Raw genomic sequence first — 72089 nt, forward strand, 5'->3', positions numbered from 1 at the left:
GTACATTTCCCATTACTGTCTTCAGAAACCACCTTAAATTAAATAAGCCATAGAAATGAATGGGCCATAGACTTGAGAAAAGCTGTAAATCACTGGTACAGTAGCTGCATTTTTCCCACACAACTATTCAGTGAGGGGCAGCTAGTCTTTGATAGGAGCACACTTTTTCAAGCTGTACCCCATAGAAGCTTCAGCCACTGAAAAATGCCTGGCTGGTTTGTCTATAGCAGAACTTCACACTTTCCCTGTTAATAATAAATTCAGTCCGGGATGTCTAGCCTTGGACCAGTTTCCAGACTAGCATTGTCCGTTGTTTTGATGGGGCAGAACAGCGCTGGAGATGGTTGAAGATTTTGGTAAGGAAGGGATTCAGTATGCCCCATTTTTTAAATGATTTATTAACTACAGGGCTTTATCCCATTCTGTGAATGGGCAATTTAAATAAATGGAAAAGTCCATGTCACTTTTGTTCAGGACACATACGCAAATGCATTCAAACTGTTACAGCACATATTTAATCACTTAATTACTTCATTTTTTAATGCCAGTATGTAGGGAGCTTTAGGTTTTACTCTTAATGTCAGTAAGAAAGGATGTGGTAGCCTAAAGGTGCGTACACACTAAGCAACATAATGGATGATATATTGTTCCGATGCGCATAAGAAAGATATATACACTCAGGGCCTGATTCAGAGCCGGACGCTCTGACAAGATCGCTCGCTCTGAATCAGGGTCCTCCTACCTAATATTGGAGTGGCTTCCTGGCCACTCGCATAGCTGTGGGTGACCACCCACAGCTTATGCGAGTGGCCAAAAAGATGGTCAAGACTATCGCGACCATCGGGCTTGCGACGAGACCCTTGCGGTACGGTCTCGCTGCCGCAAGCCCTGGAGTGCTTTTGGCTCTATCAGAGCCAAAAGCACTCCCACTGACATCACTAGTGATGTCATTGGGGCCGGACCCAGACGGTAGCCACGCCCCCGGCACGCCCACCAAAGGGGGCGTGCTGTCAATCACCATCAACAGCACGCCCCCTTTGGTGCGAGACCCTTAACGACGGCTTGGCCGTTGTTATTCGGGTCTCGCGCATGCGCACGACGGAGCCCCCTCCGTCGTGCGCATGTGCACTTGGGCACCATCGACCCGCTTGCCAGCGCTCGCTCGCAAGTCAGAATCAGGCCCTCAGTGTGTATGGGTGATTGCGCACTCCATGCGTCATTCATGACATCTTCTGATCAGAACAGAAGATTCGGTAGCTGACAGCATACTGTACCTATGGATGCGGTGGTGGAACGATATATCAGATGGTGATACACCAAATCGTGCAGTGTGTACGGACCTCCCAATATATCGTGCCGTCACATCCGCCATCGCTGGGTACACAATCCATATAAAGCAACTTTCCCTTACTATTGCCAATCATAGGCAAGCTTCTCTGATTGGCTAGTGACAGACAAGCCCCCTTTCAATCATTCTGTTGCAGTTTTGCCAGGTGCATGTCATCTCATGTAATCTTCTTTATACCACTTGAATTAATTTGGTCTACTACAGGACATAAATAAGAAAATCCTTATAGCTGTATGAGTAGAATAAAGCGTAAGCATGCTCTGACAATCGTGGTCATGCAAGCATTTGTCATTTTACAAGCTCCAGCATGCCCATGCAGTTAAGGATTGCTGCTTCTTAGTGGAACTTAAGTAATGTTTTACTAACTTTAACACAGACTCCAAACCTTTGGGAGGAGACCCAGGGCCTCATTCAGAGAAGTATGCTAACCTGATAATTAGCGCACATCTCCGACGGTAAGCGGTTTGCGTTTGAACAGGACCCATTCTGCGCATGTGCCAAACGAGTCCCGTGATCCAACACAGAGATCCGCCAAGCCTCTGCCTAATTGCTAAACAGAATCGTTTGCAGGGGCGGATCTAGACTCCTGCTTTGGGGGGGCCGGTGTGTATATATATATATATATATATATTATCCATGAAGACAGTATGCTCCCGTACTCCATCAGTCATCTATCTCAGCCCTCCTCCCCCAGCAGCCTACTTGTCCCTGTAATCAGGTCCTTGGAGAGCCGCACGGGCCGATGGGAAGGGGGCATGGCCTAATCATGGGAGGCATGACCACGCCCTCTTAGGCGGGAAAAAAACACACTTTTTTGCAGCATGGTGCGCGCGGCATGTCCTCGGTTTCCCGGGCTCCAAGCAGTGTGCATGGAGGTAACCTGAGCAGATCATTCAGGCTGCTAGTACTGTGTACAGTGGCTGTGTGTTACGGGGAGGCCCTGATCGCCCCCTCCTGGATCCGTCACTTAGCGTTTGGGGGCGGTGCGGGGGTGGTCTGCGGTCCCTGAAACGGTAGCGTGTCACCCTGTGTTCTGGGAGTGCTGAGGCCAGGGTCCGTGGACGCAGACCTCTTGGCCTCGCAAGCTTCAGCTACCCAAGCTTGTCTAAAGAGACAACCATCACGACCGATGGTGATCCCTGGCAGCAACCGCAGATGCAGCAAGGAGGTGTCTGTTTCCTAAAGACACCTCCTGCTGCATTTACATTTGAGATGGACAGAATTGCACAGCTGCTTCTGTGCTGCTCTGCAATCCCATCCATCTCTGAATCATGCCCCCAGTTCTATTCAGCACAGGGCTGGATTTTGTGGGCACTATTCCCCAAGAGAATTCAGAGTAGTGCTAACCAAGCCGGAACTAGCTTCTTATTATAACACTGGCCCTGCATTGTAGGCCATCCTGATATGGTGTGGACCGTTGTCCCCTCACAATTGTAGATTGCAGCCCAGGCAATAAGTACCGGTGCTAGTTGTGATGTATTATAGAAGAGGGGTACATTTATTGAATTATTATTTTTCTGGTTGATGATTATTGCTGTATCTTCAATACTGTCACATGAAGATTTGCATAAAGCACATTTTGATACAGCTACATGTGTACATATTATTTTCAGTTGATTGGACTGTAGATACATGCAACTCCAAATACACACATTAGGATACAATGATCGTGAGCATAATTTACGTTTATCAGAAACATCTATCAGTTTTACTTTATCTCATTTAATATTGTGTTAATTTGTTTAATTAGTCTTACATATACACAGTATTACGCCTGCCATTTTTCCCCCAGAAACAGCTCTCTTTCCGTTAATTGTCGTTTGTATATGTGCGGTCAGACAACCTCCAGATCCCTCTGTCAAGATAAATTCTAAGATGGTGATAGGCAGCTGTCAGCACCAAGCTACCGAAAGCTACTTTGTCTGGAGATTGTTTTTATATAATTAAATTAATTTGTTTAGTTATTTGACAAAAAAAACTATGGGCCTGATTCAGACCCGGTCACAAGCGCTGAGCACTCTCAACCGGGTCGATGGTGGCCCACAGCGCATGCGCACAACGGAGCTGGCTCCGCTGCGTGCATGTGCGAGACAAGGCTAGCGACGGGCACTCCGTCGCTCCGGGTCTCGCACCAAAGGGGCGAGCTGTCGATGTTGAGTGACAGCTCGCTCCGTTTGGTGGGCGGGCCGGGGCGGTGGCTGCCAAAACGGAGGCGTTCCCATGAGAATGCCTGCCGTTTGGGGGCGGCCAAGTGATGTCAGTGGAGAGCTTACGGCTCTCTAGGGCTTGCGATGAATGAGACCCTACCACAAGGGTCTCATTGCAAGCCAAATGGCCGCGATGGTCTTGACCATCGCGACCATCATCATGGCCGCTCGCTATAGCTGTGGGTGGTCACCCACAGCTATGCGAGCGGCCAAGAGGCCGCTCCAAAAATAAAAAAGCCCGGCCCTGATTCAGAGCGAGCGGCTCTGAATCAGGCCCTATGTTCGCAGACTAACAAGGAGAGTGGTCGCAGACTGACAAATGAAAATCCATTTCAAATGTATATTGAAACAGCATTTTAACCAGCTTTTCTTTTTTAATTCAACGCAAAGTGACTTAATAATCAATATATATTCCTTAGAACAGTGTTTTCTTAAGTAATCCCTATAGTGCCTGATGGGCCCATTTCCAGACCACAGAAACATTTTGATGGATCATGTAACAAAAGTTTAAAAAAGTAAAGCAAATGGAGGTGCATTACAATCAAAATGATCATTAGGCCCTATTCTATGGTACCCTAAACATTTTATAGATAGTAACATGTAGCTTTTGCATGTAAGTTAAATATATATTTTTACAAAATGTATGATCAGGACTAACAATGAAAGTGCTTACTGACTAATACCGGGCATACACTATACAATAATCTGAGCGATCCGCCCGATATCAGCAGATCCCTCCGATAGTTGCACCGTGTAAGCGGGCGACCGAGGGTAAAATATTGATCGGTCAGGAATTCCGGATTGTCCAGCATGCCTGTCCGATGCAATAATTTGTATGTTAAATGTCTGCTGCATCGGGCAGTGCATGCCCAACCGCACCCAACTGACAGACATTTCCCCTGTTACTTACCATGGAAGGAACGGGGAAATGTCTCCTCCCTGGGGGGTAGAGCGCACATATCGGGGGCCAATACACTGTGAGATATCTCACAGCGTATGCCTGTGATATCTGCAGGGTGACAGCCTGCCAGATAAAATGTCTGTCGGTCTGGCAAGCATTTTATCTGGCACTGTATGCCCAGCATAACAAATTAAATCAATTTCATCACCTTCCTGGTATATGAAGTAATCGTTTATCTTTTGTGGGAAGTTCAGAAAAAATTACAACAAAGCTTTTTGCGGGAGTTTCTTGTTTGCATGGTACTGTAGCTGCAAACATAAGGTAGCTGGAGTCTGAGATACTGGAAGGCAAAACTTTGGATGTTCCTTCTTACAAAGTTCATAACACTCCATGACAGTTATCTCAAGATATCCACCCTGTATTTTCTCCTTTCCATTTGTTGTTTCCATAATATTGTATTTTTTTTAGGGGTGTGCACCGGCCACTTTTCGTGTTTTGGATCTGGATCTTTCTTCGTGTTTTGGATCTGGATTGGTTTTGCCAAAACCACCCTTCCGTGTTTTGGGTTCTGGGTTTTGTGTTTTGGATCTGTAATTTTTTTTAAAAAAGCATAAAAACTGCTAAAATCACAGAATTTGTAGGTTTTTCTGCTCCTATGCTATTATTAACCTCAATAACCTTAATTTCCACTCATTTCCAGTCTATTCTGAACACCTCACACCTCACAATAGTGTTTTTATGTCCAAAAGGTTGCACCGAGGTAGCTGGATGACTATGCTAAGCGACACGAGTGGACGGCACAAACACGTGACCCATCTAGGCGTGATACTGCAGTGGCAGACAGGATGGCAGTTTGAAAAACTAGGCCCCAAACTGTACATAATGCAAAGAAAAAAAAAGAGGTGCAAGATGGAATTGTCCTTTGGCCCTCCCACCCACCCTTATGTTGTATAAACAGGACATGCACACTTTAACAAACCAATCATTTCAGCGCCAGGGTCTGCCACACGACTGTGGCTGAAATGATTGGTTCGTTTGGGCCCCCACAAAACAAGCTGGCAATTAATGTGTCCCTGCACAAACTGGCTCTACGGAGGCAAGATGTCGTCCTCATCCACCGATTCCTCACCCTCTTCAGTGTGTACATCCTCATCCTCACAAAGTATTAACTCGTCCCCACTTGAATCCACCACCACAGGTCCCTCTGTACGTTCTGGAGGCTGGTCTCCCTGGAAGAGCTGATAATTCATTTTGATGAACATCATCTTCTCCACATTCTGTGGAAGCAACCTCCTACGCCTTTTGCTGACAAGGTTCCCGGCTGCACTAAACAGTCTTTCGGAGTACACACTGGAGGGGGGGCAACTCAGGTAAAATAGAGCCAGTTTGTACAGGGGCCTCAAAATTGCCTCTTTTTCCTGCCAGTACAGGTATGGACTGTCTGATATGCCTACTTGGATGCTGTCACCGATGTAATCCTCCACCATTCTGTCAATGGTGACAGTATCATATGCAGTGACAGTAGACATGTCAGAAATTGTTGCCAGGTCCTTCAGTCCGGACCAGATGTCCAAACTTGGTCCTGCCTGCCCTGCATCACCGCCAGCGGGTTGCTTAGGATACCTAAGTTTTTTCCTGGCAGCCCCAGTTGCGGGAGAAAATGAAGAAGGAGCTGTTGACGTGTCACGTTCCGCTTCAGCTGACAGTGTGTTCACCAGCAGGTCTTTGCACCTCTGCAGGCTTGTGTCGGCCGGAAAGAGAGACACCACATAGGCTTTAAACCTAGGATCGAGCACGGTGGCCAAAATGTAGTGGTCTGATTTCAACAGATTGACCACCCTGGAATCCTGGCAAAGCGAATGAAGGGCTTCATCCACAAGTCCCACATGCCGAGCGGAATCGCTCCGTCTTAGCTCCTCCTTCACTTTCTCCAGCTGCTTCTGCAAAAGCCTGATGAGGGGAATGACCTGACTCAAGCTGGCAGTGTCTGAACTGACTTCACGTGTGGCAAGTTCGAAGGGCTGGAGAACCTTGCACAACACGGAAATCATTCTCCACTGCGCTTGAGTCAGGTGCATACCCCCTCCTTTGCTTATGTCATAGGTGGATGTATAGGCTTGAATGGCCTTTTGCTGCTCCTCCATCCTCTGAAGCATATAGAGGGTTGAGTTCCACCGCGTCACAACCTCTTGCTTCAGGTGATGGCGGGGCAGGTTCAAGAGTGTTTGCTGGCGCTCCAGTCTTCGGCACGCAGTCGCTGAATGGCGAAAGTGGCCAGAAATTTTTCGGGCCACCCAAAGCGTCTCCTGCACGCCCCTGTCGCTTTTCAGAAAATTCTGCATCACCAAGTTTATTGTGTGAGCAAAACATGGGACGTGCTGGAATTTGCCCAGATGTAATGCCCGCACAATATTGGTGGCGTTGTCAGATATCACAAATCCCCAGGAGAGTCTAAGTGGGGTAAGCCACTGGGCGATGATTTCCCTCAGTTTCTCTAAGAGGTTGTCGGCGGTGTGCCTCTTACTGAAACCGGTGATACACAGCGTAGCCTGCCTTGGAACGAGCTGGTGTTTCTGAGATGCTGCGACTGGTGACGCTGCTGCTGTTGCTGCGTAAGGTGATACATCTACCCAGTGGGCTGTCACAGTCATATAGTCCTTAGTCTGCCCTGTTCCACTTGTCCACATGTCCGTGGTTAAGTGGACATTGTGTACAACGGCATTTTTCAGGACACTGAGGACACTTTTTCTGACGTTTCTGTACAGTCTCGGTATCGCCTGCCTAGTGAAGTGGAATCTAGACGGGATTTGGAACCGGGGACACACTACCTCCATCAATTGTCTAAATCCCACTGCACTATTGGCGGATACCGGACGCACGTCTAACACCAACATAGCAGTCAAGGCCTCAGTTATACGTTTTGCTTCAGGATGACTGCTGTCGTACTTCATCCTCCTCGCTAAGGACTGTTGGAGGGTCAATTGTTTAGTAAAAGTAGTGGTGTTCCTACTTCCTCTCTGGGATGATGAACGACTCCCAGCAGCAGCAACAGCAGCAGCGGCAGCAGTAGGCGTAGCAATGCAGGATCCTCCAGAGGAATCCCGGATAGGAGAGTCAGTCATGCCAGTGACATGGCCTGCAGGACTACTTCCGATCCTGACTAAGGAGGAAATTGACGAGGAGGGAGTTGACGGTGTGGTTTGCAGGCGCTTGGATACAACAGGACAACGGGATTTAGGTGTCCCTGGACTGCTTACGGTCTTAGCCAAAGTTTCTGAACTTGACAGTAACTTTTTATGAACGCGCTGCAGGTGCCGTATAAGGGAGGATGTTCCTAGGTGGTTGACGTCCCTACCCCTACTTATTTCACCTTTACATATGGTACATATGGCAAGACAGTTGTTGTCCGGATTTGGATAGAAATATTGCCAGACCAAAGAGGTGGAATGTTTGGTCTTCTGCCCAGGCATGACCGTGATGGGCTTTTTCATCCCACGGACAACAACTGTCTCCCCCGGAGCCTGATTTAAACAAACCACATCACCATCAGAATCCTCCTCGCCAACTTCCTCCTCAGCGCCAGCTACACCAGTATCCTCATCCTGTTGTACTTCAACAGTGACATCTTCAATTTGCATATCAGCAAGTGGACTGTGGGTGCTCCTTTCAGCACTTGCAGGGGGCGTGCAAATGGTGGAAAGAGCCACCTCTTCCGGTCCAGTGCTGGGAAGGTCAGGCATCGCAACCACCACCACACTTGGACTCTCCTTGGGGATTTGTGATATCTTCTTAGAAAGCACAGTTCTTCGCTGTGCTTTTGCCAGCTTAACTCTTTTGATTTTTTTAGTGGGAGGAGGGCTTCCATCGTCATGTGAAGCTGAACCACTAGTCATGAACATACTAGGGATCGACCTTAGCCGTTCCTTGCCACTCCGTGTCGTAAATGGCATATTGGCAAGTTTACGTTTCTCTTCAGCTGATTTAAATGTCTTTTTCAAGGTCATTTTCCTGAACTTTGCCATTTGGGATTGTATGTGCCCTCTACTATGACATTGGGCATCGGCCTTGGCAGACGACGTTGATGGCATGTTATCGTCTATGTCATGACTAGTGGCAGCAGCTTCAGCACTAGGAGGAAGTGGTTCTTGATCTTTCTCTATTTTATTTTTATCGGAGAAAGTTTGGTCCTCCATTTATGTTATATCGATTTGATATATACGTGCGGCTAAACACAGAAAATAATTTTTTTTTTGGTTTGGACTGGAGTGTACTTTGTGGGTTACAGCACCCTTTAACGGTCAAGCCTGCCGGCCCTTTACTTATGACACAGGCGCACTCTTGGCACTACTTTGTTGATGCACGTGCGGCTACTGCGCACACAATTCACAAACACAGAAAATAATTTTTTTTTGGTTTGGACTGGAGTGTACTTTCGGGGGTTACAGCACCCTTTAACGGTCAAGCCAGCTGGCCCTTTACTTATGACACAGGCGCACTCTTGGCACTACTTTGTTGATGCACGTGCGGCTACTGCGCACACAATTCACAAACACAGAAAATAATTTTTTTTTGGTTTGGACTGGAGTGTACTTTCGGGGGTTACAGCACCCTTAACGGTCAAGCCAGCCGGCCCTTTACTTATGACACAGGCGCACGCTTGGCACTACTTTGTTGATGCACGTGCGGCTACTGCGCACACAATTCACAAACACAGAAAATAATTTTTTTTTGGTTTGGACTGGAGTGTACTTTCGGGGGTTACAGCACCCTTTAACGGTCAAGCCAGCCGGCCCTTTACTTATGACACAGGCGCACGCTTGGCACTACTTTGTTGATGCACGTGCGGCTACTGCGCACACAATTCACAAACACAGAAAATAATTTTTTTTTGGTTTGGACTGGAGTGTACTTTCGGGGGTTACAGCACCCTTTAACGGTCAAGCCAGCCGGCCCTTTACTTATGACACAGGCGCACGCTTGGCACTACTTTGTTGATGCACGTGCGGCTACTGCGCACACAATTCACAAACACAGAAAATATTTTTTTTTTGGTTTGGACTGGAGTGTACTTTCGGGGGTTACAGCACCCTTTAACGGTCAAGCCAGCCGGCCCTTTACTTATGACACAGGCGCACGCTTGGCACTACTTTGTTGATGCACGTGCGGCTACTGCGCACACAATTCACAAACACAGAAAATAATTTTTTTTTGGTTTGGACTGGAGTGTACTTTCGGGGGTTACAGCACCCTTTAACGGTCAAGCCAGCCGGCCCTTTACTTATGACACAGGCGCACTCTTGGCACTACTTTGTTGATGCACGTGCGGCTACTGCGCACACAATTCACAAACACAGAAAATAATTTTTTTTTGGTTTGGACTGGAGTGTACTTTCGGGGGTTACAGCACCCTTAACGGTCAAGCCAGCCGGCCCTTTACTTATGACACAGGCGCACGCTTGGCACTACTTTGTTGATGCACGTGCGGCTACTGCGCACACAATTCACAAACACAGAAAATAATTTTTTTTTGGTTTGGACTGGAGTGTACTTTCGGGGGTTACAGCACCCTTTAACGGTCAAGCCAGCCGGCCCTTTACTTATGACACAGGCGCACGCTTGGCACTACTTTGTTGATGCACGTGCGGCTACTGCGCACACAATTCACAAACACAGAAAATATTTTTTTTTGGGTTTGGACTGGAGTGTACTTTCGGGGGTTACAGCACCCTTTAACGGTCAAGCCAGCCGGCCCTTTACTTATGACACAGGCGCACGCTTGGCACTACTTTGTTGATGCACGTGCGGCTACTGCGCACACAATTCACAAACACAGAAAATAATTTTTTTTGGGTTTGGACTGGAGTGTACTTTCGGGGGTTACAGCACCCTTTAACGGTCAAGCCAGCCAGCCCTTTACTTATGACACAGGCGCACGCTTGGCACTACTTTGTTGATGCACGTGCGGCTACTGCGCACACAATTCACAAACACAGAAAATAATTTTTTTTGGGTTTGGACTGGAGTGTACTTTCGGGGGTTACAGCACCCTTTAACGGTCAAGCCAGCCGGCCCTTTACTTATGACACAGGCGCACGCTTGGCACTACTTTGTTGATGCACGTGCGGCTACTGCGCACACAATTCACAAACACAGAAAATATATTATTTTTTTAGCACTTGGGGGGAGCACCCCTGATGGACAGAGCACCCCCTGGACAACACTACAGCACTCCTTTAGGACTGGGACACTGCACAGGACTTTGGAGTGGACACAGCCCCTATGGAGAACTGACTGCACAACACAGTCCAGCCAGCCCCTATGGACTTTGAAGTAGTGGACACAGCCCCTATTAACAACAGCAGCACAGCACAACACAGCCAGCCCCTATGGACTTTGAAGTAGTGGACAACAGCAGCACTACACTACACTACACAGCCCTAACTCCCACCCTCCCTCTTCACTGTCCACAGCCGAGTGAGAAAATGGCGCCGACGCGGGTACCTTATATAGGATCCAAAACCCGCGAGACTCGGAAGGCGGGATGATGACGTTTTGCCTCGATTTCAGATCCGAGTCAGGCGGGAAAAGTCGAGCCTGACTCGGATCGGACTCGGATCGGGGGGGCTCGGGGGGGTTCGGATTTCAGAAATCCGAACCCGCTCACCCCTAATATATATATATATATATATATATATCTCTCTATCTCATCACAATAGATTATTAAATGTGTTACTATAGGGTCATCATCACTTAATTTCTACAAAAGCAGGTGATAATGACATTTTCACCTACTTTGGCCCCAAAATTTAATTTCTACAAATCATCATAAAGGTAACGCAGGAGATATCACAGACATCTTTTTATTCCGATGTGGCTTGCTCTCACCATACACTAGAATGGGGACCTAAATTCATCAAGCTCCAAAAATACAATATTTTCAGAGCTTGACTGCGGGAGCATTGACCATCTTCAGCTTCAATTTTCCTTTTCAGTCCTCCTGAGCCCCTGCCCGGCTACTTCCGCTCAGACCCAGAAAATGAACATTATGAATATGGCCATATGTATCAATCCGGTCACCTTTGTGTGATAGTTGAAAGTTCTTATATTACCAGCTTAGGTATGGATAGTTCCAAAAAGAATCCTGCCTTCTCCAGAAGCTAGCTTGATTTTAGTCCTGTCCAGGAAGCTGTCTACCAGTATTCAGTTGAAATCCCTTTGCCACTGTGAGGGTAGATAAAAATAAAGGATGGATGGAATCAACGTAGTATATTTTAAAGAATCGCAAGTATCACCATTGACTTCAATGGTAGGAATGCACTTTGGTAACCTCGCAGTCAATGGGGGAACCGCTCATTGGCTGAGAGGCGGAGGCTTGCCACTGCCAATGCATTTCTATGAAAAATGCAGCGACTGGAGCGTCATTCACGGAGTACTAATGTATGTCCAGTGGGTCCGTGCTTCTAGTTTTTTATTTTAAGAAGACTGTGGATGCCTACAGGGAACGAAGAAGACCAGAGCTAAAGGGTAGGCGAGTATGTTTTTTTTACAGGTACCGATGAATGTTATGGCCGGGGCGGGGGTACCCCATCAAATGTGTCCCCTGGCTGTAGCATTACCTCCCTGCTAGGGAAGCCTGGTGCTGGTTCTAAAAATATGGGGAACCCCTACTCGTTTTGTTCCCCGTATTTTAGAACCAGGACCGGTCCAAGAGTCTAATGCTGGTTTATTAAATACAGTGGAACCCTACACATTTTATTTGCACCATATTACATTCTGTCCAAAGTTTTTTGTGCCCACGCCATTGAGGTCTATATTTTGTCTATCCTCTGAAAATGGCTGTTTCAAGGGACTTCCTGCGAGATTGTGTTACTAAATATGCCCCGTAGTAATATATTTGTATACAATGGAAGCTAGTTATAAAGAAGGAATTCTATGATCTCATTAGGCTGAGAAAAGTGCTCCATAGTGAAACAATGAGCTGTCTGCAGCAAATTACGGACAGGCACATAAGTAGTTGCATGACATTACAATAGGAAAAAACTTATTTATATATTTAAATGGACACCACTGTGCACATCTGTATACAAAGATTTGTAGAAAGAAAATATAATCCTCTTGCTGTGTTGGAGATTACTGCATTGCAATGTAAGAAGTTCCATGGTCAGATGCAGAGAAGCAATGCATCATGTCTGTTATTCTCTGTCCTCTGCTACTTTCTACACTATTTTGTTAACGCACACAAAGTCTTCAGATAAAGCCATTTCTGCTAAATGAACCAATTCGGTCAGAGCTGTTGCATAAATTATGTATGGCTTGTAAACCTGTCCCAAAACAATGGGTGCTGACTGAGCTGTGTTGGTTTCTACTAGTGTCTAAACCACAAACCATCAGTTAATTTAATGTTTTTCTAGCCTTAGAAATCAAGCTTGGGTTAGACCTGTTATTACCATAGTGAGGCGACCCATACTTGGTTTCTGGGGCTGAAAGAACCTAGCTGCAGAAAAACATATTGTTTCATGTCTACAATAGAAGAATGTAAATGGACCAGTTTCAAATGTGAGCAACATGAATTTTATGTCATATCATGAAGTATAACCACCAATTAATAAAGAAGCAGCCCAACACCATAGACGATGTTCTCACCTTCAGTATACAGAATAGAATCACAGACTCTGTTCACTGTATAATGTATCTTCCCGTCATTATCACAGCAGTAATGATATGAGAGGGCAATATACAATTATTAAAGTTCATTAGCACCCTCCTGTGTCATTGAGAGATATTAATAAAGAACAATTACCATATAATTTTTGCATTTATGTTTAAATCTCCTGTCTATCTAAACCTATACTTATAATAAAGTTGTAATGGTTGTGTCTGTACATACAATTTTTTTTTGAGAAATGCAGTGGTGTCCCTCCCCGCGGTGTCACCCGGTGCGGGGAGGGACGATATGAGTGCTGTGTAGTCGTAGAGCACCGGAAAGGGGGCGTGGCCTAATGAGAAGAGGGGCGTGACCTCATGGCTGAACCCCCGTGGTCCACTCCCGTTGTTACTGAGGGGCAGGGGGTTGGTGCCGTAGATGCCGACTGCCCTGTGTGCAGTGTCGGCCGCTCTCTCACAGTTGTCAAGAGCCGAGTGCTGCACTTAATTATACAGTCTGCATCTTGGTGTCACCCCTCGGCGGGTGAAACCCGGGTGCGGCCCGCACCCCCCTTGTGATGCCACTGGAGAACTGTACTCTTTGGGACTGTATGAACTATGGAGACAAAAAAAAAAATCTGAATTTTTGTCTGTTCATTCTGACATTACGCAAAAACTACGGGATGAATTGGGATTGTGTTTTAATATTGTATCGCTTACATAACTAAATTTCTTTTTAGGTGACTATTATCTCAATGTGACATCAGGGAGAGGAGCAATAAAGGAAAACCAGATGCTTGACACTTTGTGCATGCAGCGTGCAGGCTCCTCAAGCTAAAAATGACTAGATGTATATAAATATTACTTTTTTGGAACAAATATACTTTTAGGGACTGTTTACAACTATGGAGACAAAAACAATTTTATTGGAATTTGCACAGCATCCTCAATTCCAAAAAGACTATATGTATATATATATATAAAAAAAAAAAAATATATATATATATATATATACACAATATATACATATATTGATAATGCACACCCCAAATGCAAACAGTTATATATCTATACATATATAAATACATAGATATATGTAGCTCAAGCATTTCGCAGTAAAATCCAACTATATATTAAGCACTAATCACGCAGCTTATCTTGACTCATGAAGCTGCAGTATACATGTCAATCCAGCAGATGGCGCACCAAGACAAATACATACACAGTTGCTGCTCATGTTACTTGCAACCTTTCAGTGTTACTGTAGGTAAAGTAGCAATGGATTTGGAATCTACAAGATAGTGCTGCTGAACTTCCAACGCACAGCATTGCACTGAAAGTTGGTTTTCCAATCATGCTTCTTTGGAACTTGACTCTGCCCAACTGAATCCGACTTAAAGTCACTGCTCTATAGAGGAACCTAAATGAGGCACAGATTCTAACACAGGTGAGACTGTGTTTATAACACGTATATCCCTTTTCCCCAACAATTTTCCTTTTCAATTTAAGCGCCTGTAGTTTCCTGAAAGCATCTGCTTAGGAATAACTATTCAACAAGTCGCAGGGACAAACGATCAGGGCTGCAGGCTTAGATCCCAGGACTAGCTGCTTCTCCCATGAGCAGCTTTATGTGGCTTGCTCCAGAGTTAGTAGCCTCAAGCATCTTTTTGTGTTAGTCCCTGAAGGCAGTGGCGTATCTATAATTGGTGCAGGGTCCAGGGGGTGCTGCGGGCAAATGCCATTTTAAACAAACAAAAATAGGGTAGCACTATCACATACTTCATCAGCCCATAAAAGCAAATGGTTGTTTCCATTTGCATGCCAAATTCATAAAACGGTGAAAGATATCTAGTGTTAAACTTCAGAAATCTCCCAGAGAAGAGAAAAATTTAAGCCTTGCAGTACTATTCTTTAACCGGACATTAGACTATTTTACCAGATCTCAGATTTCAACTATTACAACCAATATCTTCTTATATCATTATTATCTTTATTATATGGCACTACCAAGGGGGGAATTCAATTAGCCCCAAAGCACGGCCGCATCGGGGTTTTTTTTTTCGGGACCTCAGCAGGCTCTACAAAAAATCCCAGATAATTAGCATGTTTTCTGGATGCCACCTGCGACCTTACCACGGATTCTATGTGTTTTCACCCGAAAACAGATAATTCTTTTAGTAGAAAAAGGTCTCTAATTAAATTGTCTGGAGCTTAAAAATGGGGGAAAATCCATTTTTTTACCCCTGAAAAATTATCGGGTCAAAATTGAATACCCCCCTTAGTGTGCTTAGTGCAGTACAGGAAGTATTAAAATAGTATAAACAAACAATACAAAGTAAAAAGTACCAAACATCCAGTACGGGGCCAAATATCAAACAGTCATATAATGGTACAACAAAATGAGAGACAGTTTATTTTATATTTAATTTTTTTATCATAGCACTAAATGAGATCCACTGACTGAATGGAAGCACACTGGAGACAAGAATAGTGCAGGGTGAGGACAAAGAAGGCTGAGGGCCGAGCTTGTGAGAGTTTACAGTCTTTTAACCTCTTACCGTTTTCGGGGGCATATTTATTACTTATCGGGTTTTAAACCTGATAATTATAGTTTCTTATCACCACTTATCGTGGCAATGAGAAATTAAGGATCCCCAAATGTATTAAAAAACACATGCAGGGACAGGGGATCCAATGTGTAAGAAGTGAAGTCATAGCTAATACATGTCCGAGCAGCCATTGCCAGGGTTGGATCCTACCGATCCCTCTTCTGGTGACTACTACAGAGGTCAACCTATTGGCTACAATAGCTTTACAATTCCGGAGCTTGTCAATTAAGCAGCCCCTATATCTCTGATCTCTGCTGATATCATACATCAATGGATAGTAGAGCATTGGCATAAAACAAAAAGTGAGAAAATAAGAACAATGGCAACAGTACAACAAAAAAGGTTATAACAAATGGTGCTTCAAGTAACATTTTTCTAAATTTTCAGTACTAATAGAACATGTAGGCTGGTAACGCCCAGAAAGGGCATAATATGCTATGAATAACATGCAAACATTATAATGCACAAGAGCTAACTGGGAAACCAATAAGGTACAATGGTGCTTAATGATATTTGCAAAAACCATAACCAGAAAGTACATTAGAATAGTAGGGAACCTCTCCGCGAACACTGAGAAATACTCCAACAATAATACGATATGATAACCCCATAAACATTGTATAAAAGTAGAATTAATAGGTAAAAAAAAGTTAAGGGGATTAATTGAACTAGATAGTGACCTACGGGCTTAAAACCGGTGTTAAGTCTCTTCATAAGTTTCATAAAAGACAGGTCAGCCCTGTTCCATTACTAACAGAAGAGGAGGGTGAAACGGGTGTTAGTCCTGTGGAGGAATTGGCACACTTCAAAGAATTACCTCCTCTTTTGCGAGAACTCTATGGCCATCATCAACTAAGTAGGGAGTCCTACGGTAAAAGAAAAAAATTGATTTCTTAGCCATAAAACCTAACATGTAAGGTATGGAGCTGGTCCTTCGAATCACTAGTACACTACTCCAGAGCACAGATTTGGGTGGTATTAGACTTGGTCTTGGCAAATGCCTTGCCTAAGCAGGCATTTAGATCTTCAAACTGACTCTTAATTTTGGGGCAGCAGGTATTAGAAATCTCCTTAGTTGTCTTAGCCATATATGCTTGGTATAGAACCTTACCAAGAGAGGCAGGAGGGCCCTGCAACTCAATGGAGTCACTACTGTCTTGTGGAGTGAAGGAGGAGCAGGTTTATTAGCATTCAACTTGGTCCTGCACATTTTGGAAGGTGTGGGAGAATGTGAGGACTAAGCTGGCCCAGACGTATCCAAAACCTGTCCATACCCCAGATACCAGGAGACAGGAAAGCCCAATGTGAGGGGGAAAGTCTTCATCAAGAAGTGATGACTACTCTCAAAATATAAAATTGAAATTACATATAACGTTGCAAGGAGTCTAATTTTACAAAGAGTCACATAGTCAGGGATGAAGTATAATAAAAGTGGCATACAATTCTAGAATCCACACAAGTGATATTAATGAATAAAGTACAATATCAATACAATAAATCCTGAAGCAGGGCAATATAAAAAAAGACTAACGAAAAGATGTGACTAAATTGTGAAAAATAATAAACAAAACTATTAGGTGACAGCAGTGATGTAGTTATAAACGAAACCCCAAGCAGCAATATCAGTTGAGGGTACAGTGACATATAATTGGTTGGTTATCAGAGATCTTGACAATAAAATGTCTATACTCTGAATAAATATAAATGCTACAGGTCAGTCTGTGTACAATGAACAAAACCTGTGGGTGTGAGGCATACTTGCCTGCACTCCTGGAAAGGCCAGGAGGCTCCCGATAGTTGGGTGGCCCTCTCGACCTCCCAGAAGAGTGGGCAAATCTCCCGGTGCTGGCCGCTAACAGGAACACTTGAGGTTGCAATGCGATAGAGGAAGGATGCAAGGAGTAGTCACTAAAGGCAGCTTCAAAAAGTCTAGGGGCAGAGGTAAGTCTCAGAAGACGTTTCCGAGGCGCTACGGTCACTGTAAGCAAGGGAGAGTAAGTCCACAACATGAAGCTCCAAGGACCATGGTGGCACGTCCAATTCCCACCAACAGCCACAGAGGAGCGTGAGCAGGGGTGTTTCAGCATGAGGGCGGTAAGTGGACTTCTTTCAAACGTCAAAAGATACCTTGTCTGTCCCAGAGTCACTAGACAGTTGCCGATAAGTTTCACAATCTGTAGCCATCTGCACACACTACAGTAGAAGAGACAACTAGCACACAGCATCTTTACCACATGTGGAGACACTCCACCGTTATCAAACACCCCAGTAGCAGGTGAATTGCTGATGGAAAACCAGCTGCACGTGGACAGCCAAGATGTGCAATGGACCCCAATCCAAGCAGATTTGCACCAAAGGACAAGGGCGGTCACAAACGTCCTCAAGGTGAGATGTACTAAAAGCAAAATGCAGGCAAATCTCCAAAAACTCCTGTTTTCAGAGTTTTGTCCACATTCCCCATATGTATCCAGCACCAGAATGCGATACTCTCCGAGATCCATTCGAATTCCTCCCAGTGTTTGCCGCAGGGAATACGTCAGTTGGTGCATGCGCAGAAAGACTCCCAGGTTAATAACCCAGATGTCTTATCATCTCAAGGACAGCTTTTTCAGAAGAGCTGTCCTTTGAGATTTTAATTGCAAGTCTAAGTGCATACCGGTGTTATTAACGCTCCTATACACCCGATAAGTGGCAGGATGTATTGTATCCAAAATGCGATGCGTAGTACATCCCGTCCTCACAGCGAGAGCTGGCTTCTTCTGGGAAAAAAGTGTACTTCAATGGCCTAAAGCTGAGTCTCCATGTGGATCCAGGCTGGATGGGGTAAGTCAGTGAGGGGAAAACAAGGGCAGATTACAGACTCAGAAGATAAAAAAAGCAGAGGTCATACGCAGCTGGTTAAAATGCAGCCATTACAGATGCACCGCCTACCGTAAGTGTCTCGTAAATATGTTTTGAAAGATACACAGTATCCCAGGTTGGTACTTTTTCTGAAACAATTTGGCTTTGCTAATAAGTTTATTTTGCGAGCCAACATTTTTTTTTAAATCTACAATGTAATACATTTACAAGCAATGAACAGAGGTGCCGAATAAGGGGGGGGATACGTACTCATTACCTGGGCCTATGTTTGCTGGAGAGGCCCGGCAAAGAGCCCGGGTCTGCCAATGCCCTCCCCTCCCGTCTAAGACCCGTGACGAGCTGTGAGCTGGGGTGCAGTGAGTACAGGCAGACTGCTGCTGCCAGTGAGTGCAGCTGCAGTCTCCTCTGCCTGCATCAGATAGGATGGGGGGAGAGCAATCACACTGATCATGCCCCTCCCCCCCATCGATCTGCACTTGGCTGATGGGCACAATGGCACCTGACAGATACTAAGTTTTTTAAATGAGGCATGGTCATGCCTCCTTACATTAGGTCCCGCCCCCTTGATATTACCTGGGCCCGGCCGGGTTCTCTACAGCCCTGGCAATGATCATATTCATTACAGATAAGAACTTACTAATTGTCACTAGTGATTTGTTTATGGAGAGTCTCCTCCGTGCAACCAGGTAATTGAGCCGGAAGTCTCTATTACCTGCTGGATGTGAGCAGTAAGCTTGACCTCCAACATGCACTACTGCACATATGTGGCTTGATCATGCGTCTTACCTCCCTGGTGTTCCTAGTAAATTGATGCAGTTTTGAGACTCCTGCAGATATACCAGCCCTGCAGAGGCCACAGAGTACCGCAAGTACACTATATCACAACCACTACTTTAGAGGGGCATAGTGCTACTGTTCACTGGTCTGTTTACCACTCTAAACCCAGGTGCACAACAACTCCCAGCGATACGCTAATGCTCAGGGCCGGAATAAGGGCCACATAGGCCTGTGGCTGAAAATGTTCAATGGCCTATACTAAGAAAGGGAGGAGCTGTTACCAGTTATAGTATAGGTTGTGATCTCCATACACTGACACTGCCAACACTATTTACACTAGGGGATGGCAATAAGCGGCCCTACAGATGTTGTAAAACTACACATCCCAGCATGCCCTGCCACAGTTTTGCTATTTGACCATGCTAAAAATGTTGCAATGCAAGCTGGGATTTATAGTTCAACAACAGCTGAAGAGATGCTTATTGCCCACCTCTGAATTACACCATTACTCCAAAAATTGGGTGGGGCTCTGGCCACCCGGGAAGGTGGGCAAGTCTCCCGAATTTGAGGTAAGCTGGCCACGGCTGCCCACTTCCCCAGTGAAGTGGGCGGTACAGGTGGCCAATGTTGTAGTTCGCATTGAATTGTGGTTTGCATTGAATCCCATCATCTTGTCCGCCCCCCTCTCCACAGTGATGGTAATCTCGGCATTGCATAGCGGGGGGGATGGGCTATGATGACACATTCACATCATCACGCCTCCAGACTCGCCTACCTCCACACCCCACTGCCCCAGATTCTCCCACCATCATTGAGCCTCGCCCCCCTCAGTGCCAACCTAGCTGTTTCCTTCCGGAGGAGGCAACCAGTAGGTCGGAAAGCCTTATCTACACATTTTAATGAAGAAAATGTTTTGGGAGATATATTAAACTTAGGGGTAAATTTACTAAGAATCGAGTCTGATCAAGTTTTTTTTTTTAAACTCGATTAGCATCGCCAAAACTCGGGTGATTTGAGGCTCCTGAAACTCCCAACCACAGTCCTCAAGGCACACTAACAGTCCAGGTTTTGAGGATGGCCATACTGGAGCACAGGTGACTTAATTAGTACCTCAGTTATTTTGATTTAACCATCTGTGCTCAAGCCTGGATATCACTAAAACCAGGACTGTTGGTGTGCCTTGAGGACAGAGGTTGGGAATCACTGCCTTAGAGTAAGAACTAAATAGAAGCAGGGGCGTATCTATAATGGGTGCACGGTGTGCCGGGAACACGGGCCCCTGGGTCCAGGGGAGCCCTGCTCCGCACACCCTGCACCCATAATAATACTTACGTCTCCGCGGCGGCCATTTTCCCATCGTTTGCGCATGCACAGTACAGGGAAAATGGCCGCCGCGGCCATTTTCCCGGTTACCTGTGCATACACTATAGACTCTGGGCACACTCTAGTGTCCAGAGTCTATAACTCCGGCGCTGGTCGCACACAGCTCAGTGCGCTGCCAGCCACCGGGCGGAGAGGAGGGGGCCCGTGTCGGAGACTGCACACGGGCCCCCTCCTCTCTAGAAACGACCCTGAATAGAAGGGATGAACATTTTCACTTTTGGCGATTTCATTGTACATGGTTCAGTGATAATGGCCAGAGTCAGCATTTTGTCATATAAGACAAGGCAGTGTATGGACATAGGGCCTGATTCAGACCCACACCCACATGCGTCGCGTGCGCATGCGCCAGACGCGACGAGCAAAGGAAAGTCCTTCGCTCGTTGTGTCTGATCAAAGGGGGCGTGCTGTCAGTGTTGATTGACAGCACGCCCCCTTTGTTAGGCGTGCCGGGGGCGTGCCTCCCTGCCGGGGGCGTTCCCATGGGAACGCCTCCCGTCAGAAGCCGGCCCACTGACATCACTAGTGATGTCAGTGGGAGTGATTTTGGCTCTGATAGAGCCAAAATCACTCCGGAGCTTGCGGTTGAAAACCTCAACCGCAGGCTCCGGCTCGCAGTTTCGATGGGCGCGATGGTCACGACCATCGCGGCCATCAAAATGCACGCTCGTATAGCCTGTGGGTGGTGACCCACAGCTATACGAGCGTCCAGGAGGACGCTCCATAGTTATGGAGGACAGCCCTCATTCAGAGCGTGCGCTCTGCTCAGAGCGTACGGCTCTGAATGAGGGCCTAGGTTTTTTAATATGTGCTTGAGTAGACATAAAATATGGCAGTAAATAAAAGTCCAGGTATATATAAATGTGCACAAGAGTTCTGTGGTGGGAGTAATGGGTTAATGTCCAAGTAGAAACATTTTCATGGAGGCCGGCCCTCATTCAGAGCGTGCGCTCTGCTCAGAGCGTACGGCTCTGAATGAGGGCCATAATTCGCAATTTTATCAGGTTCTTTCATTCATGTCTTTTCCACCCACTGACTTTCTCACTAATCTTATATATAAACTATAACTACCACTGCACTGGAAAATATTAAGCTGATATATAATCACAACCAAGTGTAGCACTTCAAAGGAGAACAAAAGAACAAAGTGAGTTTTTAATTTGTTATAAAATAAAAAATAATAAATCAGCAGGGGAATTATGTGCTAGTATAATAGTTTAACATAGTAAGTATTCAGCAATTACATTTTACCAATTTATTAAATAAGCACGTCATTTAGGGAAACAAGGGCATTGAAAATAAAAAGTTCTCTACATTCTTTTTGCTTGTCATGATTTTTTTTATTTAGATAAACTAATATTTCTCGCATAGAGGGAACAACAGCGCTCCTTGCACCTCTGCTAGTTAAGCCAATGAACAAGATGCTAAAATCAAATTTAGCCAAAAAAAGAGAAAGAAAAAACCAGGGAAATTATTCCTTCATTCAAGTTATATAATATACAGATGTATCCTCATACACCTAGAGTCTCTATACACCATGCGGCGCAAGACGCTCGGGACAATCGAGCCGCTCGTGTAGTGTACCATCATCTCTTTAAGCTTTGCATCTTATTCACATTACAGAAGCAGGAAAACACCCAAAGTGTACTAGAGACTCATATGGTTCAGATTTGAACACATACAAAGTGGCAGATGAAGCACAATGGGACTTGGCATGAGAAAAAGCTGCGGCCTCTGCATCGCAGGATCTCTTATACAGATTCACACTCATTCACACACAGATGTATAAATGTCGCACATATAATTAATCTAGCAAAGTAGTTTTGTCGCTTCCATCTGTTTTATTTATGCAAATAAGATGCACATTTTACACGAGAAAGACGCTCTGCGCGGCCAAGTCGCCCGGGACCTGGCACGTTGAGAGGGGCTGCTTGATGCAACTGGAGCCACACTGTATTAGGAGACATCTGTATATACATTTTAATGACTGATTGTTAATAATGTATTTCTCGGGTGACCCAACAATTATACAGTAACATAAATATATAATATACACAACAATGAAAATTTGATTAGTACAAATGTATAATTAATACTATGACATCAATGAAGACTATCTCATTAGAAAACACATGCTGAGTTCCAATTCACATTCTTACCTTTACATTGCAACATTCTACCATGTTGTAGAATTGGTATACGGTAAGAAGATCGAGAGTAACTATGTTAACATTCATAATGTCGACACCACAATGACAACATTAAAATGTCAACATGTTTCAAACTGTTGACAGGCACAATGTTGACCTCCTCAGAATGTTGACATGTTCACAATGTGAAATAGCGACAGTCTTAGGATGCAGATGGTTAGGGTTAGGCTCTGCTGGAAGGGTTAGGGTTAAGCTGCTGGGGGGTGGTGCTTAGGGTTGGGCTGCGGGGAGGGAGGGGGGTTGGAGTTAGGCACTAGGAGGAGAGTTAGTGATTAGGATTATGGATAGTAGGAAAAATAGTCACTGGAACGCTGCTGCTGAAAAATTTGCTACCAGAATTGATCCTCATGTGATCACTTGGCCCCGGAAGAAGACGCTGGAGACGCTGCAGTCGTCGGAACAAGGTAAGTCATTGCTAGACCACCAGTCAACGTTTGTCGACAGTTCATGATGAATGTCAACATGGTCACTGACGACATGCTGAGCATGTTGATATACTGCAAGTCGACAGTTCGACCATGGCGAAATGATAACAGTCGACCAATGCGGCAAATGGAACCCAACCAGTTGAATTTGTGGTGTTTTGATATTTGGATTATTTTTACTTTAAGAACTTCCATCTGTAAATAAATAAATAATCTAGCAATAACCACTGGCAGACCTTTACATACCATCTATCATCAAGCAATGCCTAACACACAGAATTCTGCAATATCATGTTTTTCATTCATAATATATAGGTAAATAAATTATTTCAGTGATCCCCAGACTATTTTGCAGCCAAGAAAGATTTAAAAATTCTTTGTAATCTAGAGCCAATAGCAACCCTTCTGTATCCAATGGCTCGGAGCCCACGATTGCTTCGCTCCTTTACAAGAAGCTCGATAATCTGTAATGTGGACATCATGCATCAGTGTACAGAGTATATCTTGTAATTTCATACACACATATGTTTAAGTAATTAATATAAATATATTAAAAAAACAAGTCCCCAAACAATCAAAGAAGACCAGAAGCAGACAGAAATAGCTGTATAAAACTCTTAATTGACACAGAGGTAATATAGCAGTTATATAAATTTATAATAAGATACATATCATATATACTTATCTAAGTGACTAACTTCATAATTTTTCAACTTTTTCTATTTAACATTTAAAAAAAATGTTTACATCAATTTAAAATTGTTGATTTTCCAAGCTCTTGTGACCTTGGAGATCTTGAGGTATTTTATTAGTAATAAACAAAAGATATATACAGTAATATAAATATATAGATAGATAGGTAGGGCCGGATTCAATTAGACGTGCTAATTATCACAGGCTTGTAGCAGTGCTTGGGGCTATTCAATTGCAGGCCGCGTTAAGCCCACAGGCTACACTTAATGCAGATTTCTGTCCACCTCCTCCTGAAGCTCTAACAGAAATCCACAGGTAGTAGGGCTTCCTGCCCTCATCGCAGCTGCCGTGAACACGTTAGCTCATAGCTCCCGGTCCTTATCTCAGGATCATTGGGTTAATCTGGGTTAGCCACAGATTTAAAGGGCGAGGAAAAGGAATTGTATTTGAATGATGGTCCAGGTGTAAGAGTCCGAGGCTACAACTCTTTTCCTCGCACAGTGAGGTATCGAGTCTAATTGAAGCCGGCCCACAGTAGCCATTAAATATTCACCCCCTTTAGATTTGTTTCATCCTTACATTTTTTAAATTATTGAAACAAGTCTCATTTGTTTGAGAATTATTACCACTGATTAAAAGAAAATGACACATAATGTAATAAAGCCCAACAACTCTCTATACTGCAATATACATAGATATTACATGAATTACATATGAAAACAGGGGATGCAGTCAGGAAGCCCTTCACGACTGTCAAATCCTGGCAGGGGTCTCTAATGATAGACGTCGAAATCCCGACGCCTATCATTATCCCTACGCCGGCCCGGGAGCCCGACGCCCATCATACTGAACTAAGGTAAGCCGAGTGGCAAGCACGGACAGCCGCTTGGGGGGGGGGGTTAGCTTATGGGCTTCCGGGGGGGACTTAGGGTTAGGCACCCCCCCGAGAGGGTTTGGGTTAGGCTAGGGGAAGGGGAGGTTAGGGTTAGGCACCCCCGGGTGGAGGTTAGGGATAGACACCCCCCTGGGAGACTTAGGTTTAGGCTGCGGGGACTGGGGGTTAGGTTTAGGCACTTAGGAGGGGTTGGCGTTAGGCACCCCTAAGGGAGGGTTAGGGGGGAGTAGAGTTAGTTTTACTTACCTTGATCCCCTGTCGGGATCTTCACTCCTGCCGGCGGTCATTCATCCTGATTCCGAAAACAGACAATAATTAATTTCACATCACTATTCACCCATTACGTTAAGGAACATCTAATAAACCCAGGTACAATTAGCTGCAATCATTATCTGATTGAAGTCCATGGGGTAGATTTATTAAAATTTCTACCCCGTGAGGGACTGATGGTGTGCCTTAGCAATTTTAAAATCTTGTTTTGTGTGCCGTGAGTTGAACAAGGTTGGAAATCACTGCAGTAAATACAAGGGGAATCAGGCATACTGAACACTATTTACATTTTTCTTTCTCTGTGACATATAATCACATTTACCAAGATATACAAGAAGTGCACATACAGTATGTATATTGTTGGAAATAGCATATATCTTAGTGCTGTTTATATAACTATATACCAGTCTATGAGGGGTATTCAATATGAAACGTTAACTTCACTGTCGAAGTTAACGTTTCATATCAGAGTTTTTTCCTGCGTTAAAGTCTGGTGTGCGCTTCCGCTTATCCCCGTATTCAATATAAAATTAACAAACGGGAAACTCCGAAGTTGGATTTGCGTAAAGTTACGAATTTTTCCTTAAAATAATTGTAAGACCCCCCTAAAGTTGTAAAAACATGGGGGAACACTATGGGTACCCCCGTTTTAGCCTTTAATTGAAAGTCGGGGATTTAAATAGCCGCAGCAGGTGTTTTTTTCCCGACATTGAAGAAGTGATGCAGAAGAGCACTTAGGTTATTTTTTTCATTTTTTTTAAGTGGTCAAATTTGGGGTACATGAAAATGGGTACTAGCATATTTTGATGTCCCTAAAGTCAGTTTTTAAAAATTCTGCATTTGTGCACCTGCCACTATAATTCTATTCTAGAAAACATCTGCTGCATACATGCAGAATAGCCCTGAACCTATTTCCCTATTGTTTAACAATTTTTTCCCATTTTTTTTTTTGCACCCCAATTTTTAAATAAATTTTTTGGGGTGTCCCTATTTTTTTGTAAACTTTTCTTGACACAGTTCTTTTTTAAATGTCAATCTCAGGGGTGCAGGCTATTTTTTTTTAAGCCTGCACCCCTAAACCCCAATTCTGCACTTTTTTTCGACACCTATTCAATGGTGAAAAGTTATCACCGTTTTTTATCAAAGACTTTTCAAAACTGCGATAAGTCTTTGAAAGTGAATACAGTGTAAAACTAAAACCAGTGATATTAACGCAAAAAAGTTAAAAAGTGCGATATTAACGCAAAAAACGATGTTATCGCACCCATATTGAATAACCCTATATATCTCAATGACACTGATATGTTGGTTGGCTTTCTACCTCTGGATGGAGCAGGAGGGCACTGTAGCATGGGATGTGGCCCTGTCAGTAAAAGCCTATTTCATTTGAAGTTGGTATTAAATTAATATTAATTTATCAAAACTGGGTACAACAAATACACTGATCAGCCATAACATTAAAACCACTGACAGGTGAAGTGAATTACATTGATTACTGTATCTCTTTACAATGTCACCTGTCAAGGGGTGTCATATATTAGGCAGCAAGTGAACAGTCAGTCCTTGAAGTTGATGTGTTGGAAGCTGAAAAATGGGCAAGCGTAAGGATCTGAGTGACTTTGACATGGTCCAAATTGTGATGGCTAGACGACTGGGTCAGAGCATCTCAAAAACTGCAGGTCTTGTGGGGTGTTCCCGGTATGCAGTGGTTAGTGAAGGCTAGCCTGTCTGATCCAATCCCACAGAAGGGCTATTGTAGCACAAATTACTGAGAAACTTGATGCTGGCAATGATAGAAAGGAGTCAGACACATGGGGCTGCGGAGCTGCAGACCGTTTACAGTGCCCGTGCTGACCCTTGTCCACTGTTGTAAGCACCTACAATGGGCACATGAGTTTCAGACCTGGACCATGGAGCAAAGGCAGAAGGTGGTCTGGTCTGATAAATCACATTCCTTTTACATCATGTGGATGGCTGGGTGCACGTATGTCATTTACCTGGGAACAGAGGGCACCAGGATGCACTATGGGAAGAAGGAAAGCCAGCGGAGGTAGTGTGATGCTCTTGGTAATGTTCTGCTGGGAAATCATAGCTCTTGGCATTCATGTGTATATTACTATTACACGTACCACCTACCTAAGCAATGGTGCAGACCAAGTACACCCCTCCAAGTACACCCCTCCATGGCAATGGTATTCCCTGATGGCAGAGGCCTCTTTCATGCATGTAATCCATCTCTAAGCATTTTATATAATGAAGAGGAAAACGTTTCCTGTACTAAAGAGCCCAAATAAGGAGAAATAGGTTTTGATGATACCGCAGTGATCTGTGTTATACTCTATATAAGTGTGAAAAACAATAAACCCAAAGTCTGCCATGTTAATGGTGTTTCCAAGAAGTCACCTCTTTCTAAGTAACACATTTGTATATTGTCACTTTGGAGTCAGTTTCATCTCTCATTAACCCTTTACATTAATTAATGGGTATTTATTGGGAACTGACAGAGAAACCGAATGATTAGGAATGATTAGCATAAGAAAAGAGGTGTTTTAAGATTCTAGGATGGGGGCTGGAATGTACGCAGAACACTTGATTAGGTAGCCTATAGCAGTGGGGGGGGCGTGTTTTAAAGGGAAGTTTATATAAGGGGTTAGAAGTGTAGGCCAAAGCCTCTTTGTTTCCAGGTTTCCCCCACCCTCTCCCCTTTTTTTGGTTGTTTCTGTTTTGGATTTGGCTTTAGCGTGGTGGGAAAGAACTGCAGGTCACCAGTCCGGGTGCAATTATTTAGTTGAGGTCCGCTCCCTTCGTTGACTTGTAGTTGGCTGTACTAATCTAACGAGGGGCAGTATCATCAACCAAACGGGTGGGTAGTCAAGGTAGGGGGTGAGTGATACCTTTTTGTTGCTTATAGGGGTTCTATAGTTATGTTTGTGCACTCTGGGCGATATACGCCTGCTATGCCTGTTGTTCTTTGTGTGTGGGTATTCAGGGCTGGCCCTAGCCCAAATTTTTTGGTAAGCAAGTATATTTTTTGGCGCCCCCTATGCAGTGCCCCTTTTACAGTGCCACCGGTAGTGGTCCCCCCTGTGCAGTGCCGCTTGTGCCCCAGTAGTATTCCCCTTATATAGTGCCCCCAGTAGTAGTCCCCCTATGCAGTGCCCCCAGTAGTGGTCCCCCCTGTGCAGTGCCCCTTGTGCCCCCAGTAGTATTCCCCTTATATAGTGCCCCAGTAGTACTCCCCCCTATGTAGTGCCCCCGATAGTGGTACCCACTATGCAGTGCCCTTCATATAGTGCCCCCATTAGTGGTCCCCCCCTTGTAGTGCCCCTAGTAGTAATCCCCCCCTTGTAGTGCCCCCAGTAGTATTCCCCCTGTAGTGCCCCCAGTAGTATTCCCCCCTGTAGTGCCCCCAGTAGTAATCTCCCATTGTAGTGCTCCCAGTAGTAGCCCCCCCTTGTAGTGCCCCCATTAGTAGTCCCCCCTTGTAGTGTCCCCAGTAGTAATCCCCCCCTTGTAGTGCCCCCAGTAGTAATCCCCCCCTTGTAGTGCCCCCAGTAGTATTCCCCCCCTGTAGTGCCCCCAGTAGTATTACCCCCTGTAGTGCCGCCAGTAGTATTACCCCCTTGTAGTATCCCCAGTAGTATTACCCCCTGTAGTGCCCCCAGTAGTATTACCCCTGTAGTGTCCCCAGTAGTATTACCCCCTGTAGTGCCCCCAGTAGTATTACCCCTGTAGTGCCCCCAGTAGTATTACCCCCTTGTAGTATCCCCAGTAGTATTACCCCCTGTAGTGCCCCCAGTAGTATTACCCCCTGTAGTGTCCCCAGTAGTATTACCCACTGTAGTGCCCCCAGTAGTATTAGCCCCTTGTAGTATCCCCAGTGGTATTACCCCCTGTAGTGTCCCCAGTAGTAATCCCCCCCTAGTAATCACCCCCTTGTAGTGCCCCCAGTAGTATTACCCCCTGTAGTGTCCCCAGTAGTATTCCCCCCCTAGTAATCCCCCATTGTAGTGCCCCCCAGTAGTATTACCCCCTGTAGTGTCCCCAGTAGTATTCCCCCCTAGTAATCCCCCATTGTAGTGCCCCCAGTAGTAATCCACCTTCCCCCGCCCGCCGCAGTAGAGACCTGCTCCTGATCCCGCCGCCGATACCAGCTCCTCCGTCCGCCGCTTTGCATTATGGGAGTGACGTCACGTCATGACGTCACTCCCATTACCCACTGCGGGAGCCGGGAATATGTCCGGCTCTGGCAGTGGGAGCAGCAGCCGATGAGAGTCTGTCTGACTCTCATCAGCTGCTAAAGCAAACACACAGCTGACGGAGCCGGCAGCTGTGTGTTTGTGCTGTGTAGCGCTGACCAAACTCCATCCGGTCAGCACTACACACGCGGTGCAGCTGTGTCACAGAAACACAGTCTGCACCGCGGCCCGCATGGTACGCAGCTGAGGCACCCTTCACTATGTGGCGCCTTACGCAGCTGCGTACCATGCGTAACGGGAGAACCAGCCCTGTGGGTATTGCAGAATTGGCTGATTTCTGGCCGCCCTTTCTTTGCCACCATACATCCTTAAATTAAATAAATAATAAATAAATAATTATTGCTCCAATAAATAGCCATCAATTTATCTGCCAAATCTACGTCTCAGTGTCTTTATTTACTTTAGTTTAAGGGTAAGTGGTTTGCACACATGACACACCTCATCAGATAGAAGGTTTATAGCCTTTTGTATGTATACAGTAGAAATACAATCCTGAAATTAAATGGTAAAAAATTATGCAGCCATTATAGAATACACATTTTCATTCATGTCTGAACACTAATAATATAATATAACTAATCTAAATTTATGCCAAAATCCTTATCCTTCTGGCAGAATTAGTGAAATGTATGACATGATTTTACAGACCATTGAAGACAGGATTTTTCCATAAAGTAGAATTAGGAAGATTGAGTGATGCTTCTCAGTATTCCATTCCATTGTACGCCACGTATATCAATATATTGGGAGAATAATCTCAATCAAACCATCAAGATTCAGAAGCTGCAAGTCACATTTGTGTGAATCACTTTACAGAAAAGCTTAGAATTTTGTTGCTTGTAAACATAAATAATTAAAGCAAATCCTGAAACTTATGCTTGATTGTTATTTATTGATAGAGATATTTTGTACACAAGGTCCTGCAATCCTGTGGTACTGTAGGAAAAATGAAAATAAGACAGGTCTATATCTTCATTCTACCCATACACAAAAATACGAGAGAGGCATTTCTTGTCGGCGATCATTTTCCAAAACCCACAGGTCCATCAAAAATCATGCTACAGTACATTAATGACAATATGGTAAATATACAAAAGACAATTTAATTTAAAAAATGATGAAGGCTCTCAGATGTCCAGGAGTGAAGTTGTCAGGGTGCTTCCTCAAGGCCATATGTAATAGCAAAATAATGAAAAAAATATAGGACCTTATAAAAAGAACATTTCGTATAGAATATTTTGTCACAGAAACTAAGCAAAAAGTTGTATCTTTTGTTGGAGACATTACACAACTTAATGGGACCACAAGTGAAAAAATACAGTCTTCCAGTTGCTACTCACATACTGATGGAGGCAAAATTGGATGAGATCTGGCCATTCGGATCTCAGGCTAAGTGGGCAGATCGCTTCCAGCGTTGCTGGGGACTGTTAGTGCAGTTAGGAGGTGACCAGACCACTCATACAGGACCTGATTCAGTGATGGACACAAATCCCGTCACAACTGCTTCTTTGTACTTAGCGACTGTGCGAAAATATGTAAATGACGCAGCCGCTGGGATTTGTATTAAGATGCCAACCGGCGACATTGCAGATCTGCTGCTTTCATACAAAGGGCCTGATTCACTACGGATCGCTATTCTGCTTATACGCACGCAACTGCGTTGCTAATATCAGCGGTGATATTTAAATGTTTGCATTCGCATTGCGATCTCAGCCTGACATAAGGACGTACACTTCCCCTTACTCACATCCTTATGTGAGTAAGGGGAAGTGGAGTAACATCGGACCAATACTCAGAAATTTCTTACCTCTGTGCACGCTATGAGACATCAGGCGGCGGCTGGTATCGCAGTGGCTAATTTATGCACGCCCAAGCAATGGTGTTAAAAAGCACTGGCACACCTGCGTTCAACCCCCCCCCCCTCATCAACACCCACAAACGGCACTTTCTGTAAATCACTCTGTCCTGGGCTGCGTATCCTCTGTGCAGTCCCGAATGCAGCATCTAGCTCGCGCACGTGCACTGCGATGCATACGCATGTGCAGTGCGAATTAATTACCCGATTGCATGCATATAAGTATCTGCGTTCCTTGCCGAATCAGGCCCAAAATCATAACCATCGGGTGCACATCGGTTGGTCATCGGATTTCTGAGTAACCTTATTGTTGCCCAGAATGGCAGACGGAACTAAGACTCTGGAGCCTCAACAACTGGTATGGGATCGCAGTCACAGGCTGTGACCCACCACAAAAAAAGCCGCAACACACCTGTAGTTGAGTCGTCATTAGTGAAATGTAGCTCCCACAAACGGTCCCTGACTGTCAATTACTCTGTGAATACGTAATCCTCTCTGTGATCGACACCAGTAATCCACAGGGACTCATGCGTTGTGTGACTCTGACGTATGTTCAGTAATTAAAACATTGTCCAATTGAAAAAATATTGGGTTTGTGTCCATCTCTAAATCAAACCCACAGTTTGACACTAGCTACCTTCACATTGCATTTACCAACTAAGGCCCTGATTCGGTGAGGATCGCTATGGCAATTGCATAGCGATTACGCACGCAGGCTCACTGCAAAGATATGCTAATGATTGCAATCTCAATGCTGTCGTAGCCTAACATAAGGACACTCCCTTTACCTTACACACATCCATAATACTTAGAAATACTGCAAAACCATCGGTAACATCGAGAACAATCGGAGTCTCATGCACACTTGCACAAGGTCTGACCTTTCTCAGGAATTGAGGCTCCAGAGTCTTAGTTCCCATAGGGAAGGAGCGGGATGCGAGAGCACTCGCCATCTGAAGATGGCAATGTTTCCGCAGTCAAGCTCTGAATATATTGTATTTTTCGGAAGCATGATGAATTTCTGTTCCCATACTAGTGTATGGGGACAGCGGGTCATTACGGGAGAGAAAGGTAAGCGGTAGATACATGTGATATCTCCTGCATTACCTTTTTGAAGAATGGCCCCAAAACTTAATTTCTACAACAGCAGGTAATAATGTTAATTTTCACCTATGTTTCTAGAAATTAAGTGATGATGAATAGAACCCTTAGGGGCCTATTCATCATTACTAAAAAAATCGATGGAGGTAATTAGGTTTAGAACTCGCATGGAGTTCTACCTAATTACCGAAGGAATTAGGGGAGATCGGCGCTGCCTCTATTCCTGGCCCCAAAGCCCAGATTTCCAACAAGCATTATTGCACAGTGCGCATGTGTGACTCGACCGCACGTTTTTCTCCAGTAGCGCCCTGAGATTCTCCACTGTTACAGAGCCATACAAGCCCCCACAGGTTCCCTGTTACACCGTGCCATCACTGATACATATCTGAAGGGCGTATGCGCCATTACACCTGGCAAACTACAATGCTCAGAATACCCAATCACTCCAGGTTGCATCTAGCATCCAGTTAACCTATACCTGTTTAACCCTGTGTCTACAGCCATGGCTTTCAATCACTAGGAGGTGTCATATAGAATCTGATTAATATAATAATATATTTTGTGTACGCATTTCCTTTAATATAGCTGAATGTGTTATAATCTCACATCTAATAACGCCATAGGACGTGAACATATTTCTATAGCAAATATGCTATTTTTGAGTATTTAGTTTAGAGTTTTACTTATCTATGCTTGAGTATTTATTTTACTATTCCAAAATATTATGTGCTATATATTGTCAAATGATCAGTATTCAATTTTTAGCTTTCATTATATTGAAAATGTCTACCATTTCCATCTCAATAACATTTAGTATATTTCATTTTCCAGTGACCTACTTGTATATGGCTCAGTGATGCACATAAAACCAGATGCTTTCAGGTGGTTGTACATTATAAGCATCAATCTTGACTGAATACAATTCTCTTCTGCTCTATCATTTCTGACATTCTCATTTCCCTGTATCCTTTAAAAGCTCCGTGGAAATGTTTTTGACTCCTTAGAAGCATCACTATCACAGGCTGAAATGGGAATTATAAATAGATGGAAACTGTCATCCCCTCTTGTAACATTTCTGCCCACACATTTTTTTTATTTTCAATTTTAGATGTGAAGCAAACTTATCCCCCTCTTGTAAACTGCGTGCATCTTCTCTCTAGTGCTTCTCATTTCCATCATCAGTCAGTACTGCTGTAATGTTTTCTGTCCAGCAATTTACCTCCAAGGGCTGGTGCTGGGGATAGAAGGTAATTTGTGGCCCGGGGCTCATGTATAAGTATATGCCCCATGTAATGGTAGGAGCTGCCACAAAGTACAGAGTAATTAGCCACAAAGTCTTATACACAGCACAGCAGTGAATGTCCAGTTACTGAGAAATGCTGAGTACACTTAGGGCCTGATTCGGAGGCTGCTCGCAGGTCTGATGGGCGTGTTTTTTTCTTTTCCTTCTTCCAGCCCGCTTGGGTGACCACCCACAGCTTGTGCGAGCGGCCTGGAGATGGTCATGATTATCGCGACCATCAGGCTTCTGACGAGACCCTGTGGTAGGGTCTCGGCTCCCGCAAGCCCGAGTGGACTTCCTGCTCTAATAGAGCAGGAAGTCCACTACTGACATCACTGGTAATGTCAGTAGGGCCGCCCACAAACGCCAGGCGTTCCTAAGCGACTGCCTGCTTTTGCCTAACCACCCCCCCTCCCCGCCTTCAAAATGGGACGAGCTGTCACTCACCATCGACAGCCGCCCCGTCTTGTAGCGAGCCCCGGCGCGACTGAATTTCAGTCGCTCGCTGGGGCTCGCGTATGCGCAGGGGGCAAACATCGACTCACTTGCGAGCGCTGTGCACTTGCGAGCGGGTCTGAATCAGGCCCTTACTGCACAAAAGGAAGCCACAGCCATCCCTTCATACTGATCCTCATTTGTTAAATAAAGAATGACCTCCGGATCGCTTACAAGCACTCCCGTGGTTGATAGCACATTACTGAAGATATTATTTATATTGAACATGTGAGGCCCCCGTAAACACGTGTTCATGATCTGTAGGATCAATCATGTATGAGCCCAAAACAAACAGAAATATATACAGCTTAGGTCAGGGCTGTGATCAGAGGGGTACATGGGGGGTTACAGCAGTAAGGGGTCTTGCATACCTAAGTATCCCACCATGATCACACAAATATATATTATTTTTAATTACATTTAAAGTACTTCACTCTGGCCCTAGGAGGAGAAGAGGGCTTCTCACTGCATATTCTGTGGGTCTAGGGCCCCATGTTACTCTGATGCCTTTCTGCTCAGTCAGGTTGCTTGGCAACCAGGGGTATGGCCACGTCCCTTTCTGCAGCTCAGGCCTGGAAGCATGAAGCAGCACACTGAGGAGGGCAGTGGAGTACATAGAGAACTAGTGATAGTGTACACACAGTATACTCTGCAGCTCTCATACAAGACAGTAGTTACATAAGGGTGACAGTGCTTTATGTGAAGTTGTGATTTTAATTTCTATTTTTAATAAATGTTGGATATTTTTTTAGTCCTGTGTCCCCTGATCTCTCCCTGCTCCTTTCATTGTGTGCTGCTTCTCTTTCTCTCTCTCTCCATCTCCTTCTCTCACTCTATACACATATTAGGACCGGATTAACGGGGGGGGGGGAGGGGGGGGACAGAGGCGGTCGTCTCTGGGCCCCCACATGTAAAGGGCCCCCACGCCGATCGGGGTTAAAGTGGGCCGCTCCCTGCGGCACCCCTCAGCCCAGTGCCGCAGGGAGGCACCATTTGCCAGGCGCCCGCTGAGATTTTGTTACCAGCAGGTGCCCGGCTCCCTCCCCACAGCTCCGCCTCCCACAGTGCACTATGGGAAAGACATCATGACGTCTCTCCCATAGTGCAGAGGAGCATCCGAGCGGACCGGACAGCAGGAGACGCGGGGAGCGGGGCTTAAGGTATGCATTAGGTTTTTCGGGTTTTTTTGTGCAAGCGGCTTTACTACTGGGGGCATTACTCGGGGGGCACTGCTACTGGGGGCATTACTTAGGGGGCACTACTACTACTACTAGACCATTTAAAAACCCCAAATACCTTTAGCTGGGCTATTTGGGGGTACCCATAGTGATCCCCCATGTCAGTGCATCTTTTGAGGGGTGTCAGGCTGATTTCCCCAAAACTGACAGAACTTTTCGTCGATTTTAGTTTCGCCTGGTCCCGTTTTCACCTATTTGGAATTGAATGTGGGGATACGCGGGGACACGCGCAATACTTTTTCGCACCTGAAACCAGCGATGACGCCGAAAAGTCCGGCAACAGGCTTTTCGCTTCTAATTGAATACGGGCCATAGTAAATTCCAACTTAGAGAAAGACATACCTTTTAGGTATCTTAGAATTCTTTTTGCTGCTGTCCAGTGCCGACTCACAGGATTTGTAGCAAATAAGCTTACTCTGCTTACTGCATGTCAGGGTGAGTTCCAACACCTGTGTACATTAAATGCCCAATAGCACTTTGATAAGGAATTATCGTTTTGCTTCTTCTTCATTCATTGGTGACATGGCTTTAGTTTTATGTCTTTGTCAATGGGAGTACTTATTGGATTAGTATCTGACATTCCATACTTTTTGAGTATATTTTAAATGTAGGTTTGCTGAATATGGATATGATCCCTTCCTCTAGATCTTGGTTCATTCTCAGGCCTGGCAAGTAGTGTGCCGGAACTAGAGAGTGGTGGGCCCAGGTGCAAGAATATGCTGTGGGCCCCCCTATGTAGTGCCCCCAGTAGTGGTCCCCCTATGTAGTGCCCCCAGTAGTGCCTCATATACAGTGCCCCCAGTAGCGGTCCCCTATGCAGTGCCCCTTATACAGTGCCCCCAGAAGTGGTCCCCCCTACGCAGTGCCCCCAGTATTACTCCCCCCTATGCATTGCCCCCAGTAGTAATCTCCCCTATGCATTGTCCCAGTAGTAGTCCCCCTATGCAGTGACCCCAGTAGTAGTCCTTCCAATGCATTGCCCAGTTGTAGTCCCCCCTATGCATTGTCCCCAGTAGTAGTCCCCCCTATGCATTGCCCCAGTAGTAATCCCCCCTATGCATTGCCCCCAGTAGTAGTCCCCCCTATGTATTTCCCCCAGTAGTAGTCCCCTCTATGCCGTGCCCCCAGTAGTAGTCCCCCCTATGCATTGTCCCAAGTAGTAATCCCCCCTATGCATTGCCCCAGTAGTAGTCCCAGTATGCAGTGCCCCCAGTAGTAGTCCTCCCAATGCATTGCCCCCAGTAGTAGTCCCCCCTATGCATTTCCCCCAGTAGTAGTCCCCCCTATGCATTGCCCCCAGTAGTAATCCCCCTATGCACTGCCCCCAGTAGTACTCCCCCCATGCATTGCCCACAGTAGTAATCCCCCCTATGCAGTTTTCCCAGTAGTAGTCCCCTGAATCCCTGCTCCTGCAGCGACCACTGTTGTCCGCTCCTCCCAGCCCGCTCAGCACTATGGGAAAGACGTCATGATATCTCTCCCATCACCCGCTGCAAGGGGAGCCCGGAAGGCAGAGCTCTTGAGTGAGCTCCAGCCAGCTCCCTCCATGGAAGCAGCAGCCAATGAGAGTCTGTCTGACTCTCATTGGCTGCTATAACAAACCCTGTGTGTTTGTTACTGTGTAGTGCTGACCGCTCTCACTGCGGTCTGCACTACACTTGTTGGGCCCTGGGGAAACTAGCAGCGGGTGCAGCGGCGGCTATGGGCCCCTGCACCACAGCGGGCCCCGATGCAAGCCACCGGCTGCACCACTGCTAGTTCCGCCACTGGTTCTAACAGTTGCTTCACATCTGTGATGTGCTGTTCTTGGCTTGTTAGTAACAGATCACCCACATATGCAATGAAGAGGTCCTTTTCTATGTGTAGAGACGATGGTCTGTCTTTGAATGCACAAAGTACATTTCTTGTAATACAGCATCTAGTTTTATGTACCAACAATGAGCACTTTATTTTAGACCGTATAGAGATTTCTTTAAGAGACAGACCTCCCTCTTAAAACATGTTTTCTCAGTAATGCTCTGGAGGTTCCATGCAGGGGTGGATTAGCCGTAGACTTCACCAGGACTTTCCTGTTTTATTTCATTTTTGTAAAACGTGTCCCGGCCGGCGCTGTTCGGGAGGTGGCCCAGCCTCAGCTCATGTTCGCTGAGCTGGAGAGAGGCCCCGCCTACAATCAGTTCAGCTCAACAGCCTCTCAGTGGTGGCAGCTGCCTGAGAATGACAGCCCAGCAGTCACACCCAACTGGGCCACACAACACCGCCACATCACGCCACTCTCAACCCGGCTCCTGGACTTCAGCTCCTGCCTCCTAGATCCCAGCAGCAGCCGGAGCTGAGGTGCTGCTCTGGAGGCTCCTGTGTCATTGGACGCTGCTCCAGTGAGTGTACGGGGGCCAGGCATGCTGGGTATGGTACATCAACAACCCCAGGTTAGTGCTCTCATCCCCACCATCTCACCCCCTCCCCATCCCAGTGTCTCCCGCTTCCCTCCACAACCAACCTCTTCTTAAAACCCCCCAGCCAGCCCAGTAACAGTGCCCACCCCCATTCAGTCCAGTGTTCCCCCAATCTCACTGTTCTCCCTTCCCATCCAGCCCAGTGCACTCCCATCTCACTGTCACTTCATCTAGCCCAGTGTCCCTCTCATATATCACTCTCTCCCTCCCCCCAGCTCCCCTCCATCCAGCCCAGTGTCTTCCCTCCCTGTGAACAATGCAGCCATGACTTTACTCCCCACCCCATCATTAGGACCACTGGGTTGGGTACGGGATGCCGGTGCTCGGGATCCCGGTGGTCAAAATCCTGACGCCGGCATCCCAACAGGGTTAGAATACCAACACCTGTCGGTCGGTATCCTATTACCCCCTTTCCCTTCCCCTAACCCTCCGTTCCTGGTGCCTAAACCCAACCTTCCCTTCCCAGCACATTAAACCTATCCCTCCCCCTTAGTGCCTAACTCTCCCCCCTTAGTGCTAAAATCATAACCCTCTCCCTAGTGCCTAAACCTAACCCCTAAACCTCCCCCGAACCCCACTACCTACCTTTGGGATTCCGGAGGCCAGGATGCCGGCACCGGGATTCTGACTGGTGTCAGAATCCTGGTGCCGGCATTCTGACCCCTGGAATCAATGCGGTTGGTATTATGACAGCATCCCGGACTGCTGGTAGGATTAGTAGAGAAGGCTGGGGGACAATAAGCTTCAGTAAAACTCCAATGCTAGAAGCCATATTATTAATACAAATGGTACCAAATTATCAAATATATTTAATTAATATAAAATTGTTAGATCAGAAAAACTCACATTTTGCCCTGCCCCCAAACTTCTGTTACTATGTATTATCTCTTTGAACCTATATTGCATGATGATGAAGATGACTTTATTCCTAGGAAATCAGATGGCTTCCGGACCATGTGATCTCCTGCATGAATAGAAAATACAGACAATGCTTGTCCTGGAAGGATCAATTTCTCCAGAGGTTCCCCATTGCAGAGCAATTCAATCTTATTCATATTACACCGCACATAGTGCCCCTGATTCACATTACACCAGATTACACCACATAGTAGTGTCCCTTATTCACATTACGACACACAGCAATGTCCCTTATTCATGTTACGTCACACAGTAATGCCTCTTATTCACGTTACACCACACATTGTAGTAGTGCCCCTTATACACATAATGCCACAGGGGTACTGCACATTTTACACATAGTGCCCATACACACAGCAGTGCCCATATATACATAATCACATAATGTCCACAGTAGTGCCCATATACACATAATGACCACAGTAGTGCCCATATGCACATAATGACCACAGTAGTGCTCATATACACATAATGTCCACAGTAGTGCCCATATACACATAATGGGCCTCATTCAGAGGCGGTCGGCGGATGCAAGCGGTCGCTCAGAAACTGGGCGGCCACTTGCATCCTGACCGCCCGCCTCTGTTGCGGTCGTTAGGCTGTAGGTTAACACCCACAGCTCTAACGACCGCTCCGGTGATGGTCGCAATGGTCAGAGACCATCGCGACCATCGGGGCTTACGATGAGACCCTAAGGTAGGGTCTCCCTTGTCGTAAGCTCCGGAGAGCTTCTGGCTCTGTCAGAGCCGGAAGCTCTCCACTGACAACACTAGTGATGTCAGTGGGCCCGCCCCCAAACGGTAGGCGTTCCCATGCGATCGCCCCCTTTTGGGCTGCCACCCCCCCCGGCCCGCCTTCCAAACGAGGCGAGCTGTCAATCAACATCGACAGCTCGTCCCCTTTGGATCGAGACCTGCTACGACCGGCGCTGTCGGTCATAGCGGGTCTCACGCATGCGCACGACGGTGCCGGCGCCATCATGCGCATGCTCTGTGGGGGCCATCGACCCGGTCCGAGTGCATCGGCGCTAACGACCGGGTCTGAATGACCCCCAATGTCCACATTAGTGCCCATATACACATAATGACCACAGTAGTAATTTTGTAAACAAAAGATGCAATGTAGTCTACCTTCACACATAGTTTCTCAGACTAAGGAACTGATTCAGACCCACTCGCTAAGGTGCGATGGCTCGCTGTGAGCGATTTTCGCCCATCTGCACATGCATATAATTCGCAGTGCGCGTACGCAAACCATTCATTGCAATCTGATTTTGGTAGCTCGTAAGCCACTATCAGATCGCTGCTTTGAGTGACAGATAGTGCGCTTTGTGGGTGGTAACAGGAGAAGGTGCTTGTGAACGGGGGAGTGGATGTGCGAACGCAGGTTTGTCAGGCCGCCAAAACGCAGTTTAAAGGGCATGCATAATTAGCAATGTAGCGTCATTGTACACGTCACCTGCATGTATTTCAGCCCGCACTGATCGCAGTGCTTACAGCGGGGAGAGGCAACCCCAAGGTCTGCGAGCAGCTCCGATGCCTCACGATGGTCCCGATTAATCATACATTTCCCGGAGATGATGTGTGTTGCGAGTGGCAAGGGGCGTCTTCAGACACTTGCGAGCGCACTTTGCCATAGCTCGCTAACACACAGTGGGTGTCCTTATGAGACGCAGTGCGAGCGCTTAATTTAAATATCCAGCCCCTTTTTACATGCGAGCGACCACATTTTGCGAGCGGATCTGAATGAGCTCCTAACTCTCTATCACTCTGTATATAGTGATACATAGCCTACAGTAACCTAGCAGACATTGCTGGGTCATTAATGTTTCATGTTTGGTTTCTGAATAACCCTGTTTTGCTGTTTTCTACAACTTTGGATTCCAGTGCCTGTTTTGTTCCTTGAAGCTCTTATTTCTGCTAAGCTGAAGGAACTTCTGGTATTTACCCTGTGTTCTTTGCCCGCTAAGAAAAAAACTTCTACCATTAATCAGGTTACCATTCTGAGTTGTGTTTCCAGATTCTGTTTGCTTCTGCCATTCACCACATTATCATCCTGTTATTGTTTCTGGACTCTGGGCCTGATTCAGACCCGCTCGCAAGCGCACAGCGAGTCGATGGTCCCCCACTGCGCATGTGCACGCCGGACCCGGCTCCGGCGTATGCATGCGCGGGACCCAGCCAGCGACGGGCGCTCCGTCGCTACGGGTCTCGCACCAAAGGAGGGCAGCTGTCGATTTTGATTGACAGCTTGCCCCGTTTTGGAGGTGGGCAGGCGTTCCTTCGGGAATTCCCAATGGAATGCCTGCCGTTTGGGGGTGAGCTTCCGGCTCTATTAAAGCCGAAAGCTTTCTGGGGCTTGCGGGAACGAGACTCTACCACAAGGGTCTCGTCGCAAGACCCGATGGTCGCGATGGTCGTGACCATTGCGACCATCACCTGGCCGCTCGCTAAAGCTGTGGGTGGTCACCCACAGCTTAACGATCGGCCAGGAGGCCGTCTTCAAAAGAAAACAGGGACTGCCTGATTCAGAGTGAGCGCTCTCAAAGAGCGTCTGGCTCTGAATAAGGCCCTCTGTTTGCTTCTGTCGTTTATTGCAAGTCTCCTGTGTACCAACATTCAATATTTTTGCATTATCAAGTTTGCCTGCATTCCCATTCTATTGAATCATCTCTTAATAAATATCTTCATATACAGTCAGGTGCATAAATATTGGGACATTGACAGAATTTTCATATTTTGGCCTCTATTCAATGGCTTTGAAATGAAACAAACAAGAGGTGCTTTAACTGCAGACTTTCAGATTTAATTTGAGGGTAATTACATCCAAATCAGGTGAACGGTGTAGGAATTACAACGGTTTCTATATGTGCCTCCCACTTTTTAAGGGGCCAAAAGTAATGGGACAAACTAAACAATCCTAAATCTAACTTTCACTTTTTAATACTTTGTTGCGAATCCTTTGCGGCCATTACAGCCTGAAGTCTGGAATGCATAGACATCACCAGACTCTGGGTTTCATCCCTGGTGATGCTCTGCCAGGCCTCTACTGCAAATGTCTTCAGTTCCTGCTTGTTCTTGGGGCATTTTCACTTCAGTTTTGTCTTCATCAAGTGAAATGCATAATCAATCGGATTCAGGTCAGAGGATTGACTTGGCCATTGCATAACATTCCACATTTTAGCCTTAAAAAACTCTTCGGTTGCTTTTGCAGTATGCTTCAGGTCATTGTCCATCTGCACTGTGAAGCGCCATCCAATGAGTTCTGAAGCATTTGACATGGAATATGAGCATATAATATTGCCCGAAACACTTCAGAATTCATTCTGCTGCTTTTGTCAGCAGTCACATCATCAATAAATACAAGGGAACCAGTTCCATTGGCAGCCATACATGCCCATGCCATGACACTACCACCACCATGCTTCACTGATGAAGAGGTATGTTTGTATCATGAGCAGTTCCTTTCCTTCTCCATACTCTTCTCTTCCCATCACTCTGGTACAAGTTGATCTTTGTCTCATCTGTCCATAGGATGTTGTTCCAGAACTGTAATGGCTTTTTTAGATGTTGTTTGGCAAACTCTAATCTGGTCTTCCTGTTTTTGTGGCTCACCAATGGTTTACATCTTGTGGTGAACCCTTTATATTCACTCTTGTGAAGTCTTCTCTTGATTGTTGACTTTGACACATATACACCTACCTCCTGGAGAGTGTTCTTGATTTGGCCAACTGTTGTGAAGGGGTTTTTCTTCACCAGGGAAATAATTCTTCTATCATTCACCACAGTTGTTTTCCGTGGTCTTCCGGGTCTTTTGGTGTTGCTGAGCTCTCTGGTGTGTTCTTTCTTTTTAAGAAAGTTCCAAACAGTTGATTTTGCCACACCTAATGTTTTTGCTATCTCTCTGATGGGTTTGTTTTGATTTTTCAGCCTAATGATGGCTTGCTTCACTGATAGTGACAGCTCTTTGGATCTCATATTGAGAGTCGACAGCAACTGATTCCAAATGCAAATGTCACACCTAGAATCAACTCCAGACCTTTTACCTGCTTAATTGATAATGAAATAACGAGGGAATAGCCCACACCTGTCCATGAAATAGCTTTTGAGTTGATAGTCCCATTACTTTTGGCCCCTTAAAAAGTGGGAAGCACATATAGAAACCATTGTAATTCCTACACTGTTCCCCTGATTTGGATGTAATTACCCTCAAATTAAATCTGAACGTCTGCAGTTAAAGCACATCTTATTTGTTTCATTTCAAAGCCATTGTGGTGGTGAATAGAGGCCAAAATATGAAAATTCTGTCAATGTCCCAATATTTATGCACCTGACTGTATTTCATCATACTCTGTGACTTGTGGTTTAACTGCACCCAGGTGGTTCATAACAAACACCTACCCAAACCCTAATTTTGTTTTGATATTACCCACCTAAAGCCCACTCTCCCAGCAGTTTTGTATATGCAACCTCACCAGAAACACCTCTTAACCCCGATCCCACCACAGCTTGTTTCAGGCCTTAGTGAATCTCCCTACTCTCGCCTTTTCCCAAACATTGATTGCTTATTTGTACTTTGTTTTTCCTTTGAATTTTTGCTACTTGTATTTTGTTTTCATTGTAAGGCACTGTGGGCACCTTGCGGTGCCATATAAATAAAAGTTGTCGGATTAATGACAGAATAGAGACTTTGGTAAGAACTTATTACATGCACAGCATATATTTTTTATGGTGGCAGAAGCAAAGTTTTACTTAAGTAGGCATGAGTCCTCTCATTATTATCACTATATGATTTTGTTTTATTCCTTGTGGCATTACAAGTCCAAGTATATACCTACATCCATGTGTGTGTTAACACTTGAAACACCCCCACTCGCACATGGACCCATTTGAGCTCTCCTCGCCTATGGGGACTCCATAATTTTTTCAGGTTCTAGCTTAGGGAATTGGGCACAATGCTCAGTAGACTGGTTTCATGTACGTAAAAGAGGATATATTTTCCCCTTAATTTACCCATTTGATTTAACACTTTTTGACAGGTGGGATAGCTCAAATATCATACAGTTTCTGCAGTTTCGCTTGTCAGGCCATATCTGTCGTTTTACTATTAAGCAGCAATTTGCCATGTAAGGTCTCCAAACCTCAATGCAGTCTGAGCATTTGCAGTTTTCATTTCTGCGCATTGATGTGTGGTTTGGCCTTATGTAAATCACAGTTTATAGAGAGCACATGAAAGTGCATACAAATTTAAACCGCAGTTTAGTAAATTTTTCCCCTTGTTACTATAATCTTCCAGGCCCCTAGATATAACAGGAAAGCGTAGGACCGTGTAATAGATACGAATGGATAAAAAACACCAGTTTTATCTAAGGGCAACAAAAATAAGCAGCCTGTCTTGATACAATGTTGCCAATAAATACATTTGTTTAAATATGTATTTAATTCACAATTATGTTCATGCTTTTCTTCTGATATTTGTTTAGCTCTACATAGCAACACTTTTAAAAAGTGGTTTAATGAAAGTGTGAAAAGATATGTTACGTTTGCATGTGACCCTGACAAATTGTGATTTTGTTTTCTAGCCTCGTTGCTAATTTAGGCCCGTATTCAGTTACAGGCGAAAAGTCGGACAAGTTTCGCCTGTCTGACTTTCTGCCTCCTTCTCTGTTTTAGAGGCGAAAACTTTTCGTGCGCGTCCCTGCTTTTTCGCCCTATTCAATTCCTAAACACGTGGAAACGGAAAACGGCGAATGCGGAACAGGCGGAAAGTATTGTCAGAAGTGGAGAAATCAGTCTGTACCCCACAAAAAAGATGCACTAATATAGAATCAATGTAGATGTGTACTAATAGCCCTAATAAAAGTGTTTGGGGTACTTAAGTAGTTCAAATTGCTTCTTACTAGCATCTTTGCAAAAGTGGTGAAGAATGGCATAAAGCAGTATTTTTTTGGTGAAAATAAGTACTCCAGTCAAATTTGGGGTACTTGAAAATGGGTGCTAGCATATTTTTATATCTGCAAAGTGAGCTTTTAAAAACGTCCAAAACGCCCCAGCGGCATGCACCTGCAATCCCAAAAACACCTGACCCATCCTTGCAGACCACCAAGAAGCTAGTGTTTATGCTTGTCCTCCCACTTTTTGCCCCAAAAATAAAAGTACTTTTTTGGGGTGTTCTTAGTTTTTTTTGCCAGATTTGTCATTTGGGGGACTGTGCCAAGGGTTCTGGGACGTTTCCCCGTGTTTGCACCCCAAAATAAAGATTTTACACTTCTTTTCACCTTTTATTCTTAGGAGAAACTTTATTGCCTATTACATTGCATTGAGTTTCCACTTAGGCGAATTCCAGCTGGAATTGAATTTGGAGATAAATCCCGACCAGGCGAAAAGCGGCAATACGCAAAACTTATTCGCCGATTACGGCTTTTCACCTTTTCTAGCCTCGTTGCTAATTTAATTATAGAAATGTAATTCAGCATGGTGCTTTCCTCTTGTCGCAGGGAAGTAAAAATCTTTGTAAATTATTTTTAATGTATTCAGTCATGGTAAGGATGATTTAATTCCCCAATGGTTTTCCAGATAAATGATCAACTATGTTTATTAAAGCAATTCCAAACATTTGCATAAGAATTAGAAAATTCTCTTAAGCTAAACGGAAATGTGGCACCTACGTTGCATGCTATGGTAACCAGCTTTCTTGCTCCTGCCATATAACCTCAGGTGATTCATTCTTCTTCAATGAATAATTGACATTTTAGTTCTCCCAGATGTTCTGCAGTGCTAACATTTCTGGAGTGTAAAGTTCTGGGGAGGTCAGGAGGGAGGCAGATGGGCTATTTCCATGTATTATTGTGTGATCTAGAGGGAGCAATTGTATTTCTAACAACTGTAAGTCAGCTGATAATGAGGATGCATTGGTGATAGGACTACATTCTGAGGCTTTATCTATGGGGATATGCTCCTTAGTGTTATATACTCTTAGTTCATTTGTTGACTATTCAGTATGTACAATTAAACATTCCTATTAATAAGCCGGGTTTATATTTGTCCATATGGTCAATTAAATTAACAGGTGCAGTTTAAGATGTGAATAGAATTTGCGTTGTGCAAACCTACTGTAAATTTATACATATGCACATAATATGTGAGATCCATGTTAGGGAAGGCCATAGACCATTGAGACCAATCAAACAAATTAACTTTACAGTGAAGCCCAGATTAGGCAATGCAGGAGAATGCTAGAAACTGCCTAGAGACACTGAATATTGCTTCCTCATTGTGGTGAGGGAACAATAATTACTTGCATTATGGAGTTTTCTCATTGTTGTGTCAGTGCTAAATGATAATGAATGAAGCTTACGGATGAAAAGTTTCTTAGTTCAAACAAATTGTGACTGCCCAGAATGTTCCCATTATTTATTTTGTTAGGATGACTAATCAATGGGATACAGTCAGTAACCCGGCAGGCACAATGCCGGCACTGATTCTACTTGTGCTGGAATCCCGATGCCTATCACAATCCCGTGCAGACATCCGGACCGCCGGGATACCGAAGGTAAGTGGCAGGGTGGGGGTGGGGAATAGGGTTAGGCACTAGTGGAGGGATAGAGTTAGGCACTAAGGGGAGAGGGTTAGGTTTAGGGTGCGGGGGGGGGGGTTAGGTTCAGGCACTAGGGGGGTAACTAGGGTATTTGGAGCCTAGGGCATGATGAAAAATGGAGCCCCCCACCATTGTTCACATGGTCACATGACCTCCCCCCCGTTCCGCCTCACTCTGGGAACATTCCATTCCATATGCTCCTTAATGCCCCCAGTAGTCGTACCCCTCTTGCAATGCCCACTGCCCCTTATGGAGTGTCCCCAGTAGCAGTGCCCCTTATACAGTGCCCCCAGTAGTGCACCCTTATACAGTGCCCCCAGTAGTGCACCCTTATACAGTGCCCCCTATGCAGTGTCTCCAGTAGTGCCCCCTTATGCAGTGCCCCCAGTAGTGCACCCTTGTACAGTCCCCCCTATGCAGTGCACCCAGTAGTGCCCCTTATACAGTTCCCCATATGCAGTGCCCCCAGTAGTGAGCACTCTTATGCAGGCCCCCAGTAGTGCCCCTTATACAGTACCCCCAGTATGCAGTGCCCCTAGTAGTGGTCCCTCTTATGCAGGCCCCCAATAGTGCCCCTTATACAGTGCCCCCAGTTGTGATCCCCCCTATGCAGTACCCCTTATACAGTAACCCCAGTAGTGGTCCACCCTATTCAGTGCCCCCAGTAGTAATACAGTTCCCCCTATACAGTGCCCCTTACATAACACACACATACACACACAGACATACTGTATATACATACACAAAACACTTACCTGAATCCTCTGCCGCGCCTGTTGCTGTCCGCTCCTCTGTCCTCCCGCTCAGTCATGACATCTCTCCCATCACCCACTGCAGGATCCGGAAGGGGGACCTCATGAGTGAGCTCCAGATCGGCTCCGGCCGTGGGCACAGCAGCCAATGAGAGTCTGTCTGACTCTCATTGGCTGCTGAAACACACACACTGCCGCCGTGTAGTACGAGTGTACTACACAGCGCCGGCGGCGATATGTGTGTTACTGTGTAGTGCAGACCGCACTCTCTGCGGTCCGCACTACACTGTATGACTTTACCGGACCTGGACCGTGGCCGGCGGCACCCCTGCGCCAGTGGTCCCACGGCACCCAGGACATGAGCCCTGGCCAACCTGCCCTGGATACACCACTGGGTGGAGGTTAAGGAGAGGCACCAAAGAGGGAGGGTTAGGGTAGGCAGAGGGGGAGGGTTAGCATACCGAACAACAAGTGTCAGTATGCTATCAATGTCGGGATGCCAGTGTCGAGATTCTGGCATCCCATACCAATTCTTTAATCAACACATACCAATGAAGTTAACATAGTCTACAAACTCTACATTATAAGTATTGTACTGTATAAGGTGCAACACAATCCACATGACTGTAGCCTTATCACGGTGCAGCAAATCAGGGGATAACGCGTGGAAACAGCATAATCAATGGGTTTCCCAGCACACTAAACCCCACATGGTGGCTATTTCTTGCAGATATTTCCTTGCAGCTCCTTAAGTCCACCTCTGGGAAATAACATGTGGGGTCGACCCCCTTTAATTGAATTGGTGGCTGTGGGTAATTAGCAGTCACTAATTTCTATATCAGAATCCAAGCACCCTATAAGTATGTTTTTGGTGTTTATTGAGGAAATAGTACCAGGAGAAACCCACACAAAGCCCAAGCAAACACGGTGACAACATACAAAATCACACAGTAAGGGCCTTGATTGGAATTTAACTGAAGACTTCACTGCAGGGGCAAATTAAGAGAGGAGGGGGCCTGTGTGCAGTCTCCGTCTGGTGCCCCTTCCTCTCTACTTGGCAGCCCACAGAGCACTGAGCACTGCAGTAGACTCTGGGTACTAGTAGACTCTAGCGCTGTGCCCGAGTTACTGTGCATGCACAGGTCACCAGGGAAATGATGCTGCAGCCATTTCCTGGAGATTTACCTACTGCGCATGCGTAAACACCAGGGAAATGGCCACCGCTCCATTTATCTGGTGACTTGTACAGCACTGCTACCGCCAATGCGGGACTTCGGAGAGGTAAGTATTGAACAAATGGATGCAGGGTGTGCATTGTTGGCCCCCTGGACTCAGGGGTCTGTGTGCACTGCACATCCTGCACCCATTATAGCTACGCCTGGGGTAGTAATTCTAAACACTATGCCAACTGCGCTTACCAGGAGTAAACCTCGTCAAAAGATATTGAAATGCAATTAAGAGATTGATACAGTACCTTAAACACATACAGGACTTGAACTTAATATTGGGCCTGATGCAGAAATGTACGCTATTCCAGTATTTACACAGTTGAGCAATTATCAATCGACTGCGCATGTGCCACAGTCGCACTGCACACAAGTTAAGGTACCTTTGTGATGCTGTTCACAGAGAGGATTTCTTCCCATAGTGATTGAAAGTCAGGGGTCGTTTGAAGGAGGCGATAGGGAGTGGTGGCAAAAAATGCAGGCTTGTCCCGGCCATGTTTGGTTCAATCCCGTACGCAGAGAAAGTGGTTCCGATGTCTCAGTGCAGGTGGCCATTCTACGTGACCATAGGGCTATTATCAAATGATCTGCAATGACGGCTGTGTACTTTTAAGCCCTTGCTTGGATCTGCGAATACATTTCCAGCCAGCTACAGCATTAGCATATTTTCGAGGAGAAAGTCATTCCATGCGGAGTATTGTCTGTACCTGTGCAGTATAATGATTGGCAGGAGATTCTGTACTTATACATAGTACAGAAAGGTGAGCCAGCATTGTGTGGCCAAGAATGGCTGCGGAAATTACAGGTAGACTGGTCGCTCATTAAAATCTAAGCGTCACACACGCCCCACCTTTGTCACTTTTTGCGAGTGCTTGCTCTGAATCAAGGCGGGCCGTTTTTTTTTCCCCCGGCCTCCAGGCCACTCACTAAGCTGTGGGTGACCACCCACAGCTTTAGTGGGCGGCCTGGCGATGGTCGCAATTATCACGACCATCGGGCTTGCGACAAGAACCTTGTGGTAGGGTCTCGTCCACCGCAAGCTCCAGTGAACTTCTTGCTCTAATAGAGCAGGAAGTTCACTACTGACATCATGAGTGATGTCAGTAGGGCCGCCCACAAATGAAGAATTGAAGATATATTTGAAAATCTGTTAGGAGGACAAAAGTTTAGTAAGATTGACCTAGCTAATGCGTAGCTGCTGCTGGAGATAGAGGATGACTCGAAAGTGTTACTCACAATTAATACACCCAGAGGACTTTACAGGTACAATCGTTTGGTGTTTGGCATAGTTTCCGTCCCTGCCCTTTGGCAACGAGCCATGGACCAAGTGTTACAAGGGGTTCCTGGTGCCCAATGCTATCTGGTTGACATTATTGTGACAGACTCATCTGACACAGAAAAGCCTTCAAAACCTGAAGCTAGTTTTGCAACAGTTTAAACAATACAGGCTCAGAGTTCTTCACGGCCTCTGTAACATATTGTGGACACACTATAGATGCAAGTGAACTGCACAAATGTCAGGAAAAAAGTGGAAGCTGTGTTAAAATCTCCCCCGCCAAATGACATGCCTCAGCTTCCCTCATTCTTGGAGTTCATTAATTATTACTATAGATTCTTGCCTAATTTAGCAACAGTTTGGCACCCCTTACACCAGTTGCTCCAGCAGGGTCAGAAATGGGATGTAGTCAGGAAGGCGGTGGTCGAAATGCCGACCGCCGGCTTCCCGACAGTGAAAGCCCGGGATGGGACTAATGATAGGCGTCTAAATACCAATGCCTATCATTAGCCCCATGCCAGAATCCTGACTCCGGCATACCGAACGTAGGTAAGCCGAGTGTCGGGAGCTGTTACCCGCGGGGGTAAGGGTTAGGTTTAGGGACTCCCGGGGGGACTTAGGGTTAGGTACCCCCCCAGGAGGGTTAGGGTTAGGCTTGGGGAAAGGGGGGGTAGCGTCAGGCACCCCCGAGAGGAGGTTTAGGGTGCGGGGAGGGGGGATAGGTTTCGGCACCCCTGGGGGGAGTTTAGGCTTAGGCACTAGGGGGGGGAGGTTAGGGTTATCCACCACTAAGGGAGGGTTAGGAGGGGAGAGGGGTAGAGATAGAGTTAATACTTACCCTGTTGGGATCTCCATTTGCCGGCCCCTCGGCTTCGGTATTTCATACTCCGGTCTTAGGTCCGGCAGTATAACATAGCAATTCCGTCAGAAATGGCTATGGGCAGGACTGTGAGCATGCTTTAATACAGGCAAAAGAATTGATTATGTCAGACATTGGTGTTAGCCCACTATGACCCATCACTTCATATCAGAGTGGCCTGTGATGACTCAGCTTATGTCATTGGAGCTCTTATGTCACATAATATGCCAGATAGAAAGGGGCATCCAATAGCCTTTGCATCTCGGGCATTATCCAAGGCAGAACGTAACTATACACAGGCCGGGAAGCCTTAAGCCTTGTTTGGGGCGTAAAATGGTTCAATTATTATAATTGATCACAAACTGCTTTTCTCCATCTTTATCCCTCAAAGGCCATTCCTGTCACTGCGGCTGCATGGATGCAACGCTGGGCCCTGTTCTTAGGTGGACATTGCTATGTTATTGAATTTAAGTGGACTACACAACATGCTGACTCAGATGGATTGTCGCGATTGTTTTTACAGACTGCTGCACTGACACAGGAAAGCAGGAATTCCTGGGATGTTTTCACAATGACGCAGGTGGAATGTCTCCCTATGACCGTCTGTCTTATAAGACACAAGAATGTCCGAGACCCACCTTGTCTCAAGTACTCACAGGGACACAAAAAGGGTAGGTTGCACTGCTGCACCGGCAGCTGGCTCCTTACTTTCATTGAAGGGAATTGAGTTGATAGTTGATGCTGCTGCCTCAGTAGAAATGGTGGACTCAGCAAAAACAGTTACTTCTCCTGTTCTAAGTTCAGGGGCGGGGCCTAATGATGTTTACAGTTCATCCTTGTCCACTGAAGTTGCAAGCTGCATCTCCTCTCCAGGCTTCTCATGGAACGGGGATGATAAAAGTAGGTAAGTATGGCAAGATGAGATTCTGCTTACATATTGTGGATCATCATCTTGGTGTGCCATAAGCAAAGTAGTTCAGAAGGCTGTGGAGAACACTCCGGGCCTGATTCAGAGCCACTCGTAAGCGGCCGCTCGTTCGCTCTGAGCGATGTTCGCACAACTGCGCATGCCTGTGGGTCGTAATGCGCATACGCAAACCAGTCATTGCGGTCGGAAATCGTGCGCTCGCAAAACAGCGAGGTGCTGCTAATTTGATTGACAGAATGTACCGTTTGTGGGTGGTAACAGGAGAAGGTGCTTGAAAACGGGTGTGGAGATCCAAACGCAGGCGTACCAAAAGGTCAAAAGGGCGTTTAATGGGAGTGCATAATTAGTAAAGGAGCGTCATCGACCACGTCACTTGGTTGTCTTTTAGCCTGAACTGCTCGCAGTGATAGCGGTAAGAAAAACCTACCACAAGCACTGCGAGCAGATGTACCCGATTAATCTAATAAATACCGGAGATGACGTGTGTTGCGAATGGCAAAGGGGCGTCTTTACAAAATAGCGAGCGCATTTTTCATTCGCTCGCTCAGACATAGAGGCGTCAACAAACTGCAAAGAGCGAGCGCTCAATTTAAATAGCCGGCCCCTTTTTTGGAACGACCGTCCGCAAATAGCGTCCGGCTCTGAATCAGGCCCTCCATTCCATGTTTCTGTGGGCCTGATTCAGAGGTGGACACAATGCCAATGTATCCGGGGTTGAGTGATTATTTGCTTCTGGGCATGAGCGAAAAGTCCTGAAAGCTCTATGGCACGTGCGTTACCCTGAGTAGACGTAAAGTTCACTTTTGTGTACAGAGGCGCTGGCATTAGAACCGGCGAGGAAAAACCAGGGGAATTCCTGGGCGGGGTCTGGGAGGTGGCCTAAGGTAAACTCAAAAAACGTCCGTCTCATGGGTGTGTTATGGGATTATCATGAGCGTGTCGGTGAATGCAGCTACGGTCCCTGAGGCAGAACCACAGCCACTGACAGGGCCGGCTCTAGGGGTGTTCGACCAGTGCGGTTGCACAGGGGCGCCACTCGTAGTGGGTGGCCCCCCTTCTCAGCATCCCGATTTGGCCCGCGGGTGGTCAAATTGGGAGGCTGGGGACCCCCACCGCCGCAGCTGTGCGGCGGTGCCAGACCTCCGGAGAGTGAATGGATGCCGCGCGCATGCGCGCGGCAACCATTCACTGACGGGAGAGGGCTGGGGGAAGCCCAGCCAGTGATGGAGTGCTGGGCTTTACCCCCAGCCTGACGTTATTTGGAGGCGTGCCATGCGGGCACGCCTCCAAATGACGTCACACAGGGGTCGTGGCCTATGGTAATTAGGACACGCCCCCAAATTCGGTTAGGGCGCTCCCTCAAGAGCCGGCACAGGGTGCTCAGAACCCTTCAGCCGGCCCTGGCCACAGAGTTCATGTTTAGCCACAGTTCAGAAAGAGACACTGCGCCAGCCATAGACTGGTGTAAGTGTCTAAGGATAATGCACCAGTTCTGGAGTGTTCAATACCACTGGCAGAGTTACACTGTCCACAGGCATTGCATGTGTGCATCTCAAGGTTTGCACAGTCTGGAGCACACTAGAACACTAGGGGAAGGCTGATACTAGCATGTGCATATTACCACAGCTGCGACTCTGCAAACAAAATTGCAATCGCGGCAGCAACTGTGTCCTCCTCTGAATCATTCCCTGTGTCACAGCCAGGCCCAAGTGTGTAACAGGCCCTCCTGACACCTGCATAAAGGTAACACATTCATTGAATTGAAGCTTTATACTTTATCTAATGAAATAGACTTTTAAGTGAAATATTACAGAGCTCTCCCACAGTGTATTACCATTCCCAGCACCTGGCAAGGAAACCATTGGAATCTCTGTATATTGTAGCTCCATTTGTCCTGCTGCAGAAGTGTTCAATGACTTTACACAAAATAGTTTTTTTTTTAAAAATCAATTATAAAATATTTTATATAAGACATCACTAGAAAAGTCATTCTCCCTGTCGAAAGACTATTTGATATCTATAAGGAAGTAATCACAGTCAGGATTCCCTGGAGAGTTTTCATTGTAAACAGCTTTATAATTGCTTTCTAGATTTTAAATTGTAAATACAGCTTTGTAGTTAATCATACAGTATAGCTTTAGGCTTCAATATTTGAAGCTATAATTTCATATTCAATGCAACTACAACTTTATTATTAGTGACACTGAAACTTTTAAATAAAAATAGTAACAGGAAAATTAAAGTATGAAATGTGTGATAATGTAAGAGGTTGTGTCTGATACAGGGCTCCCCCTGGCACACAAGGCATTAAGGCTGGGTCAGTGACTAGCTCTTTGATATCAAGAACAGGCCAGTATCCAGGACCGGTGCTAGGGTGTTCGGCGTCCCCCCTGCAAACTATAGATTTGCACCCTCCCTCTCATTTTCTATTAAAGGACAGCTGCAAAAAAATGCCCGTGGTCTCTTAAGAAATGGGCATGGCCACACAATAGTACCCCCAATTAAAATTACACCACCCAGTAGCACAGTCTTCACATTACATTGTACATAGTGCCCCTGATTCCCATTACACAACATAGTAGTGTCCCTTATTCATGTTACAACACACAGTAGTGCCCCATATACATAATGCCCACAGTTGTGCCCCTGATACACAATGCCCACAGTAGTAGTGCCCCTTACACAATGCCCACAGTAGTAGTGTCCCTTACACAATGCTGACAGTAATAGTGCCCCTTATACAATGCCAACAGTAGTATTGCCCCTTATGCAATGCCCAAGCTTTTTCGGAACTTGATGAATTTCATGATTTCTACATCCCCATACTAAAGTATGGGGATTCTGGAAATTATCGAGGCACAATTGCATGTTTCACCCCTATGGCAAAGATAGTTTGCTGTCAATCAGCATTTGGGGAAGTTGTGTTTTTCCAGTTCATTGTATGCATAATGCATACCCCCTGGTGCCCTTCTACGCTGTTTAGATGTGTTTAGTTTATACACATCTATCCCACATGGGGGGGCTTGCATGTGATGAAATTGTTTTTGGAGTCTAATTTATCTATTGCTGTGTTTGATCATCAGTTGTTTCTTACGAATAATTTTCTACACGATGGACAATTCTACTTGCAGCTATGAGAGTGTGCCATGGGCTCATCCGTGGCCCCCTCGTATGCGAATATCTTTATGTTCGAGCAGAAGGCAAAACTGTTTTTTGAAGACCCTAAGATTAGGGAGTGTATGTTTATGTACACAAGATACATTGATGATGTGTTCTTGGTGTGGACAGGGGGTATTGAAGCTTTTGAGAATCTGATGTTACATATTAATTCTATGTCATCACCTATTAAGTTCACCCATACATGTAGTGTTAGTGAGGCATGTTTTCTGGATGTCAAAATGTTGCTGAATGAAGGTCTTATTGAAACAGAGGTGTTTAGTAAAACAACAGATCACAATACCTTTTTGATGTCCTCTAGTCATTATCCGGAGCCTCTAAAAAGGGGGCTTCTGCTTTCTCAAATGATGCGGATTGCCTGTATAACTAGTGATCGCTCCAAAGCACCTAATCATTTAGATAATTTGATTGAAAAATTCAGAGTAACAGGGTATGACCCTAAAACATTACAAATACAGTAACAAAAAGTACTGGGAATGTGCAGAGAGGATTTATTTGAACCCTCTAGAAGAGATCAAGGGAACCTTAACCTTACACAATGCCCACAGTAGTAGTGTCCCTTACACAATGCTGACAGTAATAGTGCCCCTTACTATGTGATTTTACTATGGCTAGCCTAGTGATTTGTAGGGCTATGCAAGCTCTGTGGCCCATAGTTTCCACTGACCCTGACCTTCCGGTATTTAAATATGCTAAACCTATGGTGGCATTTAGAAGGGGCAGGAATCTCTGTGACCGTTTGGTCCGTACTGATATTATGGGTCTGGGCATGCCTAAACCACCCAATGTATATTATAAACCCCCTGGTTGTTACAGGTGTGGGTGCTGTACAACATGTCGCTACACCATTGCATGTAAAAATTTTAAACATCCTCACTCTGATGAGATATTCGATATTTGCTTTGTATTACCTTGCAGCTCGACCCATGTAGTTTATGTGATAGTATGTCCTTGCGGACTGTACTATGTGGGTCAGACCTCACGCAAATTTAATGTAAGGATGACGGCACATAGTTCTGCTATTCGCTTGACCTTGGTTGGGAGGGACATAGATCAACTGGTGGCACATCATTTTAAAACCTTGGGTCATTCTTTGGAATCTTTGAAATATTTTGCCATAGATCATAGATTTCGGTTGTTGTGCATATATTTTTCTTTATTGTATTTTTCTCTTTATTGTGCTTTATCCTTTTGTGTTTATTTTGTTTTGTTTATTTTTTGTATTTTGTTATTTTTCACATGATGAGGATTGATTTGTTCTCCATGAAGTCAGTTGAATATATGGTGTATATATGACATGGTGCTGTTCTTCTGTTATGAGCACATATCAATGTTTACATTGTAAAGGGGGTATTATGAGCACTTTCTGCCCATTGTGGGTGAGTGGGGTTTGTTTGTATGGTCCTGGAGATGGGGTGGTAGCTCTGAAACTGTTGATCTTTCTGCAATACAAGCTTTTGTACTTTATATCTGTGTCATACTGCTGTTTTTTTGAGGTATATACATATATATATACAAGCTGGAGTACCCGGCGTTGTCCGGGATTTTAAGAATATTTGTTTACACATCATCCTCCAACCAACCTCTCCTTAGGCAGGCATCACGAAAAGTGCGACAAACTTCCCCATCAACAGTCTTAAGGTCTTCGAAGGAAGTAGGACCTGTAATGGTGTAAAGCAAACTTCGGAGATAGAAGCATTCAAAATTTGTAGGATGTACAGTGTAAACATGGCCAGGAGCTTCTGTTGCTCTGATATCAGGATGACCATCTAAAGCGACTCACTGTATTCTGCATAGAAAAACTTTGGGAGAAGCATTCCATGTGTAATATTTTGGCAGCTCACAGTACAGCAGGATCCTTGCAAAGTCATCATTTTGACACAGTTGGAAGAAAGAAGTAATTTTATATAGTCAGAGAGCTGAGATTGCTGGCAAAGCCTGCTAAAGCTCTCTTCGATAATAAACATTAAGATCATGACAAAACATGACAACACAAAATGCTTGCTCCGAGGCCCTACCCATATTCCGTGAGGCCCACTATGAGCATCCAGCAAAAAATGTGGTTTTAAATTAATTCTAAATTAACAGTAATTAATTTCGATATCAAATTTTTTTAGTTGCCTCCGCCGTGTTTTAATACCCTCGTATGTAAAATGTCACGATCTTCGCTTGTAAACTGTGGATTTATATAGAAAGAGAGAAGTACAGAAGGACAAATTTTCGCTTTGATATAGTAGAGAAGATAGAAAAGAAAAAATAGTAGATAAGCTAAAACCTTTTGTAATTCCGTACCTGACCTGTAGAGGGCGAATGCTATGCAAAATTGTGTTTTTTAATTAATTAAAAGGTAACAGTAATTAATTTTGATTTAGTAGATAAGTTAGAAAAGAAAAAATAGTAGATAAGCTAAATCCTTTTGTAATTCCGCACCTGACCTGTAAAGGGCGAATGCTATGCAAAAATTGTGGTTTTTCATTAATTAAAAATTAACAGTAATTAATTTCGATTTCACATTTTGTTAGTTGTCTCTGCCGTGTTTTAATACGCTCATAAGTAAAATGTCATGATTGTGGCTTGTAACCTGTGGATTTGTATAGAAAGACAGAAGGACAAATTTTCGCTTTTATATAGTAGATATATATATTGTAGCAACACCGCATATTTCTTTGGAATTCTATACTAAAAATTCACTGTCACTTACCAGTCTTTGCAGCCTGAGGCTGCTGACAGTCAGTGTCCCTCTTGACTCATAGGTAGCACTGGGTTGGATGCGGTGCAGTGCTGCAGTTTGCTACTTGATAGTGTGAGCGGCGGCTGCAGGTAATAGGAGGCTGTTCTGTTCTGCTCGCACTTTCCATTGGCCCGGATGCCTGTTTTCCTTCCTGCCTCTGTTGGTGGCTGCGGCGGCGGGCAGGGACAGACCAGAAGGGCAGGGACTAACCAGAAGGTCCGGCACAGACGTCATGTCACATGTGCCGGGGTCGCTGGAGGACTATAGGAGGGGGCACTTGATAATTTTTTTTCTGTTTGCGCCGCACCTAATGTGCAGCCTTAATCCATTTAATTAATTCATTGAATTAATCAAAGTTAGGTGCCACTGCCCCTCTGAACCTTGGGGCTCCTCTGAGCTTTGGTGCCCGGGACTGGTGTACCCTTTGTACCTCCCTGTCGCTGGGACTGCCCGTCTCTCGGTGAGAGCAGAATGGTAAATTCAAGTGAAAATATAAATTCATGTTCAAGGGGGTGATCGCGGGGATGTATGTGATTGTGGGGATATGTTTGCTTGTGGGCAGGTTGATCGCGAGAGGGGGTGCAGGCAGAGGAGACTGAAGGTGCTGCTGGGGGAGGTGATCATGGAGGGAAGGTTACAGGGGGTGATTATGGGGGTTTGCATGTGTGTAAGCATTAGATGAGTTCATGTCTAGGAATGTTCCTGCTGATATGTCGCCCATGACGAACACTGAGGTAATGACTTGTGTCCTTACTGGAAGGTGGGTACCAAAGTTATAAAATCAGGAACCCTCCTAATAAAAAACTTATTAAGGAAATGACAAAGTCTCCTTCTCCACGTGTCAACGACCCAGTGGTGGCAAAACTCATTTCATTACACCTGTGGTCATGAGGGGGGTGCTTCTGTGATCGCAGGGGGTGCTTCTGCGATTGCAGGGGGTGCACCTGTGGTCATTGGGGGCACCAGCGGGGGGTATTCTTGTGATCGCAAGGGGGGGCACCCACTGGGGGGGTTCTCCTGTGATCATGGTGGGGGTGGCATTAGAATTGCTCAATATTGCAATGCACTTTCAGTAGGCCCTTTATCAGTTTAACTCACACAGCCTCCACGGATCTCTGCTGCATCTCCCAGTGCTGACTCTCTGCCTCTACGGATCTCTCAGACACACTGCAGGCACTTCTGCGACTTTCCCAGTAGCCCTGGCACTTGGCACCACCTCGCTGTTGCCTATGTAGTCTTGGCTCCCAGTCCTGTGGCATCTTGCCCCGCTCTCCAGCTCTGGGACCAACCAGTGGAAGCATTCCACATTTAGGTATCCATTGGCTCTTATTAGAGCCAGGGGTATCACATGTGAATATCATATTTTCCCTCAGAGTTATGCAATACTATGTGCGTAGTTTATATGACATTCAAAAGCAATACAGAGATCTACTGAGGACAATGTGTTCTATGTGGGGGTCAGATTTATGATATGAATATGACACTTACATAAAAAGTGTCACAAATGTTATTTTACGAACAATACAGTGGTTTGACAACCTTTTATTTCTTCTAAGCAACAAATATAGTAGTGTATGTTTCTTTTGCACATTTTAGAAAAAAATTAAATAAGGTAAAATGCATTAAAATGTTTTGTTACCCTCTGTCCTTATCCAGCACTATGGGGGAAATGTATCAAGCCTTCTAAAGAGTGAAGACAAGAGAAATTGCCCATAGCAACCTATAATTTTATACAGTGTTCTTGATAAATGCAAGCTAGAAGCTGATTGGTTGCTACTACATGGGCAATTTCTCCACTCTATAGAAGACATGATACATCTCTGGATATATCACAGTTGGGGGAATATTTAGTAAATTACAGGTTTTTAGAAGTGGAGATCTTGCCTAAGGCAACCAATCAGATTCTACTTATCATTTATTTAGCACCTTCTAGAAGATAATAGCTAAAATCTGATTGGTTGCTATGGGCAACATCTCCACTTCTAAAAACCTGCAATTTAGTAAATATACCCCTTGGAGTCAGACACAGATGAACGTACAGGTTACTTTAATGTTCCAGTAATGATACAGGACACCATTGACAGGAGACCTCAGTCAGGAATTACATCTCAGAATTGGAGTTTGTTTTATCAGGATGCCATGAGCTAGTACAAGAGCGGGACCACAACTTAGGAACCCAGCGGGGAGAAATCAGGGATGGGAAGCTGCCAGAGCTTTAACTACTGTGCACAAATTTGTAGTCACAGGCACAGGACGCCCATGAAAGGGTCATGACACACCTGCATTTAAGTCATCACTCACCATTACCTGCTGTCAATCACTCTACATCCAAGTCCTCACTGCGACCGCTGTTACTGCGACTCACACGCATGTGCAGTACAGAAATAATCGCTCAACACCACAAACCTAGGCATTGCGTCCACCTATGAAAGGTCCTGAAGCACAAGCTGTAGAAGATTTGCCAAATTAATCACTCACATGGAACACAGAAGATAGACAATTATAAAATGCAAAGTGCACGGGCCTGCTGAAACTGTGGCATTTATTAGTATTATATGGGCAGGTAATATAAAGATAATTCCACAACTAAACTTGGATGGTTCAAATTTAACTGCCTATTTCAATAATAGAAGATCTACAAATACTGTAATTGTATGAATTTGTACTATATCTGGAAATGATACCCTTGAGTTTTGGTCAAAACAGTTCAGTCCAGCCAAAAGACTGTACTATCCTTTAGAACAGCAACATTAGTCGGCATATACAGCTCTCAGGCATGTGGTAAACACTACCAAAGGGACAATATGGGATTGAGAAGACTGACCTACCAATTGAAGGGTGGGTCAGACAGAAGGACTTGCTACACATACCACTGAAACACAAAAACACACCCCGATGACCTGGATATGGTAGGTACAAGAAATGCACAGCATTTTGCAGGACATGTTTCATCAGTGTTGCAACAGGTTACCAGTATTGGCTGAAATCAAGTCCACTATAGGCGAAGCTCTGTTATCGGAAGTCTTAATAACCAGATGAGTGAGAGCAATTTTGGATTACTGATGGTTACATCACACTAACATCTAGAGGAAAAGTGTAATTTGCTGCAGCAATACAGCATGTGAAACAGCCTGTCATACTGTACATAAAATAAAAGAGGGAGGATCCAGCCAGATTACTGAAGTTATGGCTGTTTTCCAAGTCATTGGGGAAAATGCAGGTTTTCTAATACTCTATAATAATATATAATATGATATGACAGTTTCACACCTACCAATAAACCTATTCGACGAGAAAAAATATTGACTGAGGCCCATGATTTGTGTGGAACACGTCAATGCACACAACAGTAATTTCTATAAGTGCCCAACAGATGACTGTAAAGTACACAGTATTGCAATGAACTCAGATGTGGAAGCACTGATAGTGCTAGAATGCTTGATGGATGAGAGATCAGGCCACAGAGGAACTGAAGCTACATTCAAAGGGGACCATCAGACCCAAGCTAAAAATAACTATGCACTATGGGCCTTATTCATAGATGAACGCTGTTGTTAGCATCCCTGCTAAAGATGCAGCAGCGATGCTAACATATGCTAATGCAGCATGAGGCATCTGAGGAGAAAAGACTGCTCCTGACTGCATTACAGATCTGACTTCTGCATCCTGAGACGCAGCATCTGATCATCTGCGAGACCATCAGCAATCTGAGTAACCCTGAGATTACTCATATTGCCCCTCGCAGCTCCGTACCTGAAGCCAGGAGGTCTGCTTCGGATGACACAGACCCTGGCCTTGACACTTGCAGAAAATTGGGGCGCACACCTGCACAGGGCCGGTGCTAGGGTATACGGTGCCACCCTGCAAACTATAAGTTTGGACCCTCATATAGTTAGCATTCACAAATCTATAATGCAAGAGCAAATGGCTCCATTCCTAAAGTGTCTGACTGCAAAGTGTGAGGTTCAAATCTTAGGTATGACTGTATTTTAAATTAAGGAGAATGTGAAGTAGCTTCATACAGATAGAATTTACACGCTTCCATTGTAGTAGCAAATGGCTCCATTGGTAAGGTGGCTGACTGCAAAGCATGAGGTTAAAGTTTGAATCCCATCTATGACAGTATTTTGAAATGTGTTAAATTAAGGAGAATATGACTGAAGGTGGGTAATGTTAGAAGGAGAAGTGGCACCAGTATGGGTGGAGATGTGATCAGATGCAGAGAGGAGATGCCAGGACTCACAGAGTAAGAAGCTACGTGAATCACTGGTACTGTGTATGGCACTGAGATTGTGACTGTACAATACGTGTAAAAAAAAAAATCTCAATAAAATGTAATTTGTCACTTATTGTCAAGCATGGTACTGTATGAGCAAATGCATCGCAGCAGGCTCAATCTAAATACATAGAGTACACCTGGTCTGAGCTGTAACTAGACTTTTTGGTGCCCTGTGCCAGAGAGAGCATTGCCCCCCTCCCCCCATTTTTTAAAAAGGGACATAAGATAATGCACCTGAATAAGGACCATGGCCTCATGGGGAAGGGCCAGGTAAGAGATAGGGGAGGCCAGGAGATGCTGGGGATAAAAGAAGAGGAAGCTACAAGAGAGAATAATAATAATCAGGAAAATTGACAGGCCCAAACTGCGCACCTTGCCCTGTCGTGCCATATGCCATGGCACTGGTCGCACTGCCCTAGTTACGGTCCTGCATCTGGTACACCTTCATTCAGAAGGTACATGTATTATGAAAAGTGCAAAATAAATGCACAATTTCATAGAAGCTGTTCCCATGAATCAGTACAGCTTCTAGCTGTACCACATTTCATGTATACTGTTACAAAACTTTTTATGTAATGTTTATTTTTTGTGCAGCATGACAATACAACAGCACCCCAACTCCACACAACACTAACCCCAGGGATCTAAAAGTTGCCCTGGAAAAAATTCTGGAAGTGTCCTCACGTGGGCAGCACCAAATCAACTGTAGGCGGAACCAACATCAAAGTAGTTGGGCTTAGTACATCACTGTCCCTGGAGACAATAGTGATAAACAAGGCTAAACCAACAAGTAATAGTAGGCGGAGTAACACTAACAAAAGGCGGAGCATGTCACAGTAGCCGGAACTAACACTCAAAAAGGCTAGAAAGTATTGTGCTGTGCCACGAGTAGTTAATACATTAAAACTGGGTGACATTTCATCCTCTGCACTCATTAAATCCATTTTTATAGCAATTGTAGATACTTCAAGATATTCGAAGACTGTTAGTTCCATATATTGCAATACATGATAAGCTGGTCAACTCATGCCAAAGTCTTCCCCAGTCCTACACTAAATATAAGAATAACCATTGCTATACTTTTTACCTGAGTTGGGTCTTAGCTGCACACAGTGAGTACTCACCAAGGCAAGTACTCACCAAGCAAAAACAGCTATTAGACTCCTAGGAAACTACAATAAGTGTTTGGACACAAAACTCATATTAATAAAAAAAAAAGGCTTGAGAGTATTGTTCTATACCCCAAGTGTTTAATTAAGGTAAGGAGTGAAACTTTAGGTGAAAGAGGGTTGTGATCACTGAGTGAAAACAAAATACATTGGGGTTTTTTTTAACAATGATTTTACTAGCAAGACCCAGCTAGTAAAATCATTGGCCTTTTAAATTTCAGGCATAATCACGATCAGAAGCGCCGGGTTTTACACCCAGATACTTTGTACATAAATTACCCATATACAGTACATTATTAATGCCAGTCTAACTACTTTAAGATGTACTCAATTACTCTAAAAACAGGGAAAACCTCCAGCAAATAGACACACAACTCATTACTACAGAGAGATCAAACTCACCCCTCAAATATCACATATATCCACCACGCACATCTTGTACAAGCCTCTTGTAAGCAGCAGATAGTGTTTGCATAAGGAGACAGATTAAATTTTTTGGCATGAAGGGGAATGTTATATTCTGGGTTGTTTGTGGACCCGGGGTGGGAGCAGGAGCAAACACAGAAGTGGGTTTGAATAAAAAACTAGGGCCCTCATTCAGAGCCGTACGCTCTGAGCAGAGCGCACGCTCTGAATGAGGGCCGCCCTCCATAATTCTGGAGCGTCCTCCTGGACGCTCGTATAGCTGTGGGTCACCACCCACAGCCTATACGAGCGTGCAGTTTGATGGCCGCGATGGTCGTGACCATCGCGACCATCGAAACTGCGAGCCGGAGCCTGCGGTTGAGGTTTTTAACCGCAAGGCCCGGAGTGATTTTGGCTCTATCAGAGCCAAAATCACTCCCACTGACATCACTAGTGATGTCAGTGGGCCGGCTTCTGACGGTAGGCGTTCCCTTGGGAACGCCCCCGTCAGGGAGGCACGCCCACCAAAGGGGGCGTGCTGTCAATCAACATTGACAGCACGCCCCCTTTGATCAGACACAACGAGCGAAGGACTTTCCTTCGCTCGTCGCGTCTGGCGCATGCGCACGACGGAGCTCCCGCCGTCGTGCGCATGCGCAGTGCACAACATCGACCCACTTGCAAGCGGACAGCCGCTTGCGAGTGGGTCTGAATCAGGGCCTAGGTTTTTTAATATGTGCTTGAGTAGACATAAAATATGTCAGTAAATAAAAGTCCAGGAATATATAAATGTGCACAAGAGTTCTGTGGTGGGAGTAATGGGTTAATGTCCAAGTAGAAACAATTAGAACTGTCCAGGTGTGCAGGTAGTGAGACTGAAAATGATCAAGCAGGAATGCAGGTAATGATGCAGGAAATAATAAGCCAGGTATGCAGGTAGTGAACTAAGGCAATTGAGCAGGATGTCAGCAGGCTCAGGCACTCAGGTATGGGCAAGGGTGGTGGAGGAAGCGGGGTAGTCCAGCGGAAGCTAGGAGCTGACAGGCAGACTGGCTGACAGCGAATTCACAGGAACAGGATAAGCACAGAGAAATCCCTCTCAGCTAGGCTGAGATACACGTTGCACTGGCGAAGAAGGAAGGCACTGACCCTTCCTAAATACCCCATGCCGTGCTGTTACTGGCCGGAGGGAACATGTGACTCACCAGGATTGGCCAGCCGCATCACATGGCCAGAAGGGAACGGAGACGCCGCCAGGCCTTACCAGCGCAGAGTGACAACAGGCCCGCACAACAACGCGCGCAGCCAAAGCTCCCCACCAGACACCAGCTCCACCACCAGACATCCCGCGCCACAACGACCTCACAGGTAGCACCCGCCTAGCGCCATGCTGAAATACCCTGGCCGTGACAGGGAATGCCTAACTAAACCTTTAGTAAAATACCATATATACATTATATTTTTTCCTATAACTAAACATGAAATGAGATTTTGTGTGCCTGAAAATAGGGGTGTGGCCTATCTGCAAGAGGCAAGGTATCATTGGAAATTACCTGCGAGCCACGTCCCCATTTCAGTCATGCTGGGGGCTTGCCCATTGTTCCGGGAGGTATGCCTCTGCCCAAGTCACCATCCTCCACATTAACTCGGATCCAAGTGGGAGGGGGGACTGACAATGGGATATCAGGTGTATATTTATATTACTCTAGATCAAAACGTTTTCAAAAGATTATTATACACAGGCTGACAGAACAGTGATCACTTAGTTGTATTGGCAATTACTGATGGACTAGATTTTCCAAAGTGTGTGTATCTCTAATACATAGTGAGTACAATTACCTGCATGATAACAGCAGCATTGTCATATTTTATCCAGTGTACACTATATTTCTTTTATTTTCTATTTTTGGTATCTAAATTAGATTTTACCCACTTACGACATTGATAGACATCATATCAGATACTTTAACTTTGAGGATCTATAGAGCTAGAAATCTATCACCTTTCTATGAAATATAGTGACACATCCACGTTCCCACATATCTACATATTTCTACACTGCTCCTCACACAATACATGATTATTTATCATTGACTTGAACTATAATCTCGGAGGATTTCACTGTGATGCTGCTTCCTGCTCTCTTTATCAGACCAGTCTAATAATAAAATAAAAATCCTTGTTGGCATCAGGGCTGAGAGCTCTAGAGGGCCCAGTTGACGGTGGGTATGGACGTTTGAAGGAGCCATGCTTTGTGCTGGTGCTCCCTTGGTGTGGTCGCATGGCAGGACATCATTGGGGCATGGTTATGTCTTTCATGCAATCTCAGGTCTTTAGCGAGGCCCAGGCTCTGGTTCTTAATACCTCCCCTACCTCCTCTTGGTGTCCCTGGATGGCATTACAGGGGTCTCTATTAGGTGAACTGCAGTTTCTAGTAAAGTGTTTGTTTCACTAAGTGTGTTATACAGTACTTTCTGGAATGCCAGCTGTCTTATTACATATATTCCCATGGTGTCTGAACAGGTCTTCATGTTGCCCTCTACCAGTAACACTCTGCTACCCAGTCTCTGCATCTCAGAAGCGATTGCTGCAAAGCCCCTCTCCGTGAATTGAGATCGCTGCTGCATGAGCATCATGAAGTTTTGCTCATATGCTTTTCTGTAAAACAAGTAGCCCTGCTCTGCATACAAGCCCTTGGTGCTCCTCTTGTAATAAATTGGCTGGGGGCAGTCACAGGTTCTTGAGCTTTTTGAGCACTCTGAGTATCTGCATACTGTATGTTGCAGCAATAACTCCAGGCAATATGTGAGATGAATCCTGGCATCTAGTACTGGTGTCCTCACTCTGCTGAGGATCTATGGACAAAAGAAATATTGTTTAGATACAACAGACATTGGTTACTTATTCTCTTTATGTAGGTAAATTGGTATTCTGTAATATTGCCCAAGAGAATATTTTTTATACACATACGCAAACACACGTACAGATAGATTTATATTAAGAGCATTGGCATAGCCAGGTGGGTGCAAGGGGAGCAACTGCTGCCCCAGCTAAAACTTGGCTCATCATTGGCACCTATGCCAGCCCCAGATTAACATTGAATGAATGGGGCAGTTACCTGGGGCCTCCACAGGGTCATTGCTGGGTTAGTGGTGTTCAGTAGCTGTTTCAGGTGCTTTAAGAGGGACCACACCCAGATCATGCGTCTAAAAGCTGGCCACACACTAGACCAACTTACATCCAACCAGCCAACTTGTTGATTGGTGGGAATGAAAATCTGGTAACGTATGGGAGTAAATGATGTTCAGCAATTTGCTCCTAAATGCCAGAAAACAGATGAAAATGGTCGTTCAGACATTTTTGTTAAATGTTTGATCTAAACTATTTGTTCAAACAACAGTTTTGGTCCATTTTCCAGCGTTTGGAAGCAAATTGCTGATTGTATTCCTTACCAGATTTTCATTCCAACCAATCAACTAGTTGGCTGGTTGGACAGATAATCTTTAGATGTGTGGCCAGCTTAAGTCATAATGCGATGAGACTAGGAAGCACCAGGAGACTGTGCTGATTAATCTGATATGTGACACTTGTGGAATAAAGCTGTGGCCGCTGCATTGTAGCACTTTGCATGCTGATTCAGAGACTCAGTCAAGCACAGCTGTACAAGTGACACATATCAAATTAATCGGCACAGTCTCCTGGTGCTTTATAGTCACATTGCATTGTGACTAATACCCCTTTCAGACATCTCGAGATTCCCGGGAATTTGGCCTGCCTCAGCCAAATTCCCGGGTAGCCGTGTCTGTCTAAAAGGTACCTACACGTTCCCAGGTAGCCGCCCCTGCAATCGACCAGGGTTTTTCCCGGGACTTAAGTCTCTGGAAATTACCCTGCTTCTGTCTGAATGGTGTTACCCGGGGTGGGAGCAGGAGCAAACACAGAAGTGGGTTTGAATAAAAAACTAGGGCCCTCATTCAGAGCCGTACGCTCTGAGCAGAGCGCACGCTCTGAATGAGGGCCGCCCTCCATAATTCTGGAGCGTCCTCCTGGACGCTCGTATAGCTGTGGGTCACCACCCACAGCCTATACGAGCGTGCAGTTTGATGGCCGCGATGGTCGTGACCATCGCGACCATCGAAACTGCGAGCCGGAGCCTGCAGTTGAGGTTTTCAACCGCAAGGCCCGGAGTGATTTTGGCTCTATCAGAGCCAAAATCACTCCCACTGACATCACTAGTGATGTCAGTGGGCCAGCTTCTGACGGTAGGCGTTCCCTTGGGAACGCCCCCGTCAGGGAGGCACGCCCACCAAAGGGGGCGTGCTGTCAATCAACATTGACAGCACGCCCCCTTTGATCAGACACAACGAGCGAAGGACTTTCCCTGCAATCGACCAGGGTTTTTCCCGGGACTTAAGTCTCTGGAAATTACCCTGCTTCTTTCTGAATGGTGTTACCCGGGAATTTACTACTCCCGAGCAGCACCAAGCAGCCTTTACATGTAGTTGACAGCGCAGAGCATCCAATAGGACGCTCAGCGCTGCTGCTCACCAACCCTAGCGCCGGCCGGCTGTGTACTGAGAACCCCAGCTGGACGGTGGAGACACCCGCTGGTGGGTCTCTGCCACAGCGGGCTGCCCACCACGCCGGTCGCTGTGTCAGCGACACAGGACCCCAGTCAGACGCCGGGGACACCATCGCTGGAGACCGCCGACTGGTCCCAGCCATAGCGGGCCACCCGCACTCCCACTGGACCACCAGGGAATTAAAATAAATTTTAAAAAAATAATAATAATAATAAAAAAAAAAAATCTGCATTAGGATTGGCCGGCTTCTGGCAGCTGAATGATGACATCATCATCATCAGCCAGAGAGGGGATAGGCTAGGAGGAGCAGACGGTAGAGAAGAGGCAGGTGAGCAGGAAAACCCTGCTCTTGTCTGAAAGAGGTCTACCTGGGAATTTCTTGGGTAGACACTGTAGTGTGAAACGGGGGTCTCGACCAAATACCCGGGAATTTACACAGGAGAAATTCCCGGGTCTGAGCAGAAAATTTCCCGGGTTGTATGTCTGTAAGGGGTATAAGACACATTTTTGGCAAAAAAAGATGCAAAAAAGACACCTGGCACGAGCAGAGTTCAGACGTGCAAAGAGGGGCTGTTTGACGCTTCTGCAGGAAAGACGAGTGAGTACACGTCTGTATATGGAGGTCTCCTGATACCTCGTACCCATGCAGCTCAGCATATAGGACCTCATTCAGAGCCGGTCGCACAGAGCGTGCGGTCGGTCTGAATGAGGGGAGGACATCTTGAATTTTCAAGACGTCCTCCTTTGCGGTGGTAAGGCTGTGGGTTAACACCCACAGCCTTACGACCACCTAAGGTGATGGTCGCGATGGTCAAGACCATCGCGACCATCGGGGCTTACGACGAGACCCTAGGGTAGGGTCTCCCTTGTCGTAAGCCCCGGAGAGCTTTCGGCTCTGTCTGAGCCGGAAGCTCTCCACTGACATCACTAGTGATGTCAGTGGGGCCGCCCCCAAACGGTAGGCGTTCCCATGGGAACGCCTCCGTTTGGGCTGCCGCCCCCCGGCCCGCCTTCCAAACCGCCTGTCAATCAACATCGACAGCTCGCCCCCTTTGGATCGAGACCCGCTACGACCGGCGCTGTCGGTTGTAGCGGGTCTCACGCATGCGCACGACGGCACCGGCGCCGTCGTGCGCATGCTCTGTGGGGGGCCATCGACCCGGTCCGAGCGCATCGGCGCTAACGACCAGGTCTGAATGACCCTCATAGAGCCATCTGATATATTGAGCATGTCTGGATGGGTGATGAACCTTTTCATATTAGGGGCATTTGCATGTAGGCTCTGTGTGATGAGACTAAGGAGTAGCTTTATTATTAGTTAGATTGTACACTAGGTAGACAAAAGTGATTGGACACTGACAGCAAATATATCACGAGATTTTATTGACGTCAGTACTTTGTAGGTCCACCACGTGCAGTGATTCCTGCAGACAACGTTCTTGCCATACTGGGCTTGATTCAGAACTGGCCGCTATTTGGGCTCGCTCGTTCAGAAAAGGGGGCTGGCTATTTAAATTGAGTGCTCGCTCTTTGCGGTCTGTTGACGCCTCTATGTCTGAGCGAGCGAACGAAACATGCGCTCACTATTTTGTAAAGACGCCCCCTGGCCACTCGCATCCTACGTCATCTCCGCTATTTATTAGATTAATCGAGTACATGAAAAGGCGTATGAACTGCTCGCAATGCTTGTGGTTGGAGTTTCCTACCGCAATCATGCGAACAGTTCAGGCTAAAAGTGACGTGGTCGATGACGCTCCTTTACTAATTATACACTCCAATTAAACGCCCGTTTTGACCGTTTGGCACGCCTGCGTTTGGATCTCCACTCCCCGTTTTCAAGCACCTTCCCCTGTTACCACCCACAAACGCCTCATCCTGTCACTCAAATTAGCAGGCACTCGCTATTTTGCGAACACACGATTTCCGATCGCACTGACTGGTTGGCGCATGCGCATTACGATCCATACGCATGCGCAGATGTGCGAACATCGCTCGGCGCGAACAAGCGGCTCTGGATCAGGCCCACTGTACACAAGTTCATGGACAACAGCAGATGGTATGTTTTGTCATTCCACCTGATTCAGGACGAATTGCTGATGCGATTGTGGCTGCAATTACGTACGCAGGTCTGCTGCGAAGGTATGCTAATACGTGCAACCGCAAAGCACTCACATGGACAACATGCAGGCGCCTACTTCCCCTCTTGCACTTCTGTAAAACTTTGCAATCCAGCCAAAACATTGGTAACATTGAAGTACATTGGAGCCGCTCGCACATTTACAGCAGGTCAGACCTCACTTATAAATTGCTAACTTATCTGTACATAGTGAGCACTCAAGCTGCATATGCCATCGTAGTGGCTAATTTAGGCACACCCCTGCAACGGCATTGAAACGCACTGGCACGCCTGCGTTTCTCCAGCCACCCCCCATCACCACCCCCATACGGTAATTCCTGTCAATCACTCTGTGATGGGTCTGTGTAGTCACTGCGATCGCAGTACCGATCGCAGTGGGGCATTCGCGCACGCGCACTGCATTCCCATGAGCAGTATGCAACAATTGGCCGTCTGCATACGCTGTTGTGGTTGCGATCAGTCTTGAATCAGGCCCTAAGTACAGTGACCAACTGTGACACTGCAGAAGGTCGAGTCGGCCTAGAACACACCCATCACTCCAATACGTCCCAGAGTTTCTTAATAGGGCTAACCGGTCCAACCGGATTACCGAATTTTCTGTATACCAGTCCATTGTATCCCTGGAAACATGACAGGTGGCATTGTCGCCCTGATAAAAACATTTGTTATTTCCATAAAACTGCAAGTGCATGGGCAGCCCTACAAAGTTTTCTTGTCGAAACCACCCCATTAGTGACCATTTGGAACTTGTGTACAAGGGTATGCATTTCGCTTGCGCGGGGGTGTCCAATCACTTTTGTCTACATAGTGTATTTTAAACAGGACAAGGTATGTTTACTGCTGCTGTGTTTTGCCCCACCAAATTATACTCCCTAGCTGCTGAAGTTTTATCACCAGCACAGCATTTTAGATTGACTTTTATTATGTGCATTTTTTGACTGCAAATAGATATTTCAGCTGTAATGGTGCATACACATGGTCAGATTTGTCAGATTATCGATTTCATTGAACGATAACGATGAATAATTAACAATTGAATGAAGATTTGAACGATTTTGTGAACGATGAACGATTGAACGATTTTTGACAGTATTAAAATTAATTAAATCGTCCAAATCCTACAGCAAACACAGTTGACGTCAGACATCGTTATCTGACATGCGGGAACACGCATCGTTAGTCGATGCATGCCCAACATGTTAAAGATATGAATGATTGAATGATTTTTACAATCGTTATTGTTCAGATCTTTAACAAAATCTGACCGTGTGTATGCAGCATTACACTTTTTTGCTACATTTGCATCATATGTTTGCAATTGATGGGTGAATATGGCCATATTGTTTTTTAACTACATTGTTTTATAGTGAGACCATTTTGTATTGGTAATAATTAATTAGGGTTACATTTCTGGATGCAGGCATTTCTCATATTTACCACTGCAGATCACTGCCAGCACTGTCTGTTTGATCTTTGGGCCTGATTCAGAGCCGCTCGTACCGCTCGCATGCGCGAACCAGTCAGTGCGGCCGAAAATCGTTTGTTCGCTAAATAGCGAATGCCTGCTATTTTGAGTGACAGGAGGAGGCGTATGTGGGTGGTAACAGAGGAAGGTGCTTGAAAACGGGGAGTGGAGATCAGAACGCAGGCGTGCTTAAAGGTCAAAACGGGCGTTTTATGGGTGTGCATAATTAATACAGCAGCGTCATTGACCACGTCACTGGGTTATTTTATAGTCAGAACTGCTCGCAGCATTGTGATAGGAAAAACCAACCACAAGAATAGCGAGCAGTTCATACGCTGGTCGATGTACTCGATTAATCTAATAAATAGCGGACATGACGTAGGATGCGAGCGGCCAGGGGGCGTAGTTATCCAAAAAACGACCGCAAGTTTTGTTCGCTCGTTCAGACATGGAGGCGTCAACAGACCGCAAAGAGCGAACGGTTCATTTGAATAGCCACCCCCTTTTCCTGAACGACCGTCCGCAAATAGCGTCCGGCTCTGAATCAGGCCCTTTGTCTTTTTCACAGTGTCCTATTACATGGAGTTCAGTTTCCCCAATGACCATAAATGCTGTAACTATACCAAGTGTGAGCAAGTCATATGTCTGTTTCCATGCCTTGGTTCCCCCAGCCAAAACCGGG

The sequence above is a fragment of the Taudactylus pleione genome, unplaced genomic scaffold (assembly GCF_031769625.1).
Source record: "Taudactylus pleione unplaced genomic scaffold, aTauple2 ptg000037l, whole genome shotgun sequence".
NCBI classification, from domain to species: Eukaryota; Metazoa; Chordata; class Amphibia; order Anura; family Myobatrachidae; genus Taudactylus; species Taudactylus pleione.